We start from the raw sequence: 60,948 nt of genomic DNA, 5'->3' as shown, positions 1-60,948 counted from the left end.
CAAATCAGAAATCCTATCAACTGAGTCACCATTAGTTGGTAGTAGAGGTGATCATGGGCTGGGCCAGGCTTTGCACTTATGATAAGGGCTATAGCTTAGGCCCGGCCCAGTCCCGTTCGGGGTTCTGGGATTGAAACATAAGCTCTAGCCTAGGTTTATACCGGCCTAGACCAGGCCAATGTCACTCATATATAAAACATTACATATCTATATATTAAATGACATAACATGCATATAAACTTATTTTATACATTATATAATATAAAATATTACATATAATATAAATTATACATGTTATGTTATAAAATGTATACATAAAATATATAATATAATGTAAAATAACATGTATACATATGTATACATTATATACAAAATTATAAGTTTAAATACATGCAGGTCGGGCTGGGCCTGGACCGGGCTTAAAATATTAAGCCCAAGCCCGGCCCTAAAATTTACAGGCCCGATGTGGACCCGGGCCAGGCCTGAACACAAAACCAAGCCCAAACCTAGAATTTCCGAGCTAGGCTTGTGCAGGCGGGGCTGAAATGATCACCCCTAATTGGTAGTTAGGCATACTATTTGAAGCAATGGTTTTTAAGTTTTGGTAAACCAACTTATTAGACCAGTTAACTCGTTATTGGACAGGTTTAATTTCTTGGTCCATTTTCACCTCAGGCATTTCGTGTGTGTGAAAAAATAAATAAAAAATCTAGTAGCCTAAATAGTCAACAACTTGATAAATCGGCTAATTCAACTATTTGATCTAGTTAGTGTGTTATGATTATGGTTTAGACTTTTATTTAGAATTTTTAAAATGATACAAAAAATGTAACCACTTTTCGGTGTGGGTAAGGATGGCTATTTTTACCCTAACTGGTGGGTAGCGCCCCATAGGAGTGCAAATGTATTGGATCGGATTTGAGTTATGGTATATTTGAAACTGATTCGATATTGTTTTTATGTTAGATTCAATCTGATCGGATTTTATAGTATTTAATTTGAATTCAAATCCTATCGGTAAGTCGGATCTTTAGATTTGATCTGATTTGACTTATTTATTTTAAAGATTAATAAATTATTAAGAGAAAAATAAGATATACAAATTTAAATAAAGTAAAAACAAAAAATATAAGTATTTTTTAACTAGTTTTGCCATATTTATGCACTTTTTTATAAAAAATAAATAATATAATAAATTTATAAAAATATATTTATAAATAAATAAATAAATAACATATATATATTATATAAATATATAATATATCGGATAAGATCTTCTCAGATTGGATAGGGGTGATCTGAATCCGATCTATTTTTTTTTTTAATCGAATCATATTATCCGATCCGAAGATCCGAACATGGGTGATCCAAATTTGACCAAATATGATTGGATCTCGAATTAGATTCGATCATGATCCGATCCATTTGCACCCCTAATGCCTCTTCGATTTTGGGCAAGGACGGGTTTTGGGATTCTACACTCGTATGGATATGGATAGGTCATCGTATTAAGTTAAACCCAACTCTCCCTCACATGCATATTGTTGGAAAGCATTTAAACTTTATGTATTAGGTGTAAATTTAATAATATTTTAAATTTGATAATTTGGAGATCAGCTTCAATCACTACAAGGCCCTTTTGAACACTGTTCGAACAACCTTTTCAGCCTTACATCGGAAACATCTCTGTACTTTTATGATTTATTTCATGGGGAGATATTCACAATGCAAGGCTATGATGGTTGTTCGAATGGGCCTTGCAGTGACCGGATCCCATTAAGATAATTTGGTAGTTTGCATTTTTACATGATTTAATCAAATAATTGGAAATTTTGTTGTTTGTTTGTATTATTTTACTTGGAGAAAATTTCTTAAACTACTCTTATGATTTAGTTAATTGACAAAATCCATCCTTAATATTTAACATATTGTCTTAGTATACCCCTAAGTTTTCTTACAATTGTCTAAAACTTTATTGCCATTAATATCACAAAAATACTATTTTACCCTTTATTCTCCATCAAATTTTCAAAATAAAACAGCAAAAAGAGGAAAGAGAGAGTACAAATCGAGAGAGAGAAATGGGGAGGGAGTGTGTATACGGAGACACCCGCCTTCTACCTCTCTCTGGTTTTCACCGTATTGAAATCATGCTCTAGAAACTTTGTCGATTTCTTTCGGTATTCGCAGGGTTGGAAGTTTAAGGCAACGTTGAGAAAAGTAAAAAGACATCCCTCGTTTTCTGTCCTCCTTTTGTCGATTTATTTCAATCTATAACCCAACGAGATTGATGATAGTTGCGGGCTTGGTCAACTAATGATGCCAGCTACTATTCCACCACCTGCAACAGCGACACTGCATATGGGTAATCCGACCTCCAGAGCACCGGATCCGATGCTATGAACTCCGTGTATTCGTCTTCGTATAGCTCCGACGACATGAACTCCGACGCCCCCAACACCGAGTGTGTTGCGTGGCTCCTTCCCACTATCGTCGCCAACCCCAGATCCCCTATCTTCACTTGCCCGATGTTTCCGTTGATGAAGACGTTGTAGAGTAGGTGTTGGTCTCCAACGGTCGGTAGCAAGGGTAGGTGACCGGGGAGGAAGAAAGAAGACGGAGAAAGACAAGTTTGGCTGTTTGAAATGGAACAAATCTATCTCAAGAGTTTGGGCGGGCAAGATATTAGAACAAATGGAATTTAATTTTTCCCACAATCATATCGAACCCATAGTGAAGCTCCTCATCTGCAGATTTGCAGATAGCCCCTTAGTCATGTGCATGGTTGGAGAACAGGTAATTAATGCTTATACTAAATTAGATATGATCAACTACCTATTTTTCTTTTTAAAAATTTAAAATTAAAAGAAAGAAAGCATCGTTAGCTTAAAGCAAGTTACCTATACAACCCATACTGGGGGTCAAGCCTCGTTAAATTAGCTATCGACTACTCTGCAAGAAATTGGAACAAGCAGAGTTCTTAGGAGTGTTGATGAAATTGGAATGAACAGAGTTGTCAGGAGCGTTCATCACTAAAAACGCTAAATTTGAATAATCTGAATTCAAGTTTTTTTACAAAATGAAGAAGATGATTTGTTTCCACGATGAAAAACAATAATCTTCTTAATTGTGCCCATGAACTAATGGCCAAAACATGGTGGATCAGGATCATTCAGCACCCAGTAAGTCCTAATAGCTTTTAAGTGTCGTTCTCAATATCAACCTGTTATTCGACATCACAAGCATCCTTGTCCATTGGAATGAGCGGATTTTCAACGATTGCATCAGAGGAATGATTGGCTCTAGTGTGAGCGGTGTCAACGGTGGGTAGCAGCGGTGGAACCAGAGGTTTAGGGAGAAGAAAGAAAGAAGACAGAGAGAGAGAGAGTAGTTTAATAGTTTGGACGGGCAGGATATTAGAACAAACAAAATTTCGTGTCTAATATCCTGCCCGCCCAAACTCTCAATATAGATTTGTTTCATTTCGAACGTCAAACCTCTCTCTCTCTCTCCGTCTGCTCTCAACCGCTCAACCCTCTCTTTCAAACTCCTTTTCTTCTTCCCAGCTGCAACTGTTGGAGACCACTTGCCAACCATTCCTCCGCTGCAACTTCTGAGAATGTTGCTTCTTCCAATGTCAACCATTGATAACTTCTTCCACATATGGTGATGCAGCGTGGAAGCAATGAGAATCGGAGCTGGCGATGCAAGCACCGGGCGTTCGCTAGCACCTAGCAAAAAACACTGATTTCTCTAGGAAAGAGAAAAGGTGGCGAAAATATGAAGAAGAGAACTTGAAGAAATTCTGAAAATCTGAAGTATAAATTGATGAATAACTTTGGAAAAGTAGCAGTATTTATAATACATTTGGAAATTCTAAAAGAACTAGGAAAGAACATGAATCTTGATCTTGATCTTGATCCTCTTGGGCTGTCTTGATAAGGTCGAACCCTCTTGGAATTCTTGGGCTTGATCTTCCACCGTCCGATCTCCCTGGCTCTCCTTATGCATGAATCTGGGAGTCTTGGATTTCTTGATGCTTCTTGGAGTCTTTGTTGGATCTTGATTGGAGTCTTGAGTTCTTGCTAATCTTGGAAGAGTCTTGATAATCTCGGATTCTTGATAAGTCTTGGAGTCTTGGATTAAGTCTTGATGGATCTTGAATTATCCTTTCTTGACTTATCTTGGACTCTTGACCTTATCCTACGAGCTGCCGCCCCTAGGAGTGAGATGGGCCTTGGGATGGGCCTCCATCATATGGGCCATTGAAGATTGAGCTGTTGAACTTGGATTGACCCCTCGTTTTGTGTTTTAGTATTTAACTCCATGCTTATTTTCTCTAGATAATATAACAGAGACGAGAGGAACCAGAAAAGTTTCTAGTTCCTAACCTTGTGAAAGTAAAGTCTGCCCATTAATGCATATAAACTATAAAAAGGTTGATAGCATAGTAGGTGTTGGTTTTTTTCTTATTTTTGTTGAAAAGCTAGATCAAACTCTTTAAAATGAAGAATGGGTTTGTTCTTCCATTTGGGTTGGTGATGGAGAAATCGTTTCTCTTTTTGGGAGCTCAGATGAAGTCTTCCCGGATGAGGGAGACAAAGATGGATACGGAGATGAAGATGGGAGTGAATTTAAAAGAAAGGGTATTTTAGGAACTGCCCTACCCTTGAATGAAGGCAGGGGCAGAGCCAAGAATTTCTTATGAGGGGGTCAAAACCTAAAGTGAATTGGGGGGGAGGGGGGGCTCCTCTGGGTCCCCTAGTTCCACTCTTGAATGCAGGGAGTAGGGTTAGGGGGTTTTGTAATTTCATGTGCGATGAGGGTTTGGATTCTCAAATTCAACCTATTATAGGTTTTGGACAGATATAGGGAAACAAATAGGGTTTATAATTTATAAAACACAGGAAGGCTGTGTTTGGAAACAATGCAAATGAAGTGTAAATCCCGGTTCAAGGTAAATTTGTATTTGGTTTACTTTTGCCTGTGTTTGACAACATTACATTTATGCATTGACAAATGACAAAAAACACATTTTTCAATGCATATTTACATTGATAATAAGATGTAAAAGTATATCAATAAAAAAGAAGTAAATTTGCATTCAAGTGAGCTTTTGATAAAAAAAAACATATGTTTTATTGGAATTCGTGTTTGCATCTATTATAACTAAAATCAGTAAGAAGATAAATTTGATAGTGCAAAACTAACCCAACTTTACAATTTATATGGACCATTTTACACTACATATTTGCACTCATACCTTATTTGCATCGTTTCCAAATGCGGCGAAAGGGAAAAACTAAAAATATGACATCATATTCATTTGAATGATAGCTTAAGTATAGCAGCACAAGTGGTTTAGAGGTAGAATAATACCTTGCCACGGTACGAATCGACTTGTGCATGAGTTTTTTTTTTTTTTTTTTTTTCTATCTTTGCATCAAAAGTTTACAAAAACCCTTTTTTTCCGAATAGATCCCAATTCCTTAAAAGGAGCATAAATTGTCAATGACATACTACCGCTAAATGATTTATCGTTTGCGACACAAACACTGAACCGGGGTATTTATGTACCCCGGTTCACGTTTGTGAGAGTTTGTTTGATATGTAAAAAGGTAATGATTATTAGATCAAAATTGTATTTTCTAACATTTTTGTAATTTGAGAAGAGAGCATTAATGTACCTATTTTTTTAATACAATTTTGTGTTCTTTTGATAATTAACTTTTTGATCAAAGTTAAGGCATTGGAGCATTTAATGATGGGTCCACACTTTACACCGATTTCAAACAAACAAGATGAATGCAACAATGGTTTAAAATGTGAATTGTATTTACATTTATGAACAGAAAAAATGGATAAATATGTAGTGTATATATTTGTATTTGCACTGCAACCAAACGGAGCCTAAAGAATGAATGGAACTACGAAATCAAATTTCAATGCATTCAACCCGTGATAGTCTGATTGGGAAACCAAAGACATTAGCAGTTTCTAATTGCACTAGAGAGGAGTTGCTATCAAATGGGGCACCGAGAATAGGTCTGTAATTTTTCTTTTTCTTTTTGAGATGCAAATCAGGTTTAATAACGTTTAATTTCGAAACTTGGACTCTGATTAATCAAACTTGATCGGTGCTACATTGGTCATTTGGTGCTTTTGGGAGTTCAAATCTGCGCCTCACCATCTCTCGCCCCACACACCGAGCGTCCGCCACCTGTCCATTCGCATGGGTCAGTATTCCTGCGTGCAGGGCTAATGGTATGGCCGTTAGTTTGTCCCGTTAGCCCCAAAACTAGCCCAAAACCTTCATTTCTACATCCCTGCCCCCTCAATCGATCCCTTATGCTTGAACTGGCCATCCCCTGACCCCGTTCTTCTCCCCTCCACCTGAGTTTTCCTTCTCCGGCACTGGCGACCGCTCCAGTGAGTTCACTTTGACCAGGTATTCTCCAACACTCATATTTTGTTTTGCTATTTCGTTTTTTCATTTCAAATCAGATAAACCCCTGTTCTCCGATATTTTATTTTCTCATTTCAAATCAGAGAAACCACCGACCATCTACAATGACCATCGGCGATCATCCACCCATTTCACTATCACAGATACTCTCCATCTCTCATATCATCACTTTTTCACACATCTTTCTTATTCTTTTCTGATATTTTATTTTTCTATTTCAAATTAGAGAAAACACCGGCAACAGAATAGATTGAGGAAGAGGATTCTACAAGGCTAAAATCAAGTTGCTATCTAGTCAGAGTTGAGGAAGAGGATTCTGCAACTTCATCCGCACAATCACCCTCATTTTCTGAAAGAACGTGCCTCATCATAATCATCATCCCAAGGGTCCTTAAAAGACCACAAGCTGGCTGCACTTATCCTCAAGATCTCCCTCTAATTTCACACTCCAACACCCTTGAGGAGTAAGGGCCCTACACTTGGTAAAGATGACATCGAGACCACGATCATTGAAACGTCCAAACCCAAGTTCAAGATGGCGAAGTTTTGGCATTGTATTAGCTATCAAACGTCCAAACCCAAGTTCTTGTCCACAGGGCGAATCCAATATAGAATGGCATTGAGGAATCTCTCGAGATGTCTTGTGAAAGAGTGATGATATGAGAGTTGGAGAGTACCTATGACAGTGAAATGGCCGGATGATCGTGGTGGTGGTGTTTATAATTTGAAATTAAAAAAAAAAAAACAAAATATCAGAAAAAACAAAGAGGGTGTTTGGTTCCATATTTATTCAGTAAACATTTTATATTTATTTGACTGCAAAATCAAGAAAAACAATTAATGAGGGCGTTTATGACACATAGGCGCCATTAGGCACCACATCAGCAAAAATGCCAATAAACGCCTACCTATTTCAAGAAGCTCCAAAATGAAGCTTCTTGAAACGGGAGAGGCGCACAAAAACTGAAGTTTGCTTTTCGATACACACAAATACAATTAATGAGGCATTTTCTGACGGGGCACCTATGTGGCACCGTCAATAAACGTTTACTCAAAAAACATAAACGGAACCAAACATATACAAAATATCAGAGAACAGGGGTTTATTTGATTTGAAATGAAAAAACAAAATAGCAAAATGAGTGTTGGGGAATACCTAGTCAAGGTGAACTCACCGGAGTGGTCGCCGATGCCAGAGAAGGAGAGTTCAGGTGGAGGGGAGAAGAACGGGGGTCATGGGATGGCTAGTTCAAGCACGAGGGATCAGTTGAGGGGGTGGGAATGTAGAAATGAGGGTTTTGGGCTAGTTTTGGGGCTAACGGGACAAACTAACGGCCATCCCGTTAGCCCCGCACGTGGGAATGCTGACCGTATGCGAATGGACAAGTGGTGGATGCTCAGTGTGTGGGGCGAGAGGCGGTGGGGCACAGGTTTGAACTCTGCTTTTGGTTGTTTGGTGTGCTGGTTACTAATTACTTAACAAAGCAGAATTGGGATCTGCTCCTCACACAGGGCGCCTCACAATGACTTGGGATTGGGAACATCTCCCATAAATAATAATAAATAAATACAAGAAATATTTCCGATACATGATGAAATATACTTGTGAGGTCAGTGTGAAACACTATATATGAAGCCCGGTCTCAACAAATTTCTCCCTCTCTCTCTCAGGTGAAAGGTAAAGACCGATTAGTTTTAGAATTGGGCTCATGATCATCAAATCAGCTCTTCTGCGTTTTCTTGACTTCTTGAGGCCGACGTGGCCCAATCTAATTTTTTGCATGAATTAGGCTTGAGCTTGGTCTTAAGTCCACCTTAGCCTGTGCCTTGAACCTTTAGTTTTTGTCTTCCATGGATAATGGACTGGTCTTAGGCTTTGACCTTGAATAGCTCAGCTAGAGCTCAAATCAAGCCCAAACCAGTCCAACCCAAATCTCAGCTCAGCCCAATCTTCGAGGTATATTGTATATTATTATATTAGTCAGGACACGTGTGATACATACGTTTTATTATAAGAAATTAAGCTATTCTTATTGGGTTAAGTCACACTAAATCCATCACAGGCATTATTTTTGTAGTATCCATTGTTTGACAAAGCTGTATTAAATTTCATTAAATTGATACAAAAAATCATTAAATTTTTATTTTTAATAATATTTATTGGTGTTGATTATATAGATGTTTTAAAAATCAACTCAAAACCAAAAACGTTTTGACCATCGATTTCTAGGCCAATCGTTCAACCGTCCAGTCCGATGGATGGCCAGTTTCAATTAAAAAATATATAAAATTAATTAAAATAAAAATGGCTAAAAACCATTTTTCAAGTCGAACGGATTGATGGTTTGACCACTCAAGTTAGTAGGTCACTAATTAAGTCAATGATTTTTGACAAAAGAACGATTTAAGACAAAATGGAATCAGTTATCTGGACTATTTTTGGGCCAAACGGTCCAATTATCCACGTCAATGATGGTTCAAAAATCATGAATTATACAATATTATGCGTTATATAAAATCTATTTTATAAAATATTATATTTTTATAGAAAATATAAACTATTATATATAATATACAGTATAGGTGTCATATAAAAATATAAAATATAATATAAATTAATATATCATACACATCATCTATTGGGAGGTTAGTATCAAGCTCAGGGTGGGATGGACAAATCATAGTTTTCTGAATTGTCATTGACCCAAACGGTCAGATCATTTGGCCTAGAAACCATCCAAACAACCAGTTTCCATTTCACCCTTGAACTATTCCTTTGCCAAAAACTGTTGACTTGGTCAATAACATGGGCAGCCAAACCATCAACTTATTTAACCCCAAAATGGTTTTAGCTATTTTATTTTAATTTTTTTTAAACTTGCAATAGGTCTTTCATTAAAACCAGACCGTCAAACCGATGGCTAAAATGGTTATGGTCTGGGCCAATTTTTAAAACATTGGGACAAATACGTCAAAGTTGGAGCCCCAATAGGGGTGGGTTAGATTGCTTCTTTACTTGGGTTTTCAAATGCACTGATAAAAATACAATTGCAAAGAAGAAAGTCTAGTCTTGTTGGTATCAGGTTGAACCCTTAAAGGGTTGGGTCAAGTTCGAAAACTATATGTCATTATGTTAGGTTCAAGTAGAAGCATTAACGGTGAGGGCAGGGTGAAGGCAAATTCATATTGAATCCGATCTGTGTTTATTTTTCATTATTTTAAAATTGAATTTAAATCAACTTTAAATTAGTAATTTTTACTTTTATTAAAATTTAATTTATTTAGCAATTTGTCATTGATGTATTTATTTAAGTTATGATATTATGCTTAGTTTACTATTATTCAAAATTTTTAAAAATGTTCAAATTTGTCATTATAAATTAGGTGTGAAGGAAAACCCGTAATTGTTGTGTTTATTTTTCATTATTTTAAAATTGAATTTAAATAGTACATGTAATGTTAACACATGGGGCCCATATTATATGTTATACCCATTAATAATTCAAGTTCTTTCTTTATCCCTTCTTTAAGATGTCTCTTTTTTATTGGTCTAGGCAAATGAATATAAAGTAATTAAGAGATCTTTAGGAAAAAATATGGGGTCGATTAGAAATAGATATTTTAGGAAGATTTAAGAGAGACTTTAGGAGAAGGATATTTTAAGAAGATTTTTAGGTAATTGGGAAGTGATGACCAATAGGAGAAAGAAGAGCCTTGTTAATATGGCTCAAGGAGAGGGCAGGGAGGGAGGTAATGGAGAAATGAAAGAGGAGAAGGGGGGTTTGGAGAAAGGAGAGACCATGTGACAATGTGATATAGACCATCATGATTTGTATATAGAGTATAGATAGTATAGAATTGAAGAATAGACGACACTTGGGTTGTGGGGTTTATGAATTTATCCAATGTCTCCGAATTGTTGACTTAAGCTTGGGAATTTTCTAGGCAGTCAGTTTTATTTTATCTCAAACTCGATCTCTGGCCAAAAACAAGTAAATTGATTAACGATTCATTAACTCAGGCAGTCGAACCGTTGACTCATTCAATGGTTTTGAACATTTTTTATTTTTTTTTGTTGGAACGGGACCATCCATTCAAACCGGATGGTTGAACAGTAAACCCGAAAACCAGTGGCCAAATCGGTTTCGGGTACGTTTTTAAAACTTGAATTTTTCCATTTATGGTTGAGGGATGGGCTATCCTCTGTTATATAGCCCCTCCGAAAAAGTAAAAAGACTCAACAGTCCTAGGCTCCCTAAACTTGGGCCGACTCCATTTATGGGCCGAAAATTGAAAAAGGAAAAATGCAAATATATCATTATTAATTGAGCTCAACTACGATACGAAGAAGGCATGATATCTAAAAGAAATGATAACCAATCAACTGGCATGGGGGTATTCATCAAAATTCACGGGGTTCTGATTGGTCAAAGTTTTTTCTGATATCATACACTTCCGGCATCATAGAAATTGCCTTATTGATAAAAAAACAAGGAAGAATAAAAAGGGAAAATGGAGTGGGCGACGCCGCGCGTTGGCCAACAGGCTCATTTCGACAGCGATTTGGGCGATCGAGACGGGCCGAGCGCTCGTCGTCGCCGACGTCGGAGGTGTAGGCCATAGGCCAAGTCCGAGATCTGCGACCTCCTCGCCTTTACCACTGCCACCGACAACAAAGCTTATTCTTCATCGTCCTCTGATCCTACTATTACTGTTACTATAACTACCACTATCCAGTCGGTCGAATGGAGTCGAATCTCTTTTAAGATGAGAGATAGAGGCTACCGACGCTCACCAGATGGTTGTAGAGAGAAATGGCGAAGTCTAGTTCGCAAGCTCAAGAATAACCAACATCACAATCACCAACATTCTCGCCCCCCATCCCCGTTCTTCAGAGACTCCACATTCGATTCCTATCATCTCAACCTCGAAACCCTGCAACCAATCCCTAAAGGTAACCTCTTCTGCACACTCGGTGCGATGTTGTGATAACTAAACTATCGTTTATTTCTCTGGAGTTATAGCCAATTTATAGATAAATGTTGACGTTTTAAATGTCAATGACCACTGCTGATACTTCAATAATTTGTACCATGATCAGATGGTCTTGAAATGACCACAGCGACGATTGTTGTGATTTTTTGATATCTCGGTGGGGTGACTTAAATTTCAGTCATATCCACTGATATCCTATAAAGATCGGTTTGCTATTAAACATAACGGACCCTATAGTCTAGGTATTACTTCTAGTTTTAGAATACTAATCACTGATTAAGTATTAGTACATACTATTATAAAAGTGGTGTTTTTCGAGGTTGTGCTGAGTTACCATGTTGTTGAAGCAGATTAGTCTTGTTTATGCAATGTCGTGCTGAACATGAGATGATTATGTGCAAGCTAATATGTATTTTTGGAACTTAGTAATTGAGCCAATGGCAGTATAAGAGTTTGTAACCTTGTTTGTAGAAAAGACTTTTTCATCTTAAGAGGTTTTTTTCCCTTCTTTGATTTGCAGCAGTTTTATTTCTCCCTAACTGACCTGTTGGTGATACGTTAAACTGCAGGTGAAGACCGGCCAAATGATATCCTATTCCCACCTTGTGCTAGATTCTGATTATTGGATCAGATCTCCACAATCTTCATACCTGTCCCACCACCCTTCATCACCATCACCATGGACCATGATTGATCATTCATCAACTCCATCCATTTTCCTCTTCCAACTGACCTGCTGCATAGCATAATCCCTTCACTACTTGATCCCATTTATTATTTTACTTTTAACCTACTTTTCTGCATCACAAAACAAGAAACAAGAGCTAAAGATTTCTGACACGTTTCTTGTATTTATATTAACTTGAATTTTCAAAATGATGTGAAGATGAGTTATTTTTCTTTTGTATTTTTCCCTTTTTTGTAATTCTGATTTGAAAATTTGATGTAATGATTTTATAATTTCTTTCCCACTTGTCAAAAAATTCATTTTTTTTCTTGATCAGTTGATTTATGATGCAAAATTTAAATGTTACGTTACAACATCTTACATGTTTCAATGACATTATTGACCTGACTTTTACCTTTGTAACCTTTAACACCATTCCAATTTAAATTAAGATGGCTAGTTTGAATTTACAAAATGTTTTATGAAGATCTTAAGATGCAACTTAAAATATGCTTGCTGATTTATGAACTTTAAAAGCATCCGTGTCTTTCTTTGGCTAAGAGTTGTAGGAAGTATCATGGATCCTAATCGATCATTATCATTTTTTTGATGAATCATGAAGTATTTCATTAAGATGAATAAATAAAGTAAACTGACAAGTGGATACGAAACAAAGTTCTCCCAGAAGGCGTGTATTGCTGCCTTAAAAACAAAGTAAAATTACAATTGAGCCCATAATAAGTGATCCCTGTTTACCCCTTGCTTAGCTAGTAGGTCAGCCAGCCCATTTGCCGACCTCCTCTCCCACTGAACTCTCACTGTGAGATTAGAAGTAAGCCACTTGAACCTCATCATCTCTCCCCTAAAAGACCAAGCTACTGTCTTTGGTTCTTTTAGCCACCCAGTTACCACTTTAGAGTCACCTTCAATGATCAACCTCCCAAAGTTCAACTCTTTAGCAATTTGTACTCCCTGTACAGCAGCTTGCACCTCTGCAGTCTGCACTAACCACATCCCCAACTCCAATTGGGCCAGAGAATAATGCAGCAATCTGTCCCTCTTCATTCCTAAATACACCCCCAATACCAGAAGGTCTAGGATTGCCAAGGCTACTGCTGTCAAAGTTGAGCTTTATGAAGGCTTCTTTTGAGGGCTTCTAGTCTACAATAGGTTTGCCCTTAACCAAAGAAGAGTTTGCAACAAATTCCCAGTTTCTCTATATGTCATCAAAGGAGAAAAGTGAATAAATCCAAAGTTTTGACCCAGTTGATAGCCCTTATCAGCAGACATTCCCAAACAGTACTTACATCCCTAAAGATCCTGTTATTTCTTTCTTCCCAAACTGTCCATACTAAAGCAGCCCCTACACATCTTCATAAAACTCTACCTCTTCTCTTAGGCCACCTGAAAGTTGTAGGGTCGAAAAGCCCCCTGATTTGCAATCCACCTACACCCAAAAGACCATTTTTTTCCCCAAATATTTACAACAAAAGGGCAAGAAATTATAAGATGGTAACAGCTCTCTCCAATTGCTTTGCAAAGGAAACACCATCTTGGGAAAATGCAAAGGTTGGGCCTTTTGTTTTGCAAGGTATCCAAAGTGTTTAATTTCCCAAGAGAGACTTCCTAACAAAGGGCTCCAACCTTGGGGGGAATGGGCTCTCAGTTAGGGACTGAGCGCAACTGAGAGAAAAATGAGGCACAAGAAAAAAGATCCAAAGAATTGGGAATCCAGATTCTAGCATCAGGTTTAGAAAAGTCCAAACAAACAGAGTCTAAGGTTTTGAGTAACAAAGGAGGTTGATCAAGTTCAAAGTCTCTTAGATCTCTTCTAAAACCCAAATTCCAATTGAAGCCAAAGGACTGGGAGAAAGAAACTAAAGTTTGAATTGGTTCGCTTTTAAAAAGGGAGAGGGAATACAAAGATGGATAAAGGTCTTTAAGGGTGGACATACCAATCCAGGTGTCTTCTCAAAAGAGAATCCTATCACCAGTACACACGACATACCTGATAAGGTTGAGAAATTGGAGAACCCATCATTATCTTTTTGGGCATCATTATCCTTTTGGATATAATCAATTTCTTAGTCTAGTTATCCATTAAATGTCTTACCCTAGTTAGAAAACTTATTTCAAGCCATCCGACAATCACTAAAAGTCAAAGCAAAAGTCATTAAGTCCAGCCATTTCAGTTGTTATAAATGACCCATTAATTATTTTAGAACTCAAGAAAATGTGAAGGTATGCATTGATAAAAGTTGGATGTAAAGAGTTTCTTACTAGGTCAAATAATTTAAATTTCCCATAGATGATATATTTTTTTCAATATAATGAAATTGAAAATTTTTGTTTGATTTTTTTTTTCTTTTTATAGTGATACTTCTTTTCTTTGATGCTTGGCTTCTATTATCTTTGGGTGGTGTGATATCCATCTTTTGGAACTCTAGTCTTTTGCATTCCATAATTTAAATAATGTGAAAAGCATACTTTTCTTCCCAAAGGCCTTTCCTTCATCATTTTAGCATTTAAAGCCCTGATTGTAATCTAGAACTTTAGCATCAAGAATGCATGGCTGGCATACTTGAGGATGGATTGAGTTAGTAAATACAGGACTCTGTTCAGCTAAAAAAAATTAATGGAAAAAGTGTAATAGGAAAAACAAGGCAAGATGGAAAAGATAAAAAAACATGTCAATGGTATTATCAACACCAAATTAGCAATATTGTAAACATAACTAATGAATTATTATTTACCAAGGGGGGTTTGGGTTTTTAAAACCCTAAGGTAACTTTCATATCTGAATTTCATCAGGAATGGAGTCATTTGTGGGAACCTAGGAGTAACGCTCCAATAGGTGATAAAATGAGGGAAAGTAGACTAAGATGGTTTGGTCACGTGCATAGAAGACCATCAACAGCACCAATTAGAAGAATTGATTTGTTACAAGTTGAAGGGGCTAGGGGTAGGCCAAAAGGGACATGGGTGGAAGTAATAAGAAATGATTTACACACTCATAATTTAACTGTGAATATGGCATTAAATAGAATGGATTGGTGAAACAGGATTCATGTGGCTGACCCCATATAATTGAGATAAGGCATGGATTTGATGCTATTTGAAATGGGATGAAAAATGATTTTGGAACTTTTTAGCATCAATTTTGTTTCCTTTATGGTTTAGTGAAATAAATATTGACAGGCAATTGGGCACTAAATCAGTTGGTTCAATTATTTTAGTGGTAGTCCCTCAATCTCTTTTGCATGGATGGATTGCAAAAGATTTTATTGAGTAAGAAGCAGAGTGGAAGGCCACAGAGCATTTGCGTGAGTGGAAATCATGATTGCTTTTGTTGTCTGTTAATCTTTTTCTTGATAACAATATGGATCTTGGTTTCAGGTTGGATTTTGCTTGCAGTTTGAATGGGTTAAAGGGTTTGTTCGTTTTCTGATTGGCATTTGCTTGTTACCAAAGGCTTGTTTGGCTGCTTTGTCCTTCCCTTAATTTGATGGAAAACAGGATATACATAGTCTCCACTTGGAGTTGTCACCTAGGACAAGAATAGAGACACAATTTTTAGTTATAGTCTTCCTCTTAGTCTGGCTTATTTCTTGGACATATTTGCTCTGTTGGCATCAATGGTCAAAATGCTGTGATTGGCTAACTTATTTCTGTTTAGTGGTATACGATTCTCTTGTTCTACCAATGCACCAATATATTTATGCAGTATGATTGTCAGGCTTGGAGTCATCCACTATAACTCTTCAGAGATCAGAGGGAGATGGGCAAAGTACAAACTCTGTGTTGTCTCAAGAATGTCCTTCACAGAGTGGAAGAAGCGCATGGGGTTGGAGAGATGACAACTCTGCTGGTAATATATACATAATTTATATATATGTTATAATTACACACACACATGTATATGTATATTACTATATGTAATTATAATGATCTCACATTGCTGTTGCTGATGCTTCTTTTTTTCTTTTCTTTCTTTTGGCAGATGTGCCTCAATGGGACAGTAGCATGGGCTGCTATCCTATTTCTTCTCCACTTCCTGCAGGGCATGTCATTATTGTAAAATGGGGAGAGATCACTCGCAGAATAGGAATTGATGGATCTGCAGATGCCATCAAGGATGCCATTAGAAGTGCTTTTGGGCTGAGGTCAAAACGGCCTTTTTGGGTTGAAGATGATGATGGTGTTGTGAGGAGTTTCGATCGTGCCATGCCGCAAACTACTTATACTCTTCATATTGATCCTGGTCGGTCTCCAAAAATTTAGATAGATTGCTTGTTTCAATTTCACTGACTAGGACTGCCAAGGGCCCAAGAGTCAGAACTAGATCCTGCACTTGTCAATCTTGAATTGACCCTATAGCATATCAACCCAACCCCATCTGATCTGATCTGAATGAATTGGGCAGGCTTTGTCAAGGATTGGATGATTAGGATCCCACTGGTTTTTCACTAAGATAGTTGTTGAGAGGAGTTTCCAATCTGTCCATATTACAACATATTCAAAGATATCTCATGTAGAATATTACTAGTTGGCTTGCATGTTGGGTGCCTTGTTACCTGTGTTTTGTCTCCACACAGACGTATCAGATTTACCATGTAGAATATTAATAGTTGATTGTTTAGTGGTGTATGACTCATTTTCTCTGCAGTTATTACCGTTCTAACCATAGGTTCTATTCCATGGGATTGTTGCCCTAGTTAAATTATGATGTTCTTTGATCTGTAAGGAAGTCTCTGCACAATATTTCCTCTTGTTGCACATTAGAGAAGTTAGGTTTGACTCTCAAAGATGATGCAGTCTGTTTCTTGATTATTATTTATGGGCATAGTTGCAGACTTGCGTTTAGGCGTTCCACATGGGAACTGCTACGTGTGTACTTTTCAGCTGCCATCTGCCCCATTTACAGGACATTTTAGAGAGGTGTTAAATGGATCCAGTCTAAGAGATTGCCTACACCAAAATCAACATGACCAGAATGTTTTTCTAGTCTATTCATTTAGAGAGATAAAACTTGTGTTGAAGCTCAAAGAATAGTCTATTAGTGAAAAAGTTATGTTGAAGAAGCGAAATAGTTGGTCGAAACTCAAAGCTGTCGTCAGAAATTAAAGAATAATAGCTGCATACCACTTCTATTATAATGGAATGAATATTTGTGTGTGTTGGAACTCTCGACCCTCAAAATTCTTTCAATTTTGTCTGTACGTGCATATAAATGGAGTTGGTGTCACTTGGGCTTGGCCCAAGGAGTATCATATATGTTTCTTCCTATTCTTTTCCCCCTGATTTCATGGTAAATATCAATTTTAGAAGTCAAAACTTCTTTCTTATCCATGATTTCAGATGCAAGTTCTGATGGGCTGTTATTTTTCAGGTGTTACAATTAAGCTTTATCACTACGATGAATGCAATGGGCAGGCAATTAGTAGTGAAGATGCAACCTTGTACTGTGAAGATGATTTCCATGAACTTCTGACCCGTAATGGATGGCAATCATTGAGAGAGGTTGGGACCTACAAAGATGTGGAGTCTATACAGGATCTTAGGCCCATGGCATCATACCACAGTAGTGGCATCAAGGAATTGAACATGTGATGTTTTTGCAAGTTCACATTGTTTAGGATGTTCGTTCCCTGTGAGCATTGGAAACCCTTGAATTATAGCATTGAATCTCTTGGAAAATGATGGTTGTAAGGAAATATCTATAATATTTATAAATCTAAAGCTGAATAAAGATGGGAAGTGACTATTACCATCAAAGGGATGCAATTTTTGTTCCTTAAAGAATAGAACATTTCATCATGTGCTATGGAGTTACTTTTCTTTTTCGTTTTCTTTTTTTTTTTTTTTCTGATGTTGGATTGTTATGGTAAGGAGCATTGCACTGTAAATATGAGCAAAATTTGTCTGGAATTCTTTATGGATGACATCTATGTGGTCTGTCAGATTGGCCCATATAGTCACTTCTCATAATGTTATTTTTCATGCAACAGTGTATTTCTATAGGTAAAAGGAACGTAAACCAGTGGAGTTTCGAAGGTGCAACACTCTTGTTTGGACAGTAGTTCTATTAAGAGGTGAAAGTTTTCTTCCTCGAGGTAATCTCTAGTAGTCTCTTTTGGTGTATATTTTTTCTCCAAGAATCAAATAATTTCGAGTCCTACCCGGCAGGGATACATGAAAACTGGAGTATTAAGAAGTTCAATCCGAAAGATCAATTGTAACAAATGCAACCAGAAGATACTAGCTTGAATAAGCTCCAACACTTCTACAGAACAGAAAAGTAAGTTTCTATAGAGGTCATGATTTTTTTCCCTGTTTTAATTTTTGTTTACGCATCACAGAAAGCTTGTAGGTTAAAGGTATATCCACAAGTAAAACCATACTACTTTCCGGGGTTTAGAAATTTGGTCTTTTGTTTACCAAAAAGAAAAAAAGAGAAAAAGAAAGACTGTGTTTGGGAAGGGTGCAAATAGAGTGTAAATATGCAGAGTGCATTTTGGTCCATATAAATGAAAGTAAGTTGGTTTAGTTTTGCATTGATAAATCAACTTTCTTACCAAACTATTTTTTAGTTGTAATGGATGCAAAAATAAATTCCAATGTTAAAAATTACCTCTCATTTTGGGTGTAAATATGTATTGGAAATTGTATTTTTTTATCATTGTCAATACACAAATGCATTTTGGTATTTGCACTATTCCCAAACGCAGTCAAAACTAGAGGGAGAGAGAAACTGGCAAAGGATTGGTGAAATTAAGCGGATGGTAGCGAAATTGCATATGGAATTGCTTGAAGTGATAATGGTTCTAACAAAGGATTTGGTCATAACATCAGTGACTAGTAGACCTGGCAATTGGGCTGGGTGGGTCGGGTTCGGGTTGGGTCAAGGTATTTCAGGTTGATTCGGGTTGGGTTGTCAAATGTTAGACCCTAACTCTAAATGTTTGGATTAGGGTTGACACATGGGTCAATTCGGGTCATCCCAAAAAATAATTGAAATTTAAAAAATAAAGAAAAATTACATGAAAAATGTCAATTAAAATAATTAACTTTAAAATTTCAAATATAAAATAAAAAACTTGAACATTTAACAATTTAAAGAGTAAACAATAAAAAGTAAAGAATAACTGCGAGCCACTTGACCCACATCATGATCTCAACTCTCATCAAGTGAGAGACTGAGGTTTCTTCTTTCTTTGAAAACTTGCTTTCTGAACCCAAATGACTTATTTGATAGATGGGCTACCTATGTAATGTGATGTGGCAATGCTTCAACCAGCTCTCCGGTCTTACCACATCTACGATCTTAGAGCTAGGTTAGGTGATGTGGCAATGCTTCAACCAGCCCTCGGGTCAGACCACATCTACCATCTTAGAGTTAGGTTGGGTGTGCCACCCTACATGCTTCCTAAAGGACAGATGGTTTACCTTAGAGCTACAAAGCCAATATTGTTGAGAAGCAATTTTAAGAGATATTGGAATATGTTTCAGTTAGAAAAATAAGACATGGATATGCCAAAGAGTTTTAAATAAATCTCAAAAAATATGGTAATAACACTATATATATATAAGAATCATGTACCATGATGATTTATGTAAGAATTAACCTGTTGGAACTTGCAACATACTAGTTAAATGTTAATAAAAAAATAAGAATGTCCATATCTTATTTCTTAGGAAACTAATATAGTTATTGTTGATATTCATAAATATATAAATCTAAATAAGTTCTAAGAAAATGTATAAACATTATCCAAACTTGATAACCAGTTGAATCTTGGTGTAGATGTGGATTTATTGTTTTTTCATTTACAAATATGAATTTTTTGATATATTTTTATATTTTATTATTTAATTTTTGATTTCTCTGATTGAATTGTTTGATTTTGATCTGTTTAAAGCATCAATATGGTATGCATACAACATACCATGAGTCCTGTGTATCAGCATGATTTGCCATCGTATTGGTGCCTAGTTTGACAAAACTATATGTTGGTTGTTTTTGGATTTTTTTTGAACTTTAATAAAAATTGAAAAGTATAATTATAAAAGCTGAAATAAATAATTTAAGATTTATTTTTTTAATTTAATAAAATTTAAAAATTATAAAAATAATTTATTTAGGGAAAATTCTACTTTCATATCCTGAATTTTGGGGGTAGTGTCAAGTTAGTACCTGAACTTTCAAATGTGTCACTACAGTACCTAAACTTTCGAAAGTGTCAAGTTGGTCCAAAACCATTAACGGATGTTAAGTACCATATAAAAGGATAAAAATACCCATCATCTATCATCTAATTTTCTTATGATTGATATCTAATCTTTAACCATTAACCACCTCCGATATCAAACTGGTTATAGATTCAGGTATTAACGTCAACGATGAAGAGAATCTCATTCACTGAAGATAGAAATCATCGATGGTGTTGATAAAAGAATCCTGGTGTAGGAGAACAGGTGGCGGTAGTGGAGGTGGTGAAGGAATGGTCATTGGTGGGATCTTGAGGGCATCAGGCAAAGGAGGGGGATCTCGCCACTGAGGCAGAGGTCTTGCCAGGAGAAGTGTTTGAAGTAGAGGCCCAGCTTTCATCACCACCTGTAAAAGCTTCCCCTTCTCCGTCAGTGGCCTATCTAGTTCTAATTGTACTGTCGTTACTTTGGTGTACATTTTCTTGCATTGGATTCCTCCTCCCTGGCATACAAAGATCCCCCGGTCACCCGGTGGCTGTGTCAACAAAAGAGATATCATAGATATTTGAAATTCTCCTTTTAATTACGAAAACAACCCTTTTCCTCTTCCCCATTTTACAAGTGACTGCTTGGTTCTTGACTTTATGGCTGTCTTCTTCCCCTTCACTGCAATAAAAGAAAAAAAAATCACACTTGGCAGTCAATGAACATTTTAATAATACCATTATGGTTGAGCAGGAGTGCAACCTACCTCTGCATCATCATCTGTGGCCTTGGCATAAGTCTCCATCCTCTGGCCATCCTCTGCTGCAGACAAATGTGAGTGAATAAAACAAAGTACAACTCAATTTAGTTTTTACTATTTTCAGTGTGTGTTGCGTCAGTCATTTTTAATTCGAAAAAGTGGTTACTGCTATTTTAGCTAACGCCCGATGGTAGCCATCACTATACAAACTAAAACTGCAAAACTAGCAAACCGATGATGATGGATGAACTAAAAAATATGTGAATGCCACTTAGATGTTTCTGACGGGGTAATGTAACCTGGTGTCTTTTTTTTTTTTTTAAATGTTTTGTGGGCCTGCAGTGGATCTTCTGAGTTGGAGGTAGGGAAAGAGGACAGTGTAGTTTGGCTGGCCTGGTTCTTCCTTCCTGTTCTGGTTAGAGGTGAGTCTACCATTTAAAGGTAGAAGACAATGAACGGTGTCTTCATTAGTCCAGAATCTCAAATACCTCAACAGTTGGTCTCAAGGTAGAAGACAATGAACAGTGTCTTCTTTTGAAGGGTAATTTTGACATTTTCAAAAAATTTAAGTTGTACATATCATCACGTGACCAAATAATTGATGGTCGGTTAACGACAAGGACCAACTTGACACTTTTTGAAAGTTTGAGTACTACAGTGACACGTTTGAAAGTTTGGGTACTAACTTGACACTACCCCCAAAGTTCAGTGTACTAGAGTGGAATTTTTCTTTAATTTACATATAAATTTTATATTATAAATGAAAACATATTTATTATTTATATAAAAATAATAAATAAATATTTTCAACTAAATTAATAAAAATTAAAAATTATAATTATAAAAACTAAAATAAATAATTTAGATTTAAAATTTTCCAAAAATTTAAAAAACTGAAAGTTATAAAAATAATTTATTTTGTCTACCTTAACATGTTTTATTTTAAAGGGTGAAAGACTTAAACCTTCCTTCAAATTTCTACTAAATACTAAACCTCCCATTTCCTTTTAAAAAAAGACTAAGGCCCTGTTTGAGAACACTTAAAAGAAGTACTTCTTTTAAGACATGGGATCACACATTAAGTGGTTTTTAAGTACTTATGGGTGTTTGGTAAAAAAGTGGGGAAGAAGTACTTTGAAAAAGTAACTTCAAATTGGCTTTCTTTAAGTAATTATCCAAAAAAATAGGACAAATTAGTCCCTGGTAAATTTTTATAATGCCTAAAATACCCCTGCGTCCAAAAAGCATTGTTCACCATCTTCTTCCCCTCGAATCCACTTCACACTCGGTCCCTTTCTTGCTTCCCTCCCAGAATCCACTTCATGCCCTTACACACTTACGTTGCTCTGCTCTTCTGTAACTCTCTCTCTCTCTCTCTCTCCTACTTCCGAGTTCTGAAAACGCTTCAGAGGAAGAACCGTTGAAAGCCTAAAAAGCTGTCAAAAAGGAGAGAAAAAAAGTTTTGCCTCCTGAGAAATGTGAAACTTTACCGAGTAAAACAAAGTCTTCGAGAAGGTGAACTCCTTTGCTAGTTCTCTTAAATATTTGTACTTTCCAGATTTTACTTTGATGTCCAGAAACAATAAAATTCTTCAGGTTTTTTGCACTGTTCTTATAAGATCTAATCTATCAACGCTATGGATTTAAGGTTGTGTTTTATAGATGAGAACGTAAGCTGAAAAAGAATTCTAGCTTGTCTCATAGTTCTAGTAAATGTCCATTAACAAAAACAAGCAGAAGGGAATCACAACGAAGAAAGGCTTGAGGAGGTTCTGAGTCACCAGGATTAGGCCCTTCTGGAGTCGGTCGATACCCAGTAGGGTCAACAGAAGCAGCATGATGGCTTCCGCGGCTGCAACGTAACCAAGCACGGCCCACTCTAACACCATTTCTGACTTCCAAAAAGACTTAGTGGCAGCGACAAATCTGAAGCTTGGTCTTGGATTCTCAAACCGATAGAGACTAGGGATACATAGATAAATGGAGTTGGATGGAGAAGGAATAGGGGAGTTCGCCCTTTCCCCCTTTGATCTATTATTATTATTATTAATTGAATCCACATGGCAGTCCATGTGGGTTCTCAGTTGAAATGTATAGTATAACATGTGAAAAAGCATTGTATATATGTATAAGTGAAATTTGTATCAATATAAACACTTATGGAAAAAGTAGCTTACCAAACATTCCCACCACAGTAAGTGCTTAAAAACATAAGTTATTTGAAAAATGAGTTACCAAACAACCTTAAGTGGTTGTTAAAATAAGTACTTGTTTTAACAAGTACTTAATCATCAAACAGGGCCTAAGACCTCCCTTATTAAAGTTAGTTCTAGCTTCTAACGGAGTCATCAAAAGGACTCCTATACCCTTGCTAATTTTTCAAATTTTCAAAATAGTGGAATAGTTTCTTTGTCCATTCCGTTATCTTCGGTGGTTGGCCTATGCTTCGTCAAGTTTTCATGTTGATTTACTGGTTTCTTCCACTGATCGGTCTCTCTAGTCCCCACTCCCTAATGTGCATTAATCTCCCTGACTCCGTATTGTTGGTTCTGTCTCTTTATTTGTCTCTCGTAGGCTTATCTCTACTTGCTAATGTATTGAAGGATGCAGCTTGCAGATCAACCTCTTACCCTTATTTCTGCAAATCTGTTCTTAAGCAAAATGAGAGCAGCAGTATTTATGACCATGACTGGTTTTCTGTTTACCAGTTTCTTTCAACTGCTAGGAAGTCTTGGCCCTGGTTGATCAATATCTCAAAAATTAATGGGCCTTACATGTTTCCTTCTCTGCCCCCCCACCCATTAACCGCTCTGTAATGTATATGTAATGCTAGCAAGGAAAAGGATTTTGCTGCATCGAATTTTTTTTTCCGATTTTTCGTAGCACCAAACGTTATAAAAAAAGGTGGAGAGGAGTTTCAAACTAACAAATTAAATTGAATTCAGTAGATGATAGACTTGCACCTCTAAAGAAAAATTAAATGTATTTCACTACAGACAGAGAATAAATTCTCTTCAAAAGGATGTGAAATATTTACAAGAATCTAAATTAGGATTACTTGGGCTTAACTAGCAGAACGGTTATGATTGGTCACCATATCGCAATTATTACACCAAGTGGTTTATTATTTGCTCAAACTGACTAAGGCCAGTTTTCTGTTCAGTCACTTTCAGCTGCTAGGAAGTTTTTGGGCATGGTTGATGAAATGGTTCAATACCTCATAAATAAGTCGAATTTTTCCCAAGTACCCAAACCTTAAAAAGGGTAAAATTGGATTTTTAACTAAGTTTCATCCACAATTTTCTTTCTTCTATGCAGTGTGCATTAGCCACAAATCTGATTAAAATTGCTCAGTTAAAGTGCTTTACAAGAAATGTGGGGCAAGTCCCAAAGTGTTAATTCTATAAATATGGAGAGCTTTTTTTTTTTTTTCATTGGCAAAAATGTGTGCAGCTTTGTTGCATTCTGTGGGCAAAGTCCCCAAGCAAACCCATCTTCACTCGTTGCTAAGTAACCGAGGGGAGGCTTTTGTCTAATAACATTACGTGACAGGGGAGGTTTTTGGTATTTAGTCCATTTTATTAATGCATTTATATGATTTGAATATCTTTACCTAATATTGAGATTAATTTGGGTAGCTAGTAAATCGTGTGCTAAGCCTAATCTTCAGAAGATTCTATCTCAAATTTCTGAATTTTATATAAACAACTCAAGTTGCAATCCTTACATGTGGCACAAATTCCGTGCACAGATGGGGCATCATCAACTGTTCAATTCTTGATCTTTGTCGATGGGTTATTTATGCCACTTAGTCGCGAAGCAGGTGTCAGATTCATAATCTTAACTCACGACTTTCAAACAATTGCAGCAGAAGGCAGGAAATGTTATGCAGTTGGAGCTGAAGATGCAGAGCTATGGGGACTCGTACAAGCTCTACGTAAGGTTCTGTGTTGCAAAGGTGTTTGTATTCTCAGATGCAGAAGCCCTAATCAAAAGAATCAAGGTCGTACATGGATAATCCTTGGCATTTCCAAATACGGATGAATCTACTATGGGAGCCATGAGACTCTTTTTCAGCTGTAAATATTTAGCATATAAAAAGGGACCTAAATATTCTAGTTCATAATTTAACTTACTTTGCTTGTTAAAATTAGAAAGACATGATCATCACAGCTATGTATATATTGAACTTATCTATCTATACACTTAAAGCATTTAGGAAATATACGGTAAACACCTTAGGCTTGAATCTATAGATGAATCTCCTTTGTCTAAAAACATCCATCCAAGTATTTCATATATTTCATCTATATTCATAAATTTTTGCAACTACTATCATTCATTTCGTTTTCTGAACGTTACTGAGCTTGAGTAAAGGTGTAAATCAAGCTGTACCGTCTACGGCCAGCACGGCTAGACCGAGCGAGCTGTATCACCCACAGCCTGGCCCAACACGACCCATATATATTATATAATATATTTATATAAATTATAATTATATAATAATATATAATATATTAATAAAATAAATAATTATTTTCAATTTTATTATATTAATTTATTTAATTATTATATATATATATATAAACAATTATATACATCAAAAGTTATATAAAATTAAAATTTTAAAATTTTTCAAAATTTTTAAATAAATAGTTTTGACCCAATCTACCCCAAGGTTTGGTCTACGGCTCGTTTTACAGCTCAGAGCGTAACTCGCACGCTCTCTTATCAAAAAGAAAGGTCGCACGCTCTCTCTCTCTCTCTCTCGTTCGCCTTTCCTTAATTTTATTCACAGTCCAGTCCACTTAAATCTATTTTAATTTTTTCTTCCCTGAGACTGAAGAAGAAATTGATGAGTCAGTGGTCCGAACTCCCACAGGAGTTACTGGTGTTAATCGCTAATCTCCTGACGACACGAATTAATATTCTCCGGTTTCGCTCGGTCTGTAGGTCATGGCGATCCGCCGTTACTCCTCCCTCACCTCTCAAAGTTCTCTTTCCAATTATCCCCGACCATGATCGCCGTTTATTTCCTCTCACGGAGAGCAATATTTACCTTCTCGAACCAGTGGAGCCTCGTCTGACGTGTTGTTCTGGTGGCGGGGTTTCTAAGGGTTGGCTAGTTAAAGTGGAAGAAGGAAGGCCAAAAGAATTTCGTCTGTTGTATCCGCTCTCTAGAATCCAAATTGTGTCTCCACAGCCAACATTTCCGCCGCTGTTAGATTCATCAGCCTTTCGAATCACTGAATTGGGTAAAGAGTACGTGATTCGTTACCCGTGGCCATTTAGCACTTGCACGGCTGAATTTTGGAATTTGTTTATTAAGAAGGCGATTTTATCCTCCTCTTTTTCAAATCCCTCTTCCATCGAGGCCAAAAATGATGATGAATATGGTGATTCCGTTGTTGCAACTGTGATCCTTGTATCAGGGAAATTGGGTTTCTTCAAATCAGGGGATGAGGGTTGGACTGTGTTGGAGGATCAAAGACATCAATATGAGGATGTTATGAATTATAATCGTCAGCTATGTGCCGTGGATCGAAGGGGTAGACTTATAGTCATTGATCACCATTCTTTGAAGGTGACAGTGATTGCATCTCGTTTAGCTGATAGCGGCAACAAAAAACAGTTGGTCGAATCGTTTGGGGAGCTTTTTTTGGTTGATAGGTACATCGAGGGCAGAAGCCATCATCGTGAAGTGATCAGTTATTATGAACACCACCCTGTTGCTATGGAGCACGCTCGTGCTAACATAAAAGACCGATTTATGGTTTATAAACTCGATGGGAGTGAGCGTTAGTGGGTTAAGGTGGAAAGCCTGGGTGATCGTGTGCTGCTGGGTGATAATTGCTCCTTTTCTGTCTCAGCTTCTGATTTTTGAGGATTTATAAGAAACTCGGTCTACTTTACCATCAATTTATTTGCTTCATCTAGACAAGGTAGTGCTAGATTGAAAACACCGTGTCATGATGTCGGTGTCTTCAACCTCGAGGATGGGAGCATTCAAGCATTAGCGTCTTATCCTCCGGGATATTCACATCTATTTGGGGCACCTCCCTCTTGGATCACATTGAGTCCATCCAAGGCTGGGTTCTGCAAGTAAGTTTATTTTGTAGTCTCTCTAATTACTTTTTAATAGTTTTTTGGTTGATCATGTATTGCTTAGAGTTACATACAGCCTTGAACTTGTTTGAATATGGGTTCTGGTGAATTCACGTCTTTTCTCTTTAGAACTTGTGTTCATTCTGGTGGATTTTCTTAGAGAGCTTGTGTTCTTTCCAACTTCAACGATGCCAATAGGAAATTGGTGCATCTTAATCCAAGATTTTCTCACAATGCAATTGTTGGTTCGTCTTATTTAGTAAATATGGTAGTCGAAGTGAACACAAATGATTTATCATTCAACATTACTGATTATTTCTCTCTTGTAAGTTGTAAGAATATGAACATGGTTTCGTGGGCAACTATTGTTTCTCGCAAGAATTTTATTGCTCTCCACTATGCAATAGGAAATTAGGAATCAATTTATAGATAACAATGCTAGCAAATGACTTTGTAGGACCATGACCATATACATACTCGAGTTGTTCTGAGTTTGCAATTGTTGAAATTGAAATCTCTTACTAGTGATAGCTTACATGGTGTAACAGCATCATTGGGGGGGTACCCATTCTTTCAATCCAGTTACCTAGGATGTTGTTTCCCTCCCTTGTATTCTTTCTAACCCGTTGCTTTTTGAATTTGGTAAAACTGCACAAAGTCCTTGGTTAAAGGACTTAAAACTGTAAACCTTGGTTCCATTCTCGTTCTATTTCTAAAGTTGACTACAATAGCTCAACAGTACTCTTCAAATAAAGCAGGTAGATATAAGTCTATAACCTCAAAGACCAATTGTATGATGTCTATCTAAACACATACACCTCCAACAAACCAAAAAGAGAAAAAAAAAACTCTACTTGATTTTCTATTGTATACATTTGCTCTGCTGGCGGATGTATCATATTAGAGACGGGTCAAAATTGCAACAAAATATCTCCTCTCTGTACCTGGCTGAAGTATCATACCGGAGAGGCACAACAGGGTAACAAACTATTTGGCCCTTTACAGCAGGAATGCTACTGAATGGGAATTCTCCATCCCTGGAGAGTAGCAAAAATATTCAAATAAATTAAAATAATAAATAATAAAGAAACCACTTCTGTCAAATTAGGCAAGTCAAGGCAAAAGAAATCAATGGATTTACGGTTAATCTCATATAGTAGAAATTTCCAAATGCATTAGATACCATCAAAAGAAAGAAAACAATAACATTATATATTTCTTTTTTATTTTTTGATAATTAAAAATTCTTGAAATAGTAAATGGTCCACGGATCTATTTGCCTTCTAACCATTCCTTTGCCTTCTCAAGTACTCAGACATCAATCAATAGAGAAATAACATTAATTCAACTTTAATTAATCTCTCTGTCACCGCTTCCATATTCTCTATCTTTATTCCATGTAGTATGGTTTTAAAACTAATTGCAGTGCATCCAATTAGCACTGCAGCGAGACAGAATGCATAATATTCTGCACCATCATCATCAATATAAGAGAACAAAGAAGAAAACGGCAGACACTCTCAGAGATCTTATGGCGTCAAAGGGCCAAGTTACATTTTTGCTAACTTTAAACAAAATTGCACGAAGGATGTGAAAATAGATTAGCCAAACTACAGAAAAGAGAGGAACAAAGACAAACATCCTAACAAAGTCATAAGCGTTCTAGTTTTAACATAAAATCATATTCGACCGATAAAGTTACTCCAAACATCTGTTGAAATTACATGTAACACTAGTGCTAACCTCAACTGGGTTTGATCAAAGTTGGGAGCGGCCAAAATAACTGAGAATAGCCTGGATAAGATGCTAATGGTCCAATGCTACCATTCTCTAAATCAAAGACGCCAATGTCATTAGCACTGAACCTGCCGTCTCCCTGCTCTCTGTCAGTGAAAAAGATGCAATTCCCTTTACACCCAGAGAAGTCACTGGCCGAGGCGGAGAATGAGCAATTGGCACCTATAAACAATATACGATCACCAAGAGTTTTTACCTCAACCCACTTCCGCCCACTATGATCTAGCTTGAAGACCTTGAGTTGTTTTGTTTCTTCTATGGTAACATGGTCATAATTTTGCTCCTGATTCTCATAAATGCTGTTTCCAGTGTTGAAACCCGTATCTATCAACTAAGAACAACTCCCCAGATGAGGCCACCAAGTGTTTCATATCTCCACCATCAACTATAGAAGATGCAACCTCTGTCACCTTTGTGACATTCAAAGAAAGAATCTCTACAGCTAGAGCTTTTCCAGTGTTATCAACTGCGTAGAATTTGCCATCGTAGCACACTACATCGTCGAAAGGAGATGGCTCATGTCCTAACACGGTCCACGATTCATCGTCTGCTCTAAAGAAACCCAATTTTCCGAAGCCGTATCTCACAGCAACTGCGTAATGGATCAAATCAAGGTTTGAGGAGGATAAGAGAACCGCTTTGTTGATAAATAAGTCCTCAAGCTCACAAATTAACACAGTGGGCAGGCGCTGGTCGGGGTAGTGAACAGCATATTCTTTACCCAATTCGAAGATACGGAAGTCCGATGAGTTCAATACCGGCGGAAATGTTTTCGGTATAGGGTTTATTTTGATTCTGGAGAGTGGGTTTAAGAGAACAGTTTTCTGTGGAGTCTCTCGTTTCAGCTTAATAAGCCAAGCTCCTCCTGCATGTAGCTGGCGAGGCTCCTCCGGTGGAGCAAGACGATAAATGATGCTCTCGTGTTAAGTCCTCAATACAGGTGGTGAGGCGCTTTGCAATCTCTGTCAACAGCTCCCTTGGGAGCTCAGACCACTGGACTTGACGGCTACGCATCCGTCTTCTTTACCTTCTTCTTCTTCTTCCACAATTGTAAGTGTGTTAGACGAGAGACGAGAGACGAGAGAGAGAGGGTAAACAGACTCTGGGAAAGTACGACTTATGTCAAGGATGTAGGCTGGTTGAATATGTGCCACATACGAGATGTGCATAGAGCATTAGCATTACACCTGGCTTTCAAGTCACAAGTCACAGCACAGGTGTCGGGCGGTTGGACCTGAAATTCAATTGTATGACATATGTCAACCGAGTTAAAACATATGCCAATTATGTTTGTTTGGCTAAAAACACAAACATATGTAAATATGTAATGTTGTATCATCTATGTACTATCTGGAAGTATGTTAATCCAGGAACAACCAAATAAAGTAAATTTACTAATCAGATCAGCACTATGAATACTGGGATGTATGAAAAATGAAAAATGCATTCTAAATAAAAATAATAATAATTACATTCCCTCATCCAATGTTTCCACTTTGGAGTTTCATTTCATTTCATGGTAGTGAAAATTCTGTTACCAAGAGCAACATATTTCAACTACTCTAATAGGCTCTGTCTCACCCTGCTAGCGCCCACTTTTTTTTTTCTTTTTAATCAAAACCATAATCTTCATTGCTGTAATATATTAGTAAAGGGCTGTATATCCATAACAGGGGCTTAGAAATCTGATATTCCATATTCCTGTTTTGCTTGCGCTATTTTGATTTTTGCATAATCTAAAAGAGTGAGACACAAAAAGTGTAGTATGTTCATAGTCTTGACATGATGTATCCTGTCTGCCCAGGATATATCTGCTGTACTAGTGCTCGCCCCAATGCAACCATAGAAAACAGCCAAAGAACCAAATTGCCACATGGGCCCAAAATGTAGTAGTGTACAGATACTGCTATTTATCTTTCTTCAGTTCAATACCATGCAAATTTAAACTTTGGTATGCATATTTACAGTTAATTGCTAATAACAAGTATCGCCGCTAAGCTACAGGACATCAATTTCATAGTTTCCATTTTTTTAATTAGCTCCTTTTCAGTTTTCACACAAGAGTATGATTGCTGTTCTTTCCATTCCAACAATTCAAACTTGGAGTTTTAAAAAATGTGAAGCTTGGCTTTTTTGTTGACAATGATTTTAAATACCTCATCATTCATTTAGATGTTAAAGTTTATGTTCAGAAAGAACCAAATTGCCACAGCCAGCTATATGACCTGCCTTTTAGAATGAAATGGTGAAATTTGTAATCGTGCAAGTTAAACAAACACCACATGATCAGAAAGCATGAAGAAAGTGTCAGAATTCTTGTCAATTGGTGTTGACAGTCTCTACCTCTTCATAGAATTGACCCCTTCCCCACAGAAAACAAACAAACAAAAACGAAAAAGAAAAGAAAAAGAAAAATCCCACAAAAAACCTTGGGGGCGTTCTTTTTTCAGATTTTGAGAGGGGAAAGATGGTCAATGGGGTTTTGGTTCCCATTGACCAAGAACCCCATGTTCTTTTTTCAGATTTATGTAAAGACCAGGAAAAGTTTATTTTCCTGGATATCACTACCCATCTCCTAGGTGGGTAAATAACTTTTCAACCCAGGGGAAAAATTGCTAACACTTGAATGGGACAAAATGCCCCTTTTGATAATGGATTTTTATGGCTAATATGATTATTTCCTTATTTACATGAGAAATAAAAGAACATGGGTAAATGCACTTATCCGGGTAAGTGTTTCCTAGGAAAAACTTACCCAAGTAACTGCATTTATCCAGTTAAATAACTTACCGAAAAGCAAACAGGGCCCTAATAATAAATATCATTACTGCAACTAAGGGGGTGTTCGACAATATGGTTGGTTGTTTTCAAAAACAAAACCAACCATGTTATCGAACACCCCCTAATTAACCTAAGGCCCTAAGTTCTAAGAAAACAAGTACAACTGAGGTGGGGATCCAATTAAAGTAGTAGAATATCTAATATAATGATCAAACTGCATAATATGTACATGGGTGAGGTACTAGCAAAGAAGTAATTAACCATGGTAGTACAAATACTGCAAAAAGTACAATAAAATAAGCTTATTTTGAACTTGGCCAACATCTAAGATCAGTCACGGCCAAAAGGGATGCTCAACCTACTAGGTACAACTGAAAGAAACTTGTTTCATTAATACGGTTCAACCTCACTTGAAACCCATACCAGATTGACTAATTTAATTTCCCCTTAGTGGTACCTAGGGGTGTTCATTATACGGTTCAAACCACAAAACCTAATCGAACCAAACCAAATTTATGGTTTGGTTCAGTTTATACTTATAAATGGTTTAGTTCAGTTTGAGAATTTTCTAAATTGCGGTTTGTGGTTTTGGTTTAGTTTATTGAATTTTATAAACCGAACCAAACCGTAAACCGTAAACTGAAATTTTAAATACATACATACATATATATATATATATATAATATGAATGTATGATATGTATAAATATTATATATAACATCTAAATGGAATGCGTAAAATTATAAATATATAATTAATGAACTCTTTATTTTATAATAAAATAATAAATAAAAGTTTTAAGTTTTAATTTTTAGGAGAGCTATTTAGGCTTTCTAATTGGGTTAAGCCCAAAAGAATCATAGAATGGTATATAAAGTCCCCAAACCATATTAGAAACTGCACCAAACCGTAATAAAACGGTTTGGGTTGGTTTGGTTTCCATATCAAAACGGTTTGGTTTGATTTAGAAACTTCTTAAACCGTAATTTACTGGATTGGTCTGAGATCTTCTCCAAACCGCATCAAACCGGACCGTGAACGCCCCTAGTGGTACCTTTCATCAGAAAAGATTTTCTTCCTAGCATCAAATGATAGAAATAAAACAAGGCAAGAGTACAACCAATAGTTTGTTGTTATAGCAAAACATTTGATTGAGATTGGATGCAATGCAGGTGCATTAATTATTAATTGTCTTGAAAATATGATTACCATAACCAGATGAAAAGTCCAAACTCCAAAGTTTAAACATCTTCTACAAATGAGCATATGCTAATCCCAATAAATGTTGTATTAGAATAACACCAATCAGAGGAGAAATTTGCTTATAAAAATTAGTATGTTAAATCAACTTAACATTGTCTTCAGCACCAATAACCTGTACCTGTCAAAGAAGTAATATCATGACATTTTGTTTATCCAAGTTGAGCAGAAAGTGAAGCTCTTACATATAATTTGGAATTCCTAACAACAGTATTTCTGAAGGTTTTGTGCCTTGCACATTAAATGACCAAATCTGCAAATTAATTAATTAACATTGGACATCACACTAATTCCATTGACAAAGGTCACAGTATGAAGAACAAAATTAAAATCTAATATCAACATTTAATTCAAGCAGGATTTCATAAGCTTCTCTTTTGAATTTACTAATAATGCATTTCTAATGTTTAATTTACTATACTGCATATAAAACTTGAACTCTTGCATAGAAATTGGCATCCTATTAACTCCAAAAGACCTTCAAGTTTCCATTTTCACAATTTACAACCATAGTAGTGTTGACGACCATACCATAACAATTACAAAGATATTCCCATATATAGTGAATGAGAAATAGCCATGTCTCATTCTGGTGGTGCTGCATTATGCCGCCCTGAGTTATCAAGTTTGACATTTTTCTTCTACCTATCCATTGGTTGGGCTGGTTCTCTTGTTTTGTAACTCTTAGACTGATATGGATGTGTAAACCAAAATACTTAACGACAAGGAAGGAAAAGACCAATTAGAAAGAATACCCTAAAAGGAAAAAAAAATTAACAGGTTACCCAATCAGAAACTAATTTCAAAAAGAAACAGAGAGAGAGAGAGAGAAAGAGAGAGGAGGGGGGGGGGGAACATATATGCAGTCAAATATTCACTACAGATCTAATAGAAGCACAAGTAACAACAACCAATAGGGGTGCCTTGACACATTGGTGAAAGGAGCTAAGAAACACAAAATATGCTATTATTATAAAGCTGCATGAACATCCTTTCACATACAAGTTTCCACAGTATTGATTTTCTTTCACAGCAAGTTTAGTATAGGCCCTAGGCTGAGATTATCTTGCAGTACAGAACATATTTCGATTGCACTTACTGTTGTAAAATGCTGCAGTTACTTCCAACACCTCCAAACCCAAAGCAGCTAAAATAATTGAGAGTAGTCTGGGAAAGATGCTAACACTCTAACACTACCATCCTCCAAGTTGAATACGCCAACATCATAACTGCTGAGGCCACCATTTTCTTCCTCATACAAACACAGATATTCATGTGTAAAATAGATAGAGTTCCTTTTATAACCTGAAAAATCACAAGATGAGAAAGAAAAAGAATGGCTGTCACCCACCATGAAAACCCTATCTCCCAAGCTTTTCACTTCAACCCACTTCTGCTCACTAAAGTCCAGCTTATAAACTTTAAATCGAGCTGCTATGTCGGAACCACCTTGATCAGTATTACACCATTCAATCTCTTCTTCCTTGGTAAAGACGACAGGGCCTCGGTCGAGGTACCTATCAACTAAAAACAGCTCTCCAAGCGAGTTTACCAATTGTTTTCTCACGCCACTATCAACTATTGGATGTGCCACTAAACTTGCCTTGAAAGAAGACTGGTCAGCAACTACAGCTCTTCCCGACCTATCCACTGCGATGAACTGCCCATGGTGGTGCACAACATCCTCGTAGCGGTGCGGTTCATCATCCAGCACAATCCACCCCTCATCTCCTGGTTTAAAGAAGCCCAATTTTCCAGAACGGTAGATAGCTGCAACTGCATAATCATGGGAGGTGGCAATCGAAACAGGATTCGAGTCCGAGGGGGCTAAAATCGCTTTCCTAATAAACAACTCCTCAAATTCATGCACAGAAACGGTCAATGGGCGGTAACCGGAATAGCGAAGAATATAGTCTTTACCCAATTCGGAGAATCGGAAGTCCGATAAGTTCAACACAGCGGGAAACGTGGCGAGCGGCGAAGACTTGATTCGGGTTCTTGAGAGTGGATTCAAGAGAAGAACTTTATGATCAGGGCTCTGTTCTTCAACCTTGATCAGCCAACCACCTTTGGAAGAAGCTCCATGTCCATGTGGAGAGTCTGCTGGTTGGAGAAGATAAACCGTGGTCTCGTAAAGGGAGAAGACACCGCCAATGGTTTCTCTGATGGAATCCCTGGGGATAGCCGGAAAAGGTAGCTGGAGGGGTAAGAAATTGGGGGAAACAGAGTATCGCCATGACCTGCAGACGGAACGAAACCGGAGGATGTCGATGCGGGTGCTTAGACGTTTAGCGGTGGCAGCTAATAATTCGGTAGGGAGCTCCGACCACTGGACTCTATCCATACTCTTCCTCCAATTCCCAATTCATTCATTATCATGTCTCTCTCTAGTCTCTACACCACAGTCTACAGAGATGAGAGAGTATAGAGAGGGGTTTTTGACTTTTTGAAAAACTGTTTGAGTGCTCGGTCTCTTTTGAGCGAGTCAAGACATTAACCGGCCATTGGATTGGAATCCAGTCGGCACAAACAACCAACCCAGCATCGACAGTACACACTTGACCCTGATGTTTATCGCTTTTTATCTCATTCAATTCACGTGAGTGAGACGAGACATTCAGGGATGTTTGGTTCCGTTGCGTTTATTGAAAAAACGTCGAATCAGCGCCACATAGGGTTAACGGATTGACCCATGACCCGATCCAATCCAACCCAGTTTTTTCAGGTCGGACCCTAACCCTGTTTTTTCGAGCGCAGGTTGAATCACTTTTTTGCCAGGTCTACTACGATAGCAAGGAACAATTTGGTAGTATACGTTATACGTTCAAATATGAATTTATTTGCGGTCATTAATATAAAAAGTTCCACAATTTTTTTTATACAAATTCAATTGCCTATCAATAAATTCATGATATCTTCTTACTTCCATAGGCTGACGATACCTGTTTATCCTATATACAAATCATACACACGAAATCTAGGGACCATTGAGTCACAGTCTGAGAAAAAACTACTTGGCGCAGATTTACATGCGTGAGAACTGATGTTGGTGTGCTGCTTTCTTAAAAACATGGAAGCATCAATGCTTCGAGTTCAAATCAACGCTAAAATTTATAGATAAAATAATTCATGATATCTTCTCACTTCGCCAGGGAATCCTCATTTAAATCGGGAGGTTAGTTGTCATTTCATGTGTACTCTTCTTAGTGCTGAATTTCACCTTTTTGTGAATAAAACAACAATCTTTGAATGGGGTCGCAACTCGCAGCACAGAATTCTCAGTCTTAGCAATAATATTCCGGTGATCCATTATGCAGCAGATTGGCAATTTCTCAATTAACTTGGTCTCTAAAACGGCCTTCTTCTGCCTGCGAGGAGAGAAGTGGTGTTTCTGGTCCACAGGAGCTTCATTTTCATCAAATTCAGCCAATTTATCTAGCCTGAGTATTTCAGAATGAGATTTTTTTTTTTTGGAAAGCTTGATTGTTCTTCATCTCTAAGGTGTTAAGAGAAGGAATAATTGAAAATGCTTGACAATGTTTAGAACCCATCTTTCTTTTATATTCAAATAAAAAAGTGGATGCAACTTGCAAGTTATTGATATACAGTGCTGCTGCAGTATTGTGTTATCTCCTAGAATTCCTCTTCTTCAATAAGCAAATACTGTACTAATCGGGGACAAAACCCAAATAGAACTATAAAATGTAGAGCTTCGGTTTTCCACTACTTTCAACATTTTTTTCTCACAAAGGGTTTAGGATCCAGGGCTCAACTCATACCCCAAAGTCAAAATAACTACCAAAAAAAAAAAACACCTAGTACCTCAATAGAACCTCTTAGACTTGCAGCTCTAAGATGAGTCCGGATCTCCTGCACTTGCTATCTTAAACCCGGTTCTGAACTTCCAATGAAAATCAGACACATCAGCAATGCATGGAGTGAGAAGAGGCATGTGTGAGCAATAGACAGAGGCTGGGCCTTCAAAAACTCACCCTATTTTGAAATTATAAAAAAAAAAAAAAAAGAGAGAGAGAAGAAGACAGCTTTGACAAATACGATTGTCCTTGCTGCCCTAGAGAAAAACAGGACTGCTTCTCCAACAAGTGCCTTCAACTAATCATTCATTTCTTTCTGCTTCACAGTGCTTCAGCACCTCCCTTGAACAGAGAACAGTCCCGTGAAAGGTAACTTCTTTTGGAATTTGAAAGGAGATTCTGGACACTGATCAAGTTCAATGAAGTTTATTCTCCTAGGATACGGTTTTGTTTCCACAACCACATGTGAATGGAAAAAATGTCTCTGCTACAGCACAGAATGCATAAAGTCATTGAAGGGAGGATACATTTCATGTCAAAATTGAGATAAAGTCATCCTTTACCGGAACTGTACAACTCACAGTCTCACACATGCACATAAAGCATCTAAAACCAGCATTTTGGTATATGGAACAGAGTCAATTCTCATGTAATGGTTAACAAAGAACACTACATAGAATTCTTGAAAGTGACAATGACTATCAGTTCCAAAAGTTGGATTACATAATTCTAAACAAGCCAAGAGTCAATTGTTATCCAGCTCTGTTGAGTTTGATGAACCAAATAAGGGGGTAAGGAATAAAAGGCAATTTACCATGCTAGAAAGACAAACATGTACAGAAAAAAAAAATTAATCCACATCACCTTTAATGGTATTTTTACAACTAGATCCTTCTTCCTCCACCTAATTGCTGGAGCCACCATCTCCTGTTTTCCAGACAGAAAGATTTGGCTCCGCTTGGTTCCTCACAGGGTTTCTTTCTTTTTGTGGGAAGCTGGATGAAGCTACCGCAAAGGCTACGGATTTAGAAGTGGAGAGCAAATTGAAGAAATGACTTAAATATCTTTGTGTATGACTCCTAATCGAATTGTTTGGGATTCACTAGTGAAAGAAATCATTTTATCTATTAATAGTGGCCAAATTGGCATATTACCAAATGGTCCAAATGATGCCCCCTATTGCTATATGCACCTCTGCCGATACACAGAGGTGTATGATACTTTGAACCTTGAGATTGGTGGCTTGTGGGTTATGTCGGTATGTCCTTGACATATTCTGAGATGGCAACTTTCATTGGGTTCCTCCAAACACCATTTGTGATTTCATTCGCCAATGAAAAGGAAGTAAAACGGGAAAAGGGGGAAGGATCTACTGGAAGGCAATCATCCATGCAGTGACGTAGGACATTTGGGAAGAACGCAATAGAAGAATTTTTGAAAATAAATGCACTTCCTTGTTAGACCTTAGAAGGTATATTCTTTCTACAGTAAACTCGTGGATGCGGACTGATAACAGCTTCTCCGGAATCAGCTATGGTAATCTTGATAGAAATTTTTTTTTTTTTGGGGGGGGTGGGGGGGGGCTCTTCATCTTGAGAGCTGATGGCAATCTGATTTGGGCTTTTAGTGGTCACTGCAAAGGATCATCTGAGCTGAAGTTCGAGTCCTTCTTGAGGGTCTCAGATTTGCCAAAGGCCTCCTCTTTCTGGTTCCTTGCTTGTGGAGGGGGATTCTAGAGTTGTGATTGGCTGGGCTATCGATTTTGGGACAGGTCCCTGGAGCCTGGCTCATTTCCTGTATGAAATACATGAACTTTTTGTTTCTCTTGGCTGCTGTTATAGATGGATTCTGGGGAGGTGTTTTTTTTTTCTATAGTGCTAATAGCTTAATGTCTTAATGGGGCTTTTGGATTTTTTGCATAAAGGCCCCCCTTATATTGTATATCCTCTTTGTATTTCTCTCTGTTCTTATTTGACTTCAGGAATAGTGAAAGTTCAAGGGAGGTAGAGAGACACTGTGAAGCAGCGACAAATGAGTCCCCTTCGATTAGGTGAGGGAGCACTCCTATTTCTCTCTTTACTAAGCAGCAATAATAGTCCTATTCTCCAAAGCTGTCTTTTTCCTCTCTCTCTTTTTTTTAATTTCAAAATAGGTGAGTTTTCAATGAAGGCCTAACCCCTCCATCTACTTGCTCACACATGCCTCTTCTCACTCCCGTGCATTTCGCATGTGCCTGACAAGTGCAGAAGATCCAGATTCATTGCAATTGCACTAGCAAAGAATTAAAAAGAATAGCTTCATTTGTACTCAGCCCGGTGCACTTGCAAAAAACTTGATCAGTCATAGTTAAGATTTCAGATATTCAACAAACCAGAAGGAAAAAATTGGTCAAAACCTGATGGCCTCCAAGTAGAAATTAAAGAAAGTGAATCAAATAACACCTCACATGCAAACAGTGGTCAATCAAACATGACAAAGTAGCATCCTTGCTTGGTTTATAGAAATTTAACTACAGAGCTATGTTTATGAGGAAAAACAAACAAAGAAAGGATTAAACACACCACAGAGAGAATGAAAAAGTTGACTGGTAGTACCAGCATCCATCAACCATAGACATTTTCCCAAAGTCAGTCAAAAACAATCACAAGGTGAAGTATGCATTGGTGCTGAAAGAAACTGGAAAGCCTGCAATAGAATCATTAATAATGCAGCAATAGCATGTTGGCCTGATTCATCAGGTCAGGCATGAGGATATCGCATGTCCAACTAGGTCCAAAGAATTGGGCTGAACTGTCAAATAATTTTACCATGCAAAGCCAAATAGGAGCAGAGGCGTAATGCATGGTCTCGCAATAGACTTACCCAAGACTAGAGTGAGACCCCTGAAATTTCCAACATCAATCACTCTGCTTAGAGAGCCCCGGCATATCAATACCGAGCACCGATCTAAACACAAACAATTTTTTAATATCTAGGTGGTGCAAACACAAAACAGAATTAGGCATAAACCATTTATTCCCGTTGTTATCTTTGTAAAAACACTTTGTTTGATCTGCTCTAAGATATAATTTAAAGAGTGGATCATTCTAAAAGAATTCTCCAACCAATTTATTAAGAGAACCCTTCAACATATATAACTAAATTTTCATTATTAATGAAAATTCTAGCCCATGTGCTGAAAGGTTGGGTTCTTGATTACCAATTATAACTTATGGTGTAAATAAATGTCACCAACTTAATGCCATTGTCCCTTGTTCAGTTCTTCCATGTGTGTCTAGTAACATGGGTACATCAAGTTTCTAGTAATTTCTGTCATGTGGCACTAATGCATTCAATAAACAAATGGTGACCATAGTTGTCAAGGTGTCACCTGGGCGCCTGGCCCAAATGCCTTGGCTTATGGCAACTAGGCAACCTTGTAGGTGACTAGGAGCCTGCCTAGGCAACAAAAATGACAAGGTGGGCACCTAATAAAATATCACCTATATTGTTGTGTCTTATTAATATGTGTGTTAATACATTTTATTATATGCTATATATGTATCATTTATACTTTGTTTTAATGTTTTACTATTGAAATTTAAAAGATCAAAGGGTTTTGAAGAGAGAAAAAGAAAGGAAGAAAGCAATTGAATGAAAACTAAGAATTTAAGACCTAGCATGGACTTGTTTGAGCTTGCCTCGAGGGGTGTGGCACAAAGGGGGCTCATAGAATCAGGAATGTAATATGTTTTACATTACATTAGCTACTTGAAGTAATGCAATTGAATGAAAAAAGATAATAGAGGTTTTACATGTTTGAAAATGTTTTATATGTTTGATTTTATTTTTAAATTCTCATTTGAATATGCTTTACATCTTATGTTTATGTATTTTAATTTTAGATAATAGTTTTTTAAAAACATTATTTTAAAATTTAAGTTTATATTTTTTATTAATATTATGTTTAATATTTTTTTATTTTTTTTTTGAATATTTTGGATTTTTTTATTTTCTGACATTTTTATGATTTTTTAGCTTTTTTTTGAGTATTTTTGTGTCTTGCTTCAAAAAGGTGCGTGCCTTGCCTTGCACCTCAGGCGCAAATTGACCCCTGCACCTTTTTTGCGCCTTTGCGCTTTTAAAACACTAGTTAAGATGTTAAAAAAAATCATTCTGAACTCATCAATAATTTTCAATTATAACAGCATAAAACAGCAACCAACATACCTTATAATGACAAGAAGATATTGTCCACATACTTAGAAAGCATCAAGGGTCATTCTGGAATGGATAAGCTATACACACACACACAAATTCCAATCATCCATAAAAGCACCTAACAGAAAAGCAACATTTTTTCTTGCATTTAAAGTACAAAAGATACAATTTGCAAGATGTCTTCTGAAAAAATGCATTGCGGATTTGTAGCATAGAGTTCCAAATAGCATATATGTAAGTCAAAATTTTGACTTTATCAAGCTTTATTCAGAGCTTAAAATGTGCAAGTATTAAATGCATAGAGGGAAGTAAACAGCAGGGAACAATAAATTCCTTCACCACAAAATCTAGACCATATTGGAGATAATCTGGCATGCCAGAAATAAATACAATACGCATGAAAACCAGTTAGCAGTTGTTGATAGCCACTGTTTCCAAAGAAAACCAAGATAAATTTAGAAATGGAATACAAAATATTGGCTACAATTGCTATCAGCACCTGAACAGCTGAATCCAGGCACCGATATCCTCCAAAAATTACTCCATCACATTGTGAACTTGCACGCTTTCCCCATTGGCAGTTTTTCCATTTTACCCACCAACACGCAAATCAGGATAATTACGGTGGTTTAAAGAGTGCAACCAAAGAGCCACGACTCCCTCTTTCTGTTCTGTGAAGGAAATATGAGTGTAAATTTGCTGTATTTTGAAGTCCTCTGCCTCTTCTTTGTAAGCTTCCATAGAAATCTCTTCATGGGAGTCTTTCCACTTCTGGTTGTATGAAGTAAAGAGGCACTCATCCAAGTAAAGTCCAACCTCAGGAGCAGTAGGGACATTGATGTTTATATCCCTGATTTAGGGGAGGGAAAAGAGTAAGAGAAGGATGTGCATGGTATTCCAAGACAAAACGATTCAAACAATAGGTACTGTCGTACTGAAATATTACTTACTTCTGAAGTGCAATGTTGATTAACGATTCAGGTGCACAATTCCGCATTACTGCCACCGCTAGCCCGACCATCTTCCGAATCTGATGAAGCATGAAGCTCTGACCCACAACCTCGCACTTAACAAAGTCAATCCCTTCAACAGTGACAACCTTATTTGCATCAAATGACACAATATAGCGATTGGCAGAGGGGTCTTCAACCTTTGTTCTTGTCGTAAAATTATGGAAATTGTGTGTTCCCTCATAATGCTTGAGAATTCTATTGAACCTTTCTTTCTCCTTCTCACCATAACAAAAAACTCTGCCCTTTACGGCTGCACCCCCTCCATTACCACATCTAACCAGATTCTGTTCATTTTCTACCCAAGAAGCTTTAGGCTCCTCTCCTAATTTAGGCTGCAAAGAAGAAGAAAATTTGTTCAAAGAAACTCTAACCTGATCTGCCTGTTCCGGATGGGGAGCAGCAGCGCTGTTGTCTGACGAAACCAGACAAGGATCCACTGCTAGCGCAAAATTGGATAGAGCAACGGCGTCAATTGAAGAAACTTCAGGTTCAATTTTGGTTTCAGAATGTGAAAGGACGGTAATAACATTGTCCGAAGTAAGTCCAGATTGGGAAGCATCATTACCGCCATTTTCTACATTTTTTGATTCGCTGTTTCGTCGACCCATAACACCTGCAACCTTGCGCCCCCTCTCAGAACATTCCAAACACTTAACAAGCTCGTTTTCAGAACCCAAGCTCGCCAGCACACTCTCTCTGTCACGATGAGAACTAGGATCAAGAGCAAAGACCGGAATTAGATAAACGTACCTCCGGCGGTCACAGAATTTCTTCGCGTTGAAGGAAGACGTCACACGCTTGAATCCAAAAATTCGAATTTGAGAGGGAAGATTGGAGTTGAGACGATCAACGAGACCGGGAGGGTCGATGTAGAACCGACCAGAGACGACCTGGCCAACGGCGCTGACACCCTTATCCGTGCGAGCAGAGCGAGCCCAGTCAAAACGCTTGGGGTTGCCGCGGTCGACTTCGGGGACTGCACCAGATAGATATAGGGCTTCTTCGAGATCGCCTTCGATGGTCTTGGCACCGGGATTTTTCTGCATGCCTTGATAGCCTACGCCGCAGTAGGCGAAAAAGATTGCTACCTTGCGCCGCTTATATCTTCGTTTTCTTTGGGTTGTGGTATCGGCTGAGTTGGGATTGATTTCGTACTCTTCGTCGTCAGAGGTGGTGGTGGTGGTGGAGGACATCTTGAGTTTCTTGGATTCGGGTTGTTATGGAGGAGAAGATGAAGAGTCGCCCATGCCTCATAACCTATGACCATAGCTGTGGATTGCCTTTTTCGCATTTCCCATTTGACTGAAGAAAGGGTAACTAGTACCAGAATTACTGCTTAATTGTTCGAAATTTGGAGTTGCAGAGTGTAATTGGGGGTTCGACTCGGCAAGAGAGATCAACAGAGTGACTGGTTCGAATTTGCAGTGACCGCTAAAACCCTAACAACGAACTAACGAAGGTAAAATATGTGATTTGCTGACGATGAGTTACCGTCTAAATCACTCGTCTTTGGCCTCTCATCGTATGTAAATCTAGAAATCTACTGTTCATGTCGGGCCGCCGCTATGGCTAATTTTTTTCTAGTCCGGCCAGCCCGGCCAACAAACTTTCCAGAGCCATCCTTACCAAGCCCACATTAAGCCCAGCCCGACCCATGAACACTCTTGGCTCCGGCATTCCCTTTTTTTCTTTATCCCAATCCTGTGCTTCTAGCATTTTTGCCTGATATCGTTCCCAATTCTCTCAATCCACCACGTCACCATGGGTAACCAATTCAATTCTTCTTAACATCTCTCTCTTTTTGTATGTATGTATATCAATTTTATTTTATTTTAATGTTTTATTATTAAAATTTAAAAGATAAAAGGGTTTTGAGGAGAGAGAAAAAGATAGAAATAATAGAATTATAAAAATGTTCTTTTTTCTATTCTCTCTTTCTAATTAAATAAAACAAAAACTCCATCCTTATTATTTTCTATTTACCTTTCCATCTTGAATATTTATCAATTATTGATGATGCGCAATCTGGTTGGTCCTAGTTGCAGGTTACCTTGCCTCTGACGAAATTGGAGGTGTCTGAAACAAGGAAGAAAATGGAAGCTTCCGGGGAGGAACCCTGTTGGAACACTCCGAAGCTCAAGTTAGTGCTCTTGAGAAGGCAAGGAAAATGAGGAATTTCAAGACTAGAAAGCACAAAAATACATACCTCCTTCTTTGGGGGAAGGGGGCCTTTTATAATCACCTTGGTACACTTACTCCCATACCTCTGCCAGATCGAGCATCATCACCTCCGTCAGATCGGGTGTCATCATCTCTGTCAGACGCCAGTTCAGGTGTCATAACCTCTGCCAGTTGCCAGTTCGGGGGTCATAACCGCCACTGTCCTTGCCAGGGCCGTCTCTACCACGTCTGAGATGGCGGTGGTAGGTGGCCGTTGGAGGGCGGCTGTCATGTGTCAGACCCCTAATCAGTCAGGCGCGCCGCCTCCGTGTACGGGCTTCCTGGGTGTCAGGTACGGTTGTTCAATCAAGCGACTTGAAGCCGAAGTGGTGTGCGAGGTGAAGTCTTGAGTTCGGATAGAAGTGTGGCACGAACTGCCTCGGGGTGGGTCAGCTCGGGTTTTTTGCCCTTTGCACTCCTTGTAACACTCAGGACCCCCAAGGGAGAGCTCGGGTTCTTCCTTGGGGAGCTCGGGTCATGGGTTCCTTTTTTAGGGGAGCTCGGGACTCTTTTTCTCGGAACTCGGGTTGTGGGCCCGCTGCCGTGCCGAGCTGGCGCTTCTGCCAGGTCACTCTCGGTTGCTTCCACGTGTCACGTGGCCAAGGGGTCGGGCCAAATCTCCCTCCATCAATTATCATATAAAGTTAATAAATTTCTTTAGCTACTAATTGATATGAAATTGCTCAATTAAATACTTATTATAGTAGTATTATTTTTGAAAATAATAAAATTAATATATGTAAAATATTTTTATCTTTTAGATGTAATGATTTGTCACATTTCTAGAGGAAATTTAATATTCTTAATAAAGAGAATTACTATTTTTTCACTTAATATACATGTTGGATGCTAAATAAAACTAGGGAACTAACCAAAATTAGTTTTTTATACTATAACAATTTTATCGCCTAGGCAACTAGGTGACACTGCAACTAGGCGCCCTAGTGTCGCCCATAATCGCCTAGACACCTTGAAAACTATGCCCTACCCCTCTTCATATTTTTCCCTTTTTTCGACTCAATGTCACCACCATTTCAACTACCCTATCATTTTATTAATGTATAAATAATTTTTTAAGTTACTAACCTTAATTTTGATAGTATTAATTTGATAACATTAAAAAAATTAATTATATTTAATTACATTAATCAAATTTAAATTTGATTACATATAGGTGAATTTAAATTTAATGTAATTTGTTTTTAATAATAGTAATTTAATTAAGTTAGTTGTAATTTTGATTACGCTAGTTTAATTCATTTAAATATTAATTAATTATATTTAGATAACTCTAGTTAAACCTAAGTAAAAGTAAGGTACTTACTAAAAAAGAAATCCTTATATCCATTATTTAAGAATTAAAAGAAGAAGAAACCATATTTATTAATTATTTAATTTAAATTATAGATAAAATACTTAAATTTTGAATAATTAATTAATATCTTTGGGCAAGTACTTTAGTTTATGTTAATTTGGATAAAGTAATTTAGATAATATTAGTTTACAATAGGGGTGGCAAATTTCCCCATAAAACCAAGGCCCACCCCAAATGGAGTGGATTTTCCCTAATCTTAAATGGTGATGGGATAGAGATGGAAAAAATATTTTTTTTCCTGAATTGGGATGGGGTTTGTATATGATTCCTCGAGCCCACCCCAAACTAGGAATGGCATTGAGGTGGGGACCATATGGCCCCATCCTGACCTTGACTTTAAAATAAATCCCCATCTCTAACCTTGATCTCCACCAGTGATAAAAACGCCCCTCTATCCCTGACCATTGGTGGAGATGGGTTCCTCATCTGGGACCCGAATCCCTAAATAATATAAATAATATTATATATAATTGGGGTCGGGACAGGGCAAGGAACTCCCCATCCCCAGTCAAATATCACTATCAATTTCTGTCCCCGCCAAAGGTAATCTCCATCCCTAATCCCATCGGGTTGGGGAAGCTAGTACTTAGCGAGGACAAGGAAAATTGCCATCTCTACCTCAAATTCAATGGTAAATTAGTAAAATACCCATACATTTAATATTAATTTCTAAAATACCCCCCGAATTTCTCTCAAATTCCCAAAACCCTAGGATCCCATAATTCTATTTCTAGAATACTTTGAAATTGTCATATTCAATTCCTAAAATACCCCTAAATTCTCATAATCATATTTCTAAAATACCCCCAAATTAGATGTATTTTATGTGGTTGCCTAAGGGCAAGGAAAATTTAGGGATCCCGTGTCCCTAATAGAGAGTGAGTGCTTTGCCTCAAACCCACCCTACTACTAGGGACAATGTAGGGGTAGATTATCTTAGCTATGGGGCAGGAACGGGGAGGGAGTGCCTTACCCAATTGCTAATCATACTTTAGGGTGATGTTTGACATTGATGATGATTTCCAAGAAATCGGCATCACATAGGATCCACATCAGAATTTGAAGAATCGATGATTTTTTTCTTGCTTGGTTGGCCGATTATGTCGATTTTTAGGAAATCAACCAAAAATCGATTATTGAAACAATCCCTTTTCAGGGATCACATTTTCTGGTGATTTCCTGATTTTTAACTAATTCAGATTTTTTTAGGATGACACGGCATCAAACATAGCATTGAATAATAACTCTAATACAAAAATAATTGGCCCTTGAAAATCAGTACCAAATAAATTCAAAGCTGATTTATCAAAAATCAACTTACATGGCATAAGTGATACAAAACAACAATTTTTGATGATTTTTCAAAAATCACTGATTTCTAGATAATCGGAAAGGAGAAATTATCATTGATGCCAAACATCACCTAGATAACTACTATTAAGGATATTTATTAATAATTACTATTAATATTAACATTAAAAATTAATAGAAGTTATTAAGAAAATAATATTTACTAAAAATTACTTTTAATTGAAAGAATTAACTTAGATTAATACGTAAACTACTTAAACCTCCCCTATAATTTGACCTATAAAAAAACCTCTCTTCACATTTGGTATAAAATTACTATAATGCCTATATTATTCACTAAACCAGTTCAGTGCCATTATTCAAATTTGCTAAATAAGTACAGTGCATCGTATGGTCCCAACTATTACTCATTGAAATTTATTTCATTCCCTATGGCTCTATGGTGGATTGGACATGGGCTAGGTCTAAGGACAGTCTGGCCCAAGCCCAAGCTTAAAGTTAAGCCCTAACCGATCAAAATAGAGAATAAAAATATGGGTAAATTACAAAGACCCCTTGTACTATGGGGTCTATGATGGGGTCTGTGACAAAGACCCCTCTATACTTTGTTTTGCGACAAAGACCCCCTTATACTATGACCGTAAGACAAAATCCCCCCTTGACCGTTAAGTTAGATAACAGAATGTGTTAAATTACCAAAATACCCCATTAAACTTTTTCTATTTTCTTTTTTTTTTGCCCTTTTCCCTTTCTTCTCTTCTTTTCCCCTCCCTCTCTCGTTCTTTCTTTGTATGGGCAATCCTCCGACCCTCCAAGCCCCAGTTCACATTGCAAGACGCTACAGTATGTCAGTTTAACATCTCCAACGGGAACTTCCTCACCTAAAATTGTACATATTAGCCTCCCTATTCTGGGTATCTTGCCTCAGATATAGCCATCAACAATATACTTAGAATTTCGAATCCATTAGTGTCTCGGATTGTTCCTTTCCCCTCCTTAAAAATCTAAGAATTAACAAATAACACAAGCATTTGGATTCTCTTCCACACTCTGGACATAGCAGTGAGTGGTCATGTGGGGATTATAAGCCTGGTAGGCCTTGACCAAGTTCTAGATCTGCTGCTCCACTGGATCTTTCTTGGGTTCCTCCTTCTTCTTCTTAGGCTCTTTTGCAGGCCCTACAAAAACTATGTCTGTGTGCCAGAGTTTGCATAGCTTGCTCACCACATCTACGGGATCCACGTCTCCGACAACTGTCAATTTCTTCTCTTTCATGTCCATGGCGATGGGATCAATTCCCACAAATTCTTAAAGATGAAAAACACAAAAGTTATTTTGATAGCTTCAGGCTATTTTTTCTTTCTCAAAACTGAGATTGCTTACTTCAGTTCAATAAGAAAATAGGATAAAGATCATCTTGATACCTGAAAGGCTAGAGACTGCCTTCATGGCCTTCTGCTTGGCCTTGTCATCATGTAAATCCAACTTCAGCACCACCTTCTGTATCAATTAAAAAAAAATGAACAAAAAAGCCTCAATTAAGATCAAATCAAACTCCTGGTACAATCAAAGGTTCTGAAACTCCCATTGAATCAGAACAAAATAAAATCCAACAAGAACCAGGAATCAAAGAATCGGATTTCATCTTCTGAAAAGGTTCTGAAAAACCAAAACTTATAAAGTGGATATCCAGTACGATTCCGAAAGAGCCCCAAAAGCATGTGTATGCGACGTACAGTAATTAGTAGATCATCCTCCCGACTAGATTTCCGCCCACCTACTAGGGTCACAAAGACATCAATGTTTGGTCTTCATTCATCAATGGCATGTCTATGCCAATTGTGCCTTACCTCGCCACCTCGTTTTCTTAGGAGCATAATTTCGGGACCGTCTTGATCAAAATCAAGATTAATGAAAAGCTCAGGTGGAAGGTGGGTACTTGGATCTCCGGCTTATATCACCTTTGGCAATCGGAACATAGGGATTCCTGTCGAAACGACCTTCAAGTACTAGCTGGTACAATCCTGCAGCGTCAATGTCTAACTCTCAACTCTAAAGTCTGAAGCAAGCAATTGTCGTTAGTAACTTAGTATTTTCAACTCTCCGCCTCTTTCCTCATGACGCTGTAGTATTTGCCTGTTGGTACAATCCTGACAATGTAGTCGGCTTAGGATCAAATAGTCGTTTGGCTGTAGTATTTCCCATAGTATTTGTTTGTTTTTACCAGCAGCCAATCGCCATTTGGTTGTAATCGGGATTAAATGGATTCAATCCAATCGCTGGAGTATTTTCAATTCTCATCTTCAAGGGTAGTATGGGAATTAAAAACTATTATAACAACCTTTTTGGAGGAAAGACTAACGAAAGGGGGTCTTTGTCTCACGGTCATAGTACAATGGGTGTGTTTGTCAGAATTGCAAAAAGAATCTAAAAATTTGGGGGGAACATCATTTTGAATAATTTTGAACGGCAATCTTTAAATTTAATATATTTTCATCATTTCGCTTTCAAGTCCTACGGGATATGAAAAAGGTTGCCAACTATTAACTAACTTATGGTAACTGGTGAGTGACTAGTCTGGGAATTCGGATCATCTGACCTACAAGGTTACAATCGTCCCTGGTTTTAGGGAGTAAAGGGCCACGTCCCCTCCAATCCAATGTACTGCTAGTCTGCTACAATGATCCAGATCTAAATATAGCACGATTTTTCAAATTTCTATTTCGACTCAAACAAGGGTGCCAAATTACTGATAATGTCATCATACGACATGAGGTACATGTTTTTCAAAACTGGACCGGATCGGATGGTTAAAATCAGATTATTCATAAAAATCATTGATTTTGACTGATTTTTATTTTTTAATTTTTGTCAAAATGGGCTGATCATTTGGTTTGAATGATCGGACCATTTGACCCGATAACCGGACTCTGACTGGTTCAGTCTCCGGATTGGTTTTAAAAACCATGATGCATTACTTAAAGAGGAAAAAAAGGTCGATGTGGGGTGTTTGCCTTGAAGATAAATATAGCAAAAGCTTATGATAGAATGAAATAGGTTTATCCTTTGGAGATCATGACGTTGATTGGATTTAGTGAAGAGTGGATGCATTTGATAAAAATGTGTTTGAAAGATTTGGTGAATGGAGAAGAGTTTGTTTGAAAGATTTTGTACTAATCGTAGTCTACCATAAAGGAATCCATTATTCATCTTTTTTTTTTTTTCGCTTCATGGGGCTACACAACAGAGGGTAACCCATCCCCTTTCCCTTAACCCCCCTCCTCCCAACCCCTGGTGGCAGCGGTTGATAGGGGATGAACATTTTATCCTTATTGATCCAATGGGGGATTGAAAATGATGCTTTGCATGAAGTGAGGGTCGGTAGGGGATGTCTTGTGATGAGTCATTTTCTATTTGCAGATGACTCTTATTGTTTGGACGAGCTTCTTTGAGAGAAGTTAGGGCTGTAGTGGACATTTTAAAAGAATTTGGTCAATGTTAAGGGTAGAAAGTGAATTTTGGGAAGGCGGGTATATATTTTAGTAAAAATCTTCCTTGCAAGTTCCAAACATTGTCGGATTATTCGTAGGACATTGAAGGTGGATGGGATAAAGGAGAGGGACAAATAGCTTAGAATGCCACTATTTGTCACCAAAAACCAAAAATTCAGTGTATAAGGAGGTGTAAGGATAGAGTTTAAACACGACTGAGTGGATGGAAATCACGCTTCTTGTCTCGGATTGGTAGAACTGTCTTTATAAATAGTAGTACTTCCCTTCCATTGTAGTTAACTAGTTACTGGGATGCTCGGGACAGGGTGGGGAAATTTGAGGATTCCCCATCCTTGATGAGGAGTTGGGGTCCCTTGCCCCTGAACTCGTCCGACATTGATGAGTGGTTGCCTTGCCTTGACCTGCATGACATTGGAGACGAGGCAGGAATGGGGTAGAGTGTCTTGATGACGGGGTAGGGACAGGGATACCAGTGCCCTGCCCTGAATCCACCTATTGTCATTCCTATATAATTGTTAATTATTAGTGAAATTAATAAAAATGTTAGTTTTTGTAATTATTTTTATTTATTTAAAGTTAATCAAAATTTCATTTAAAAATAATAAAAAAATAATAAATATTAAAATTACTATAAATTATTAATAAAACTAAATTTATTAAAAAATATTTATTCATATTAAATTAACAATAATTATTTTTCGTAAATCAACATTAAATAAAAATACAATTATTAAAATTTTAGATATTAACAATAACTTTGAATAATTTTGGTTAATTAACAAAAAAAAATGATTATTAATTTAATATTAAATAAAATTATTAAATCTTTCAGACTTTCTTGTGCATCGCACGGGTCCCCGTTAGTATATATATATTCCTTGACTCTCTCTCTCTCTCTCTCTCTCCTCTCCTCTCCTCCTTCCCATCATTCTCAATTTGCCATCTCAACACCCTCTCTCTTTATTCTTCTTCCTTCCCATTGGGTTCTCTCTTTCCCCCCACAATTCACGTCTCTTACTTTTTCTTTTTCGCTTCATGGGGCTACACAACAGGGGGTAGCCCATCCCCTTCCCCTTAACCCCTCTAACCCCTGGTGGCAACAGGATTTGATCCCAGGTCTCTACTCTGACGAGTCAGAGAACCTACCAACTGAGTCACCATTAGTTGGCACATCTCTTACTTTTTATAACAACCTAACTTCTCTCAATATTTGTTTTATCCCCTCATTCACTTCTATCTTTAATTCTCCTCTATTATATCCACTTTCACATAAAAATAGGACCATAATTTATTAATATTTGGTTTTCTAAACAAACAATATTTGTATCTATAGACATGATTTCAAGCAGAGGGGAATAAGGGAATTTCATGCTTCCTATATATTCATGGCATCTTTCATCATTGTTAAATAATCTATTCTTAAATAATAATCCACTAGTTATGTAATTATGAAAAAATTTCTACAAAATATTCTACCAAAAATTATGAAATAATTATTTCAAAATTAATCCATTATTTAACAAATATTAAATAATTTAATAATCTACAAAAAATTAATAAACTACCAATAAATGTTCAAAATTTCAACGTTTAGCATAATTTACATTAATTATTGTAATTTAATAAATTATCATTAAATTTTTACAATAATAATTTACTGATAAAAGATATTACTAATTAGTATAATTTACTAATTTCTATATAATCAATAATATAGTTATCAAATAATTTAGAGAAACTCTTTAGTTAATAATCCATATTTATTTTTTAAATAAGTAATTAAAAAATTAATCTATGAAAAAATATTCTCCAAATTATTTAAATAATAATCCATTATTATTATTAAACTAAATAATTATTAAAAAATTAGGAAATTAATCTACTAGAGATTGTTTCATAATTATTGAAATAACAATCCACTATTATTATTATTATTATTTCATTAAATAATTTAGGAAAATTATTAAGTCTATCCACACTGATCTAGACCACTTTGTTGACTTCGATCATACCTGGTTTTACATTAATATACTATAATTACATTTACTTTGATTAATAGTAAATAATTTTCATTAATTTATTTTTATTATAAATAATTAATTTACTATACATTACTTTTAATTAATAGTAATTTCAATGTGTTATAGAAAATCATTAGAATTGTAGGGATGGCAATTTTTCCTATAAAACTAGGGCCTTACCCTATTGCCCCACCCTGAATGGGGTAAGTTTTCTCAAATCTTAACCGGGGACGGGGCAAAGACGCCGGGGGGAGGGGATAGGGAAAATATTTTTGCTCCAAATTAGGGATGGGGTTTGCATATAATTCTTTGAACCCAATGGTAAATTAGTAAAATATCTATAAATTTAATATTGATTTTTAAAATATCTCTAAGTTTTCCTTATATTCTTATAATCCTAGGATCCCATAATTTCATTTATAACATACCCCCAAATTTTCATAATTCAATTCCTAAAATACCCCTAAATTCCCATTATCTTATTTGTAAAATATCCATAAACTAGATTTTTTTAGGTGGTTGCCGCAAGGTGGGGAAAAATATGGGGATTCCCCATCCCCGATGGGGAATGGGTGCCTTTCCCCAAACTCGTCCTACCACTAGGGTCAAAGTGGGGATGGAATAGAGTGTCTTGACTTACCGGGGCAAGAGACAAGGAGGGGTGCCCCTTCCTATGCATCGCACGGGCCCTTGCTAGGGGTGATCATGGACCGGGTAGACCTGTTCATGGGCCCGGTAGCCCGATGGCCCGGCCCGCACCCCGGTCGAGCTTGGTCATGTAATTAGGCCCGCGGGCCTAACACAGTAAGCCTGATAGTGTTACGGGTCGGGCTCGGGATTTGTCAAAAAAGCCCAGCTCGAGCCCAACCCGACCCGACTCAGCATTATATATTTTATAAAATACATAATATGTATTTTATATATTATATAAAAAAATATAATATTTATTGAAATATATATATTTATAATTTAATATATACATTTTTTTATTTTTATCTTTATAATTTCTCTCTCACTCTTTCTCTCTCTATTCACCCGCTTCAGCAGTAGTAACAACATGGATAAATTTCGAGCTCGGGCCTAGGCTCGGGCTTCGGGCTTGTTATGAGGGCCGGGCTTGGGCCCAAGTTGTAGGCCCGATGGTTGGGCCGGGCTCGGGCTCGGGCCTTAGAAAAATCTGTTAATACAGAGTGAAAGCCCGGCCCATGAACAGGTCTAGGACTGGGCCAGGCCAGGCCCTGGTTGGGCTTTGCACTTATGATAAGGGCTATAGATTAGGCCCAGGCCCGGGCCAGCCCGAGGTTTCAGGCCTGAAACATAAGCCCTAGCCTAGGTCTATACAGGCCCGGGCCGGGCCGGGCCGGGCTTGATTCCGGGCCACTGTCACTTATATATAAAACATTACATATCTATATATTAAATGACATAACATGCAATATAAACTTATTTTATAATATAAAATATTACATATAATATAAATTATATATGTCATGTTATAATATTTATATATAAAATATATAATATAATGTAAAACAACATGTATACATATGTATACATTATACACAAAATGTATAAGTTTAAATATATGCGGGCGAGGCTGGGTTTGAAGTATTAAGCCCAAGCCCGACACTAAAATTTGTGGGCCAGATGTAGGCTTGGGCCTGGGCCGAGCCTGAACACAAAACCCAAGCCCAAGCTTGGAATTTCCGGGTCGAGCTTGTGCAGGCCGGGCTGAAATGATCACCCCTAGCCCCTGCTATTATATATATTAAAAGAAGGAAGTCTAGGAATTTTCTCATTTTTTGATTTTTTGCTTTTTATTTCATGCCATTTTTGAAAGAACCAATGAGATGTTCTCCTTTCCCAGAAAAAAATACCTAAAATCTCTCTCTCTCTCTCTCTCTCACACACACACACACACATTCCCAATAACTTAAATAATCTTCTCTCCTAAAATTTCTCCTAAACTACCTCCCCTAGTATCCCCCACTTTCTCCTAATTTATCTTTAATTCCTATTTATCCTCTCCCCTCACTTTTTATCTATATCTATCTAATCTATCTAAACAAGTCTAAATTAAAAAAAAAATTAAGAATTATTTAAATGCTCTAACAAAATTATATAATAACTTTAAAATATTTGTTAAATGCACTAAAATAATTATAATAGATTTAATAATATTCATATTATTAATAATTCTATATTTTTACAAAATTCATCATGAAATTATGTACTAACAATATAAAATATAATTTTTTGGATTATTAAATTTAGATGTTATTAAAATAATAAAAATTTAACATTAAAAATAAAATATCATATAGATATTTCAATAACTAAATATCATAAATAACAAATACTAAAATAGCTAAATAATTATATAACAAAATATTTAATATTATGTAATAACTTTAAAATAAATAAAATTCAAATAATGAAAATTTTAAATATTAGTTAAATACTTAAATAACTAAATTAAGTAGTTAAAAAAATAAATTATGTAATAATGGTATAAATTATAATTTTACATATTACTAAATTCAATAAATAATTAAAATTTTAAAATTTAAATAATGATACTATTTAAATAAATAAATAATATTGTAAATAACTAAATTCACTTATATCAATTTAAAATTCTAGAAAATCACTTTCAAAAAATTAATATTTATTAATAATAATTTTAAATCTTAATCTATATTTATATATAATAAAATTAATATTTATTGTATTTTATATAATTATTTAGATCTTTTTGTGATAAATATATTTTCAATAATTATGTATAAATCTATTTTTGTTTTGTTATTTAACAGAAAATTCTCAATAATGAGTGGAGATTAAACTACTGTTATTTAACCTTTTAAATTTAATTGATTGTACTTATTGTACGTATTTATTATATTTTTGTTATAATATTATTTGATATTACACTATTTATTGACTAATTTAATATATATTTTTAGTATTTAGTGTATTTTTGTAATGATTGTATTTATATTAATTATTTATTGTGTTTTCATTACAACATATTATCAACAATTGTGTATTTTTGCTATAAATGTTCAATAATTATTGGAGATTAAGCTATTGTTATTGATTATATATTAGACTATTAATTTATCTAAAATTAGAAGTTTTCACGGGTTGGTTTGGTTCGGTTGTAGGTTGTTTGGTCAACTAAATTGACCTAGTCAGGTTGGGGAGTTGGTTAAACAAAACTGATTCACCATTAGTGAAAATGGAACAATTTGAATTGTATCAATTTGGGTCGATTTTTGGTTTGGTCGATCAGTTCAAAAGATTTAAAACATAAAAAATTAAATTTAAAACAAATATAAATTTAAAAAGTTACAATGACATTATTAAAAATAAATTTAAAAATTGAATTTATGATATAATATTTTAGACTAGAAAATATGGGAATTTTCTTATTTTCATGTATTAAAATATAAAATATTAATACACATTTTGTGGTTAGGTTGTTCGATTTTGATCGGTTTACAAATGGCTAAAGCAAAACTGATCCAAAGCCTTCTGGAAATACTAAAAAACAGATCAGTTCATGTCAAATTGGTCGGGTTGGTCAATTTCACTAGTTTGATGAACAACCCTAACTGAAATAAATTATTATTGTTTTTGTAATAAAAAAAATTATTAAAATAGTATATAACATATAACTAATCATTAATTATTTAAAAAATTAAAAATATAAAATAATTATACACTCTTATATGTTTATATTATTTATCTCTCACTTAACAAATCCCATTCATCCCACGGCCCCACTAGTATTGATGTTGGATGAATTCCATGCAATGCAAGGGATCATAAGCTTCAATATGGGACCCATTCACTTTATTGGTAGGACGTTATCGTCCCATTGGAGTTGCAGGAGCCCCTCAATGTTGTAGGGTTGCAAATGGTATCCGATTCTCTGAATTCGAATTCTAATTCGATGCCTTGAAGTGATCCAAATTCGATCCATTTTATAATTGGATTGCACATGGATTCATACCTATCCAATCCAATATAATTCGATTTAAATAAAAACGCTTATGTATAAATAAAATTGATATTGTATTTATTGGTAAAAGTGATTTGAATGTTGTGTTTTTTATTAAATTTTAATAGGTTTAAGTTTTGTATAAATAATTTTCAATTAGTTTTATTGACAAAATATGATATCAAAGTCATTTTACTACATTTTATAAGTATTATCTAATGTTTTGATCATTTTTAGTTAGATTAATTACTTAAAATATTCTGAACTATCTAACAATTACTTAACGTGTCCTTTTAACTTTTGAAAATATGACATATATTATCTTTCTATTAATTGTCGCTATATTCTGTTATGATGTCACGTAACATTTTTTATATATATTTTTTAAATTAATTTCGTCTCACCACAAATCTTATTTGTTTTGGAATAGGAATGGCAATGGGGTGGGCATCATATTCCCCGCCCCCAATTCTGAAATTAATCCCATCCCTGTTGGAGAAAATTTGTCCTCCATCCCTGATCCCTGATGGGGATGGATTATATTCCCTAGGGAGACTCAAATTCCCAATTTTTTTTTTGAAAAAATAAATTTACTTAAAATAAATAAAAAATTTAAATTATAAATAATATTTTAAATTTATTTTAATATATATATATATATACATTTAATATAAATAACATATACACACATATATATATAATCAGGGTTGGGACAGGGCGGGGAGCTCAATCCCTTTCCCCAACCCCAATCCCATCGAGTCTAAGAAATCGGATCCCTGTCGGGAATGAAAAAAATTGCCATCCTTATTTTGGAGGCTTATTGTGACTTGTAAGCCTATAAAATTTCCCAATAGAACTCATATAATGCGAGGAGAAGAAAAGCATTGGTAGTATACATTTTTTTTCTTTTTTTTTTTTTTTGTAATCAAAGAGAACTTCTATTCAAACCATTAAAAAGGAAACACATGGGAGGAAGAGTCTAAACTCAACTCCTGCAAAGTACGCTTGGCTAGAGTGTCCGCCAAGGAGTTACAAGATCTTGGAATGTGATGAAAACTAATAGATTCAAAAGATGCTACAAAGATTTTAATGTCACTCCAGATAGCATTTAGTGGAGAGAAACAGGTTGAAACCGCTGAGTTAATAGCCGATCGGATGTCATTTATCACCTCGAGCGAATCTGCTTCAAAAATCACCTTTACTGGTCCAAACATTGAGGCCTCCATGCAGCCCAAACATTAAGGCCTCCATTCTGACAGGTAGATTATCCAAGTGCCTCTGTGCCTCGGTGAAGATGGCAGAAGCCATGGCGGTTTATAGTATACCTCTTGCTTTGGAATTGAAACTTCAAAGCACAATAAAGAGGCCAAAGGTCTTAGGCCCTATTTCTAGTGGAGACACACTCTCATAAGAGATTACGGGAGTTCATTCGGTGGAGATTAGATGAGTCATAAAGGCCTCCAAGAACATTTTGGAGTTCGAATCTTTTTGTTTTGTCATTTATTGAACACCCCCTATAATTTGCATTTTCTTTAACCTATTTATTTAATCGACATTTTATTAATAACTATTTGTTTTGCCATATGAAAGTAGTAATATACTAATACGATCACCTAAAATAAGTGGAAAATGTTTAAAGGCATGAACCCATGGTTGTTTATTCCAGAAGTACCCTTAAAGGGTTAAATCGAATGGAAAATTTTCAAGGGTATGGATCCATGGTTGTTTGTTCCGAAAGTATTCCTCACACTTTTTTCGTATAAAAAATAAAATTGACCAGTTAGAGAAAAAGAGGAGTGGTTGTCCGTGTTTTACTAGGGGCAAAATTGATATTTTTATTTTTAGTTTATTTCAATAAAATTTATTTGAATGGATGCTAGTGTTAAAACTGCCATTTTTCACAGTCATCTAATGAAAGGTTGATTAAGTAAATTGATTGCAAATTATAGGGGATGTTTTAGTAAAACACAAATTATAGGGTAGGTTTTAATAAATTCATGAAACTATAGGCGGTGTTTTAGTAAATGACCCTTTTGTTTTTCCACTTAACTCAGGTTATGCTAAAAATAGGGTTACATGCCCATTCCATTCATCCTTTTTGGGGTTTTGCTAGTGGGCATGGTGCAAGAGAGCAAAACCTAATTGATATGGGTTCAAAACTATTTTTTTTTTGAAAGAAAGCTTTTTATTGACTCCAACCCCGATCAAGAATTTGTTATATGAAAAAACTTGAAAGAAATCAATGTGCTATTTATTCATTTAGGATCCATTGCTTCGACTTAGTTTTTTTCCATTTTCCCCAACTAGTAAAAGGGCTGGTTCGTTGGTGTGTTAGCTGATTTGTTCCAGCGTTGATATGGAATAGAATCCCACATCCAGCGCTTTGGGGATAAAAGAGGTAAGGGGGGAAGTTATTAATGGTGCATGGCGCTGAATACCAAAAAACAAAGTATTCAAGTGCTTTGTATGTGCTAATTTTTTTTACGATGATGATGATGACGACAACAACGATGACATTAATAATATGCTTCCAAAAATTTTTACAATTTTTGTACTTCTATGTCAATAAAAATGATTCCTATTTGTCATGCTTATTTTTGTTTCATATGATGAATATATAATATTAGAGATGCATCCAAATATTTTCTACATTTTTTTGTATTTTTATTCTTCTGTGTGTTTTTATATTTTTAATAATAATAATAATTATTATTATTATTATTTAATAAAAAGGTTGAATTGCTTGATTCACCACCAAGAAACCAACTATATTTTGGGTTGATTTTACATTTGTATTTTATTCATATCATCTATAAAACAATTATTCTTTGTCATAGTTACTTTTTTAATATGATTAATTAAAGAAATAGTATCATTCACACTTATAATAATAATAGAGAGAAATCAAATTCAAAATTGAGATATTTTAATCAAACAAAAATTCCACACTATTATTCACACTAAATTTTATTCACGTTGGAGCCATTTTTTGTACCGGCTGAATTATATTCCACCTCCATTCCTTGGTAGTCCAATAAAGAGTGGACTTTCCTGAATTTGACTGTAGTTGTTTCCTAATAATAATCTGAACTCTACTAAATTTTGCTCCAACCATGAAATAAATCCCAAAGTGTAGAAATCATAAGACTTATGAATTGATCATTCCAATTTTGTCCCAAATCCCAATGCAGTAGCTTGAATCCATAGAGTATCTTGTCAAAGCGGTCTTGATAGATAGGGATGTCAATGAGTCAAAGTTTGGCACGGGTTTGCCTCAATTCTAACCTGAGCCTCCACTGTCCCGCCCGATCTAACCTGACCTGATCAAAAAATACAAAATTTCTAAACACGATCCAAACACTATTCGGTCCAACCTAATACTCCTAGCATTTCAATTGTATTTATAGCAAATTTTGAAAATCTAAAATCTATTATTAATTTAAGCTAAAAATTTATTTTATAGATTCTAGGGCGTTACTTTTTATAAGAAGAAAACCAAAATCAATATATAAAAAATCCTAAACTTTAAGGCTATGGAATTAGTAGTCAAAAAGTTTCAAGAATAATATATATACATGCAGGGATACCACGTGAATCAACCAAAACCCGAGCCCGATAAGAGTCAAAGAATCAAAACCTTAACTTAACCCTAACGTTGAATCCTATAGAATCGGATTAAGTCAGATTTACCGTCGTTTAATCCGACCCATTGACATCATCCCTATTGATAGATATTTGGGTGACCCTAAAACATATCTTGTGGCACTATTGAGAGCATGTAGCCACTGCTGTGAAACTAGCATTGACCACACATGGCTGAAATTTTGCCCATTATTCACTTGTATATTTTCTGTGAGTCTTTTGAATTATTTTGTTTTTGATATAGCTCCGTTTACAATGTTTGGTTTGAAGGAAAGTGTAAGAAAAAGAAGGGAAAGGTAGGAAAATTTTTATAAATCTTGTATTGGTTTTTCTATATTTTTTTTCATTTTTTTATCTTTTCCTTCAAACCAAACATAACCTTAATATAAACGATTTTGATACTCCTGTATATTGGATTAGACCTGTTCATGGGCCGGGTCGGGCTCAGGCCGGGCTTTTACTTTAGATTACAGAATTTTTTAAGGCTCGAGCCCGAGCTCGGCCCGACCATCGAGCCTACAACTTGGGCCCGAGCCCGAAATTTAGCCTATATTGTCAACGGCTGAATAGAGAGAGAGAGAGATTATAAAGAAAAGAATAAAAAATGTATATATTAAATTATAAATATATATTTTAATAAATATTATATTATTTATATAATATATAAAATACACATTATATATTTTATAAAATATATAATATTGAGTCGGGCCGGGCCGGGCTTTTTTGACAAATCTCAAGCCCGGCCCAAAACATAGTCGGGCTTACAGTGTTAGGCCCGAGGTCAGGCCCGTGGGCCTAATTACATG

The 60,948-nt window shown here is 36.3% G+C and overlaps 5 protein-coding genes and 1 pseudogene across 8 annotated transcripts; 2 read left to right on the top strand and 4 right to left on the bottom strand.

Annotated features, from left to right (window-relative positions):
- Window positions 1–10,973: 10,973 nt before the first annotated feature.
- LOC104603689 (trihelix transcription factor GT-1-like) lies at window positions 10,974–18,070 on the top strand. Its single transcript, XM_010267772.3, has 4 exons — window positions 10,974–11,420; window positions 15,865–15,996; window positions 16,129–16,389; window positions 17,518–18,070. Exons 1-4 carry the CDS (start codon window positions 11,234–11,236, stop codon window positions 17,736–17,738), a joined length of 801 nt encoding a protein of 266 aa, XP_010266074.1. The 5' UTR covers window positions 10,974–11,233; the 3' UTR covers window positions 17,739–18,070.
- Window positions 18,071–25,848: 7,778 nt separating this feature from the next.
- On the top strand, window positions 25,849–27,489 carry LOC104603691 (F-box protein SKIP23-like). The gene has a single exon (XM_088888510.1). The coding sequence runs from the start codon at window positions 25,937–25,939 to the stop codon at window positions 26,882–26,884; it is 948 nt and encodes a 315-aa protein (XP_088744636.1). The 5' UTR covers window positions 25,849–25,936; the 3' UTR covers window positions 26,885–27,489.
- Window positions 27,490–27,930: 441 nt separating this feature from the next.
- Window positions 27,931–35,571, bottom strand: LOC104603690 (F-box protein SKIP23-like). Of its 3 annotated transcripts, none has more exons than XM_088888508.1 (2): window positions 34,124–35,571; window positions 27,931–28,223 (listed from the first exon to the last, which is right to left on the bottom strand). In XM_088888508.1, exon 1 carries the CDS (start codon window positions 35,366–35,368, stop codon window positions 34,172–34,174), a length of 1,197 nt encoding a protein of 398 aa, XP_088744634.1. In that variant the 5' UTR covers window positions 35,369–35,571; the 3' UTR covers window positions 27,931–28,223; window positions 34,124–34,171. The 3 variants fall into 3 exon arrangements, with proteins under 3 accessions (XP_088744634.1, XP_010266075.1, XP_088744635.1); XM_010267773.2 differs by lacking the exon at window positions 27,931–28,223 and adding an exon at window positions 28,515–30,217; XM_088888509.1 differs by lacking the exon at window positions 27,931–28,223 and adding an exon at window positions 33,124–33,145.
- Window positions 29,274–29,997, bottom strand: LOC148791183 (F-box protein SKIP23-like). The gene is made up of 2 exons (XM_088887511.1): window positions 29,922–29,997; window positions 29,274–29,575 (listed from the first exon to the last, which is right to left on the bottom strand). Exons 1-2 carry the CDS (start codon window positions 29,995–29,997, stop codon window positions 29,274–29,276), a joined length of 378 nt encoding a protein of 125 aa, XP_088743637.1.
- A 5,780-nt stretch (window positions 35,572–41,351) lies between the features above and the next one.
- On the bottom strand, window positions 41,352–43,571 carry LOC104603692 (Pseudouridine synthase family protein). Of its 2 annotated transcripts, XM_010267775.3 has the most exons (3): window positions 42,424–43,571; window positions 41,990–42,336; window positions 41,352–41,889 (listed from the first exon to the last, which is right to left on the bottom strand). In XM_010267775.3, the coding sequence occupies exons 1-3, from the start codon at window positions 43,243–43,245 to the stop codon at window positions 41,631–41,633; spliced, it is 1,428 nt and encodes a 475-aa protein (XP_010266077.1). In that variant the 5' UTR covers window positions 43,246–43,571; the 3' UTR covers window positions 41,352–41,630. The 2 variants fall into 2 exon arrangements, with proteins under 2 accessions (XP_010266077.1, XP_010266076.1); XM_010267774.3 differs by having other exon boundaries at window positions 41,990–43,571.
- A 4,366-nt stretch (window positions 43,572–47,937) lies between these two features.
- LOC104603693 (heavy metal-associated isoprenylated plant protein 39 pseudogene) lies at window positions 47,938–57,805 on the bottom strand (annotated as a pseudogene).
- Window positions 57,806–60,948: the final 3,143 nt, after the last annotated feature.

The sequence above is a fragment of the Nelumbo nucifera genome, chromosome 5 (genome assembly GCF_055504915.1).
Source record: "Nelumbo nucifera cultivar China Antique chromosome 5, China Antique-T2T, whole genome shotgun sequence".
NCBI classification, from domain to species: Eukaryota; Viridiplantae; Streptophyta; class Magnoliopsida; order Proteales; family Nelumbonaceae; genus Nelumbo; species Nelumbo nucifera.
Note: the sequence above shows the minus strand (reverse complement) of the source record. Positions and strands in the feature narration are given on the sequence as shown.

Excerpts from the sequence above, each read along its gene's own strand:
- LOC104603689 (XM_010267772.3), top strand. The coding sequence starts at position 11,234 with ATGAGAGATAGAGGCTACCGACGCTCACCAGATGGTTGTAGAGAGAAA. Across the intron at positions 11,421-15,864 it reads CCTGCAACCAATCCCTAAAG|GCTTGGAGTCATCCACTATA; the intron begins GTAACCTCTTCT and ends TATGATTGTCAG. Across the intron at positions 16,390-17,517 it reads TACTCTTCATATTGATCCTG|GTGTTACAATTAAGCTTTAT; the intron begins GTCGGTCTCCAA and ends GTTATTTTTCAG.
- LOC104603691 (XM_088888510.1), top strand. The coding sequence starts at position 25,937 with ATGAGTCAGTGGTCCGAACTCCCACAGGAGTTACTGGTGTTAATCGCT.
- LOC148791183 (XM_088887511.1), bottom strand. The coding sequence starts at position 29,997 with ATGCGTAGCCGTCAAGTCCAGTGGTCTGAGCTCCCAAGGGAGCTGTTG. Across the intron at positions 29,576-29,921 it reads TGCAAAGCGCCTCACCACCT|TTGCTGTGAGATACGGCTTC; the intron begins GTATTGAGGACT and ends TCCATTACGCAG.
- LOC104603690 (XM_088888508.1), bottom strand. The coding sequence starts at position 35,368 with ATGGATAGAGTCCAGTGGTCGGAGCTCCCTACCGAATTATTAGCTGCC.
- LOC104603692 (XM_010267774.3), bottom strand. The coding sequence starts at position 43,245 with ATGTCCTCCACCACCACCACCACCTCTGACGACGAAGAGTACGAAATC. Across the intron at positions 41,890-41,989 it reads ATCAACATTGCACTTCAGAA|GGATATAAACATCAATGTCC; the intron begins GTAAGTAATATT and ends CCCCTAAATCAG.